The following is a 72,089-nucleotide window of genomic DNA, read 5'->3' as shown; positions in this document are numbered from 1 at the left end:
ACCAATTATGAAATTTTGTTTATATTTTAAAAATAAGTAATATTATTATTTAAATATTCAAGAACATACGATATAGTTTTACGGATGTGATTTTTTTTAATGGGAATATTGAATGGTGCGTTTTTTTCAGTGCAATATATAATGGAAATCTGAACGGCACCACAAGTACCTGGTTTTTAAAATATAAAAACCACACAATCACACAATTCATTTCTTTTTCGGTTTGGGTTTTCTGAATTTTCATTTTTGGGTTTGATTTTTGTTCACCATTAATTAGCACAACAAATAAACTCCACCATCATGCATGCTCTAAAAAAAATCAATTTGAAATGGTTATTTTATGATAAAAATAAAAATGTATATCAAAGTCAAATAAGATATTTTAATAAATACTTCTTGTATTATTATATTATTTAGTTAACTAGAAAAGGTCTAATTTGAAATTAAGAAAGTAGATAAGGTGCTGGTGGACACTGCATCGGAGAGGCCTACGCCGTATTTCAGGTGACGTGGCTTCCCATGCAAGAATCCTTTGTTTTTTGTTCTTATCAACCTTCAAGGCTTCAACTGATTAGTCCTCGTTGGGCTTTATTTTAAGCATTTAACATGGATGAAAGAAATATGATTGGGATACTCACAAAAAACAACAAAATAGGTGTTATAGTATCATAAAGTTACTTTTTATTACAAAACAATTATGCATTTGGTGAAAATAAATTTGCAAAATTACGTCAGTTAGCGAAATATTGTTTTGTCAAAAAAAATTCCAATCAACTCGTGAAAATATTTAATAGTTTTGCTGTCTCGAATCATGTATTCACTTTATCCGAAAAAATGTCTAAATATTTTTAGTTAGAGATATAATTTTATTATACTTAAATGTCAAAATAAATTTCATTCGAATACTATATTTGATATTTAACAAAAGTTATTTTTATACCCTTAAAAAACATCAATAATTTATGTGATGTAGTTAATCTTTGTCATGAACATATTATATGCCCTAAAAGCCTTGATATGATTGTTATTTTAGGTGCTAATATGTGTACACACATATAAATCGTTACATCATAAAAGAATACACAAACATTATTACACTCACATTAAAGGATATACAAAACAATTGGAGGGGTACGTATAGAATTTGCCATTAAACTCCTATAAAAAACATCATGGTACGAGCTATTTGAAATAGTACTTTAAAATAAAAGTTTCAAAATAATAATCATTTTAAGAAAAACAATTTGTAGAAATAGGTAAGTCAACTTCTTAACATTTATATTGTTTAAAATGTCAAGACATACAAGTGTAACAACATAATTAGGAGACATATAAAATAAACATTATCCCATACATCTTAATTCAAATAAAACATCTTCTAAATGTCCAAAACTCTTTAATCTCCAAAATGTCACTAAGCAACTACTACTAACATAGAAAACCTAATGTGTAATATTATGGATAGACAAAACGAATGCACATATTTAAAAAAAAAGAGTCATAACCCCCTTCTTTCTCAAACTCATAATCATCAAAGCATCATCTTTTGGGGAAAACATTGCAATGATATAAGTAAGGAAAATGACTTAGGAGAGTAACTACCTCTTATATGTGTTCACATATTGGCAACTTCTTATTTTTTGTACATAAGAAAACAACTAACTTATTTTAACTGTGTAACATCCCAAAAATCATGAACAAAAATTTCGTTTTTAATTTAATACTAAAACCATAATTGTCAAACCATTAATTTAATACTCCGACATCGGGCCCCGCCCGACATCAGGCCCCGTCTGGCATCGAGCCCCGCTCGGTATACAGATCTGTTTCTCTTAGGCCCTGCCCACTAAACACATGCAATCATATAACATGCTAACACATAAAGAAACATACTCTACCGTATCCCTGTCCTAAGAAACATACTCTGCTAATAATGAGATACAGAACTTCGTCTGTACTCAACTAGTTCCAGCCAGGGCTTCAGCAGTGCAAGGTGAGTCTCCTCACTGTGTGAATGGGTCTAAGGCCACAATGTCAACCCATGTAGTCTATGAGTAGAAGACCCGGGGGTTAGCCCTAGGCATTGTATGCTAGTATGTTATTCCAGACCAAGGTCCGATGTCGGGCGGGTGCCCAAGGAATGTTTGCATGTTAGATTATACTTGTTGTCCGTGTGATACTTGTATGTGCCTGGTAAGGAGGTGAGTGTGGGCGAGTTCCCATATCTCATCAATAGCTGAGTACGGACGATGTTCCGTATCTCATTATTAGCAAAGTATGTTTCTTAGGACAGGGATATAGTAGAGTATGTTTCTTTATGTGTTAGCATGTTATATGATTGTATGTGTTTAGCGGGCGGGGCCCGGAAACAGGCTGGGCCTAAGAGAGACAAACATGTATACCGAGCGAGGCTCGATGCCAGACAGGGCCTGATGCCGGGCGGGGCCCGATGTCGGAGTATTAAATTAATGGTTTGATAATTATGGTTTTAGTATTAAATTAAAAACGAAATTTTTGGTCATTATTTTTGGGATGTTACACAGTTAAAACAAGTTAGTTGCTTTCTTATGTACAAAAAAGAAGAAGTTGCCAACATGTGAACACGGATAAGAGGTAGTTACCCTCCTAAGTCATTTTCCCATATAAGTATATTATTATTAATATCACAAATATCCTAAAAACGTCATAGAGTGAAATAGTGTATAATTATGACATGTATGATATGGAAGTCAAACACTAAAACCCCAAGTGATCCAAATCATCTCAAAATCTTGTATTCTTGTATAGGTTCCCTTATCTTCTGAAGGATAGTAACAAATCGAAGCATGATTTTAAGAAATAGTGCCAAACACAATCATACAACATAGGCTTCATAGAACTCGTATGCTCGTATAATTGTAAGACACCTTATGGCACCATAAAACACCCCTCGTATGGATATTTGAATATATATTTTTTCAAAACAATTTAGTAATGTTTTTCTAGAGTTTGGTGTGGATAAAGGTCCCAATTATAATGTCTATAACAATCTAGATGTTTGATAATTTCTTAAAGCACGATGGGGTAAAAATGAAATCAGAATACCATTTAAAGTGAAATGTTTTGCACATCCATTTAAATATTCTAAATATCTAAGAAACTCTCGTCTTCTATCTTCATCTAATCATAATTTGAACACATGTCAAAATACATAAGTTAGGCTTAAAGTGCATAGTAAGTATTACATGGGTTAACCTTTCTTGAATGTAAGGAATATGCACGTTTAAAACACAAATTAAACCCCTAAAATCTTTTTAAAACATTGAAACGTTAGCTAATGGGTAGGACATGGAAGCATGATCGAATTCTCAGGGACATATCTTAGAGGTCATTGCCTCTTTACGTAAGACATATACTAGTCAAATGCAAAAAATAATAAGGGGGGGGGGGGTGTTTGTTAATTAAAAATAAAAATTGAAATGAAATACACTTAAGAAAATTTAATAATAAAAATCAAATTCAGTTCTGCTACGACTTTCCTAATTATGCAATTAACACTAACCTAGTTATTATGGATGCGTTCTATCTAAGCTGGTACTAAAAAACTACTAACATGCTTTAGTAAGTTCTCTTTTACCATGTTAATTAACAAAAACAAGCTCTTCGATTAATCCTAACTTTTTACTAACCTAATTAAACAAGCTCTTAATCAAGTCAGAAAAACAACATTATGAACAATGTAAAATTCCCAGCAATATCCAATACTTCTCACAAGATCGGATGCGTAAAAATATGAAATTTTAATTTATAACAAAGTCAAATCCCAACACAGAACCGATCTGTTACTTGTTACTTGTTACCAGTTTATCAAAACAATTAAGATTTCAACAACTAATCAACCATATTGATTTAATACTAAATTAGGCGATTAGGCTAAAAAGGATTAGAAATCAAACGTTCATTAAGTGTAAAACGAAAATAACTAGATAGAATCACAAAATAAAAACCAAGTCTAATGATTAACTACATAAAAGTACTAATCTTTACAGAACTAAAATCTAGGGTTTAGTTAGGGGTGACAAATCTCGACCCAACCCGTAACCCGACACCAACCCAACCCGGAAATAGACGGGTTTGAGTTGAGATTTTTGACCCACCAACCCGTCAACCCGCTAACCGATTTATTTCATGGGTTAGGTTACTTGTTTGGATTCACGGGTCAACCCGCCAACCCGTATATATATATATATATATATATATATATATATATATATATATATATATATATATATATTAATTATTAATGAAATCTGATTTCCTTCCGTTTTCGTAATATTTCGTATCATTGTATTCCATCCGAATGCGTATATGTCTAGTCTGTGTTTGTGGTGCCCTAATCAAAAAAGAAAAAAACATATGTTGTCATTTTTAGATGCTCACGAATCATAAACGAAAAAAGCATCCACTTTGTATGGATGTTTTCATTTTTCAATTTTGTTTAGATGTTAATGACTTTATGAATTTATGTTGAAAACAATTTTTTTATGTTAATTACTTTAATCACTTTATGACTTTATGTTACAAAATCCTCATTTTTGAAAGTGCATTGCTTATTTATTAAACGAGTTATATGGGTTGGGTTTGACCCGCTAACTTGTAAACTCGCAAACCCATATACTTAAACAGGTTATATGGGTTGTGTTGGGTTGAGGTTTCTAAGCCACCAAGACGTGACCCGCCAACCCACAAATCCATATATTACATGGATTGGGTTGAGTTTATGTTTTCTGACCCGCTAACCTGAACCCAACCCGATTGCCAAGCCTAGGTTTAGCCATACATGCCTAAAATCTGATATAGAACAATGAAAAGAGAAATTAAATGACTAATCTTACTAAACTAATTGAATGGGTGATCCACATCCTTCATATCATTAGGAATTGATGAAAAAGTGACGAAATCGCCTCCAAAATTTGTCTTTGGTCATCTAGGAACGTCTAGGGGTTCTAACTGGAGCAAATGAGGACCATATATACGAAGACAACAACAAAAAAACACAGAATCTGGAGAAACACGAGCCAGGCGCCCCACGTCCTAATGAAAATCCTATGAATTGCTCGTTTATTGAAGTATGTGGCTATATCAGACCGATATATGAAAAACACGATCGTGTAAAGGCTTCAAAGTCCAGAAAGTGGATTTTTAGCCCAAAAAAGTTGTGAAGATGAAGCACGATTAAAAACACGATCGTGTAAATCATATAACACACGTTTTAGACTCGAATTCTTCAGTTTCAGCAAGGTCATCCCACTTTCCAGTTTCCTCATGTAGTTTAGCTCCATTTAGCTCCAAGTATGCATCAAAGTTGCTTCCAAATCACTGTTCCACTTGAAATATGTGAAAATGACATAAAAACATGGGCAATACGGGAATTCTGACGAAATACATGAGCTGAACATTAACTGAGCTAATGCATATGAAAAAGCATAAAATATGATGTAATAAACTAATAAAAATTATGGAATATCATACTCACAATTAGGGGGTTTTACAGATGGTTCCAAGGCAGTCAAAGGATAAGCATACAAAGTAAGTCTATTGGGGTTTGTGACATAATGTTTGTCCATTAGGTCTTGACGATTTATAAAGCCACTACTTACAAATTTAGTTTTATACTCGTGAAAAAGCATAGTTTTTGTTGGAAAGCTTGGTCCAGTTTCAGTATGTATAAAAATATTTACTGTTTCTTCAAGATTTCCTCAAATTATTTTCTCATTGATGAGTTCATGATTTGTGAGAGACACGACTTGAAATTTAGAACTCATCAGGGACAGAGACGTCTCACTGTTCAAGAGATCGTTTTTCAAAGGTTCAATTGTATTTTTGATATTTTTAATTTCTTGATTAGATTTGGAAAGATCAAGACGCAGAGACGTCTCACTGTTCAAGAGATCGTTTTTCAAAGGTTCAATTGTATTTTTGATATTTTTAATTTCTTGATTAGATTTGGAAAGATCAAGACGCAGATACTCAAACATTGTAGTATGTGGATCTGATATAAGGTTATCTGTTACTACGAGGTAGCATGTGTCAACAAATAGGTCTGTGTTCTATGGGTCCAGACTTGTCAACAATGTTCTTTTTAAACATTCCAAAGCAAATAATTTTGAACTGTTATTACCACCCACATAGTGTTTCAGTACGCCATTTTTTTTTACAACTATGAACTCGGCTCACGGTGTTTTGCGACTCCTAGTTATGAGAACTATTACTAAACTTACCACTATCGATACAATCGTTTCAGACTTTCATTTCCCATTTATATATTCTGAATTTATTTTTTTGAATTTTTTATGCAGAAAATAAACACTAAAATAACTAGAAATAACATCTTCTTGGGTTTTTTTATAAATGAAGAAAAACATAAAAAATAAAAACATTAACATAAAATATTTTTGGAATTTTTTCATATTTTTAATTCAAATGCAATATAGAAATTAAAATGCAAAAAGGAAAATTGAAAATTTTAACTGAAAAACTGAAAATTATAAAATTTTAACTAAAAATGTAAAATTTTGACACTAACCCCCTCCCCAAGCTTAAAATGATGCATTTTCCTCATTGCTCATAGAGGAATCAACAGCTCAATAAAACATGTGAAAACAAAGGAGTGTAACTAGGAAAAGAATGTACATGATACGCTTGTAGAAATTTCTGATTTTTATGAAGATATTGGCGAAAAATCTGAATTTCAGCAACTCAGAAGATCTTTTGATTTCCCCAAGCTTGCTTGTAACTGCAACGATCTCTTTATTGAAAAAATAAAAATAAACTAAAACTACGTAGGTTGCCTCATGGAAAGCCGCCCTTTTTTAAAGTCGTTGGCTCGAATTTGTCCAACCAGATTTGTTAATTGGTGTGGTTGGGATTTCTGTGAAGCTCAACTCTCTTTTCCCTCACTTTATATCCCTTTAGATGTGGCATAATGGCTAGATCTAGTGTTTGTACATCAAACTGAAAAGACTTCAAACTTTTATCAGATAAGTCATTTTTCAGATTTTTTATTCTCTTTATTTTTCAGATTTTCTTTCCAGAAATCTACTCATTTTTCTGATTTTTCTTTTTCAACTTTGTATCAGAAATCACATTTTCCTCATCCTCCCAAAGTTATCTTTTTCTATCAGATTCTTATCATCTCCTTTAGCAGAATTCACATTTTCTTTCACCTCCCCAAGCTTATTCTGTTTCAGCTACTTTGATGTATTATCAGATAAATTTATGTCTAAAAATACATCTTGCACGGAAACATCAGAAATCTCACAACAATCCTCAACTAAAGGATTGTCGGTACCCAGATAATTAACATATAGATTATTAAAAAGATCAACATCATTAATATTAAAGTTCACCACATCCCCATTAAATTCCATTGAGAGCATACCAGCAAAACATCATTTTTTTAGCAGTTTTACGAAAAGGTCTTCCCAAAATGATTGAGTTTTTATTTGATATGTCTAAATCACCATGTCCAGAATATAAAAATCAGCGAGAAAAATAAGCTCACCCACTTGGACAAGAACATCCTCCAATGTACATTTTGGGTGTAGTGTTGAGTGATCAACTAACTGAATGATTTTACTGGCCTTTTGTAAAGTTCCCAACTTTAATTTTTCAAAAACGGAAAAAGGAAGGACATTAACTAAAGCTCCTAGGTCAAACATGGCTTTTCGAAAATTAAGGTCACCCAATTTACAAGGAATCGAGAAAACTCGCGGATCCGTGGACTTTGGAGGTAAACCCTTTTGCAAAATAGCTTAAATGTTTTCACAGGCTTTTAATGTTTCGTTAGTTTTAAATTTTTTCTTTGAAACACATATGGCATAATGAGGGTGTAACGCCTGGTTTCTGGTATGTATTTATAATTATAATTTTTTCACTTTCATTGAGGAACTCGACGAGTTGGGAGCCCCAGAATCGTCGAGTAGGAATAATTTGGGATGCAGGTTAAGTAACCTATACGACGATTTGAGAGGCCCCAACTCAACGAGTAGGTTGGCAGAAATGAAACCATAATTTTCAGGGGTTTTCACCCTTTTTAAAGGCCTTAATGTCTCATTGTGGCCTCCCTCATTGTCCTCTCAGTCCAAAGAAAACCCTAAGCGTGCCTCTTTCTCCATTTTGAGTGTGTGAGAGTCTAAAGAGTGTTCTTTGGTGCTTTTCTTGAAGGAGTGTGAATTTGGTGGTGCAAAGTTGAAGGGAGAAGCTCTAGATCAGGGATTTTCAGTGTGGTTACAACCATTTGGAGGTATAAAGTCGATACCTTGACAGTTTATTTGCTAGATCTCTTCTTTGAGAAGTTTATGGCCTGTAGTATCTTGTTTTGGTGTCATTTATGGATATGAGCATGTTATGAAGTTATGACTTCAAATCTAGACATTTCATGGCCTATTGAGATTTAAAGTTGCCAACTTTATCAAATCTTGGTCCTCCTCCATGTCCTAGGTCTTTATAAAGCTTAGTTTTAGTGTTTTTAGCCTCTTGATACCATGCATAGACATAAAGTTTGCAACTTTACATGGTTTCTCAACCCAATGGGACCATATCTATAGTTTGGAGGCATTAGACTCGCTTGGAAGTGACTGAATGAGTTAAGACTAAGGAAACTCGACGAGTTGGTTACCTAACTCAACGAGTTGGATTGTAGTCCCCCGGCCTTTTTGATTACTGAGCAAACCCGACGAGTTGATGTGATAACTCGACGAGTTGGCTAGGGTTTTCTCAGTTTTCTGAAGACAAAAGGAACTCGACGAGTCCACAAGGGGACTCAACGAGTTATACTAAAAAGTCTCGATTCTGTTGAGAAGGAGGAACTCGGCGAGTTGGAGGAAAACTCGACGATCTGGATCGAGATTTCATGATTTCGTGATTTATGGGAACTCGACGAGTTGAGTTAACTCGAAGCGTTGACATTGACTTTAACTTTAACTTGGACCAAGTTGACCCTTAAAGGGGTTATGAGTGTGAAAGAGTAATTAAGGAAATCTTTTATGTATAGGAGCTTGAGTTGGGTTGATTTTTGGAGTCGAGGATTTTCATCTAATTTACGGCATTTGAGGTGAGTTAACTTCCTGTAGAAGTGGGTCGAAGACACCAATGTCGGCCCACTAGTAGCTGATTATTGTAGAGATGATTGTCTTTGTGATAATTGTCTAGTATGTTACTATCTGTTATGATTTATGTGCTAGTATGCTATTTTATTGTGTGATAGTGGTAGGAGGGGTGAAATAGTCCTCGTAACTGGTCGAAAGGACCAAAGGGGTAGGCCAGCACCTAGATATGCTAGGCAGTATGAGGTTTATGTGTATGTACTAGGGTATTATGTGGTAGTGGTAGGGGTGAAATAGTCCTCGTAACCGGTTGAAAGAGACCGAAGGTCACCAAGATATGCTAGGCGGTTACCGATTGAAAAAGACCGAATGGGTAGGCCAACACCCTAATATGTTAGGCAGTTACCGGTTGAAAGAGGCTGAAAGGGTAGGCCAGCACCCCGATATGCTAGGCAGTATGTGTAATGCATGGTATGTGGTATGATGGGGGAACTCACTAAGCTTCATGCTTACAGTTTTCAGTTTTGGTTTCAGGTACTTTATCTTCGAAAGAAAAGGAGCTGGCATAATCGCATTGCATCACACTATGTTTTTCACACACGAGATCTTTGGGAGTGATACTCTGACGATGTATTATTATGACATGTTTTAGATTATAGACTTTTTTGGTCTTAAATTTTGGGATGTTATAGAGGGATGTGGTTTATAATATCTAAAGTGGAAGATTTACCTCCTTATGAAAGATTTCCATGATTTCCTTATCCTTTCACTTGCGCTTCGTAATCTTCAGTCGTGATGGGAATGGTGGTAAGGGCTTATGCTCCTTCAGAACTTGCTTGGGCTGCTCAACAATTTCTTTTTCTTCCACATTTCAAGTCACCGTCTCTTCATATTCCTTTTCAGCTTCTTCTCTGTCAGGTTCAAATCTGCTTGGGCCTTCATAATTCTTCCCACTTATCAAGGAAACTGCATTCATATTATGCTTTGGATTGTGTTTAGTTTACGCAGGTAGTTTTCCTTGGGACTCAATTTGACTCACAGAAGTGGCAAGCTGAGACATTTGTTGCTCCATATTTTTTTATACTTGCTCTGGTTTCATTCTCAAATGCATGAGTGCTAGTGGCAAGGCTATTCACTATATATTCCAAGGCCATGCTAGAATGATTGGCTTGCTGATTTGGAGGTTGGTTTTTAAATTGTTGTTCCTGATAATTTTGTTGAAATTTGACTGTTAAAAACCTGGCGGTTGAAAATTTCGTTGCTGCTAAAATTCGGGTGGATTCTGATACTGTTGTCGTTGTTGAAAATTGTTTTGATAATTCTGTTGATAGCCTTTAACAACTTTTACTGTCGTTGTATCCTCTTGCAATAATGGACACATGCCAGTGGGATGGTCAGTCTTCAAGCATATCCCACACTGCTTCTTCGCACATGCTTTTTCTTTCGTCCATAGCAACATTGCTTTCGTAAGTTTAGAAATCTGGGTTTCGAGGGGAGCATTACTAATTTCCATTACTCCTATTGGCAGATTTGGATACCCTTCTTCTTTAGTTGCTGAATGTTTTGACTATATCGCCACCTTCTTGATCAGTTCCTGGATTTCCATTAGTTTTATATTGCCTAGAGATCTGCCACTTTAAGTATTTGTAAATTGTCACTCCATGGGTGTCAGACCTTCATAGAAGTAGTTGTAGAGTTGGTAACCATTGATTCCATGTTGGGGGCAACTAACCAAAAAGTTTTTAAATCTCTCCCAATATGTATTTAGAGCTTCTCTTATTCCTTGTTTGGTACCAATGATTTCTATACAAAGACTCGAAACCTGCATTTCTAGAAAATATTTCTCTAAAAACATTTTTGCGATTTTTGTCCATATGGTGATCGATCTGGATGGAAGTTCATACAATCATGATCTAGTTGAGTCTTGAAGTGAGAAGGGGAATGCCCTCAGTTTTATTTGATCTTCAGTTATTGCATGTGGATTCATTCCATAACATACCACATGAAATTCCTTAAGGAATTTATGTGGTTCTTCGTTTTCTAAGCCTCTGGAAAACTAATGTCGAAAGGCTGTTGATTGGCCTCTTGGGCGGCCCATTCTCAGAGAGTTTTTTCTGCTTAGTGTCCACTCATGGCTGATTTTGTGGAGTTGGGTTCTGAAGGTTCTGGTGTTTCATATTTTTCAGATTAGGTTTCATTAGAGTCTATTTTCTCAGATTTAACTAAGGGTGGTGGGGAATATTTTTTATGCGGGTTGTTAGAAGGTGAAGATGGGGGTACTATCGAAAAAAATGGAAAATTCGGATTTGGTTCGTTCCACAAGGGACTGTATTGTGGTGTGGTGATTACTGGAGGAAAGGAAAATGATGAACCAAAGAAACCAACTGATGGTTTTTGTTTCGCTGCTTCTTTCTGCGGTTTTCTAGCAGTCTTATATGTTTCTGGATAAAAAACTAGAGGTGTACCGGTACGAAAATTTCTTGGCATGCAAACTATTACATGCACCGTGTCCCCGACAACGACGCCAATTTGTTAAACCGTTGTCACGCACGATTTAAGTAAATAATATTTTCACTAATAGATAGCAAAAGGAAGCACGGTCGAATCCTCGGGGACACAACCTAATGGTCGATGCCTTTTAGCGTCAGGTACATACTAGTCATTAGAATAGAAAATAATAAAGCGGGGGGGGGGGGGGGGGGGTTAATTATTAACTAAAAAACTAAAAATCCAGTGAAATAAACTAAATGAAATCAGTAATAAAAACAAATTCAGTTCTGTTGCGATTTTCCTAGTCATGCAATCAGGCCCAATATGGTTAGTCAAAATGTGTTTTATCTAAGCTAGTACTGAGAAAAACTAATAAGCTCTAGTATAATCTCTTTTACCTAGTTAAATTAACCAAAATATGCTCTTCAGTTAACCCTAACTTTTTACTGTTTTATTAAACAAGCTCTTAATTAAGATTAGAAAAGTTGCATTAAGATCTGTGTAAAATTCTCAGCAATACCCAATACTTCTCACAAGCTCGGAAGCATAAAGATATGAAATTTCAGTTTATATCAGAGTTAAATCCCAACACGAAACCAATCTGATACTTGTTACTTATTACCAGTTGACAAGAACAATTATTGATTCTATTAACTGGTTAACTGGAATGATTAAACCCTAGCTAGGCGATCAGACTAACAAGAATTGAAAATCAAACATTCAGTAATCTCAAAAATGAAACAACTACATAAAAGCACACAATGAAAATCAAATCTGATAACTGATCACATGAAAAGTACTAGTCTATTGTAGAACTGAAAACTAGGGTTTAGCTAGACATGGCTAAAATATGATAAATACTAGTAAAAATAAACATTAGTGTAATAAATCTTACTAAACTAAATGTAGAACACGATCCCAACAGCCACACCAAATCTCCCCAAGCATAAACCTTACTTGTCCTCAAGTAAACGGATTAAATATTGTAAAAAATGGAAAGATGTAGTTGACCTGAAAAGACCTTAGATCAATCAATTTATCAAACAATGACAGTAAATAAGAACAATAAGAATTCACAAAGAAAAACTTTCACTAAGAAAGATAATCTCACAAAGAGATTATCGTGTGCACAAAGCGGCTATTAGGGTTTGTGAAAGGCGTGAACCTGCACAAACCAATACAGAACAATATATAATACTATTCTAGACAATCCCTACAAATCAGGGATATAAAGCAAACTAATATACGCTAACTATGGAAACAAGATAAATACAAGATCTGTTACAATGCACTGAATAAGCTATATACACTGACCTATTGAAATGTTGATGCTGATCTTAAGATATGCGCTGATGCTGAAAGATTAATTTCAAACATCATCATATTTCAAGGTTTGACCTTACAATCTCCCCCAATATGATGATGTTCAAAACCAACTAAATTAGAACACCTCTGGACAAGAATTCCTCATACTCAGCTTCAGCTTCTATTTTTACTGGCCAGTAAGGACTATCCAGCAACTCCTGTCTTCTATTCAGCAGCTCCATAGCAATAAGGATGTGAAACTCTCTGGAGAGATCTTGATGACTCTGCACATTTGCCTTAAGCCGACGAGATGAATGGTTGGAGCCCTTGGAATCTCAGCAGTTCGCTGAAAACACATTTTTCTGTTTTTGTCGAGATAGAACATCCCGTGTTCAGGAACTGAGATAAATTTATGTTGAACCGGGTCAACACCGATAGGAAGAGAGTTGTTTATTCCACCAGCACCAAATTTCAGAACCAACACATCTTCACCATCAACTTGAAATTTGGTTCTTCGGATTCTAGGAACTGATGAACTTTGGCCTTGATGTTGTGGTCGTTCTTTAGGAACAAGGTCCAAACGCTGAACTTTCTTGATCAGCAGATGAAGAGCACATGTCAGTTCAGAGGAGAGAGCTGAAGTTTGCTTGGATGCTAATTCGAGTAATTCCATCCATTCAGAATATCCATATTTGATCAGCTCATCCCTCTTGACAACTTCAGTGTATGGATGTTGTGGACCTTGACGAGTGATTAGCAACGTAAGAATTTTCTTATTGTGTGGTTTGGAAGCTTTAACTTTGATGATTTTATCACTACACACTCGTCGTCTGAGAACATCTTGAAACCTCTTTCGATCAATCCTGTCTAGAATACTATCAGTTTTAGGCTTACTGCTGCTGGGAGGAAGCTGAGAAGATTGAGATTTGGACTGAAATTCTAAGAATTTCTGCATCTGAGCTTCAAAAGATCCTTTGGCCTGAAGTTTATGCTGAATGAGAGATTCATCAGCTTGAGCAATATTCTTTAGAAGCTGAGCTTGATTGGCTTCATCAAGAATTTGCTTAACTTGATCAGGAGACATATTCCATTCAGCCGCCAAATTTGATATACTGACTATGAACTTGGGTTTCTTGTAGGACAGAGAAGTATCAGTGTGTGAAGGGGCCAATTCAGTATCTGCTGCCTTGCGCTTGCGAGATAGAGGTTGGGTATCTTCACTAGCAACGTCTGAATCTTCTCCTTGGACCGGAATAATGGGATCAATGAATTTCATGTTTGGCCTTTGACATTCATTATCAAGCTAATCTGAATTTTCTTCTTGGACTGGAATAGAGGGATCAATGAAGTTCATATCTAAAATTTGACATTCGTCATCTTGTTCATCATCATGCTCACTATCTTCGACAAGCTTTTCAGTATCTGCTGGACTATTAGGTTCCGTAGAATCAGACTCGTGCATTAGCTTTGGTGACTCAGTCTGAACTAGAGTGTTGTCAACATATTCAGTGTCTCTCTCTTTTGGATCATCATCAGTATTATCCTCAGCATCAGTATCTCCCCTTTTTGAGCATCATCAGTATGGGGGCTAGAGGAAGGAGTATACAAGAGAACTCCCTTTAGCTGATGAACATCAGCCTCAATGCGTAGAAGGCGCTGACTCATGTCCCGAGTCAGTGTCAGAAGTTCATTAAATGTTGAGGCCGAAATATGAAGGAATGAAGTACCTGGAGCTGCTTGTGAGTGTGGTTGCGTCCCCGGAGAAGGTTGATCCCCCTTGGATAAATTCTCCCCCTGGGAGGGATGCTCCCCCTGAGATGGTTGCTCTCCCTGAATCAGTGGTTCCTCTTGAGCTGAGTGAACTTTCTCAGTGACAGAGACAGTATGATGAGAAAGTTGAGGGGAGAAATGACCACCATCTTGTGGTTCAGCTTCTTGATCGACATGATCTTCATGGTTACTATCAGCTCCTTCATCAGTATCAGTAGTGAGTGAAGGAACAGTGTATGGATTTGCAATCCATTCTCTCATCCTATCAGAGATGCTGATGTCAGTTTCCAACGGATCATCTTGATACATTCGAATTGACATGCGAGGGCATTGGATGGGATTTCCAGGGTGTGAGAAGTAATCTGCAGCAAAAAATTTATCGAGCACAAGAGCAATCCAGCGTGGAAAGGGGACGTGATCAGCGCGTACATTCGCACGAAGAAGTTGAACAAGTTGATCAAAAAAGAAAGCCCCATAATCAAGTCTTTTATTGAGAAGAAGTGAACAGACGACTTGTTGCTCATAAGTGCTCAGTTGATCACCACTTCGAGACTTATGACCCACACATTTGCACAGAGCACCGGTGAAGAATTTCCATCCTGGGGTCATACATTGACGCAAAATAAGAGTTGATCGAGCACCAGCCTTTGAGTGATCATATCCCAATTGATCGAATAGACGTCGACAGCGTTCAATAGGAGGAAGTTCAGAGAAGGGTTCAAAGATTGGTAACCTGAGTGCAGCACTGAGGAGTTCAGCGGTAATAAAAATTGAGTGTCTTCCACGGCCAATGGTCTCGGTGATGACATTATTTTCATCATTGACTGTTGCAGTGTAGTAGAACTCACAGACTTGTTCAGGAAAGAACTCTGATGGAACGTCGCTGATTGCGTATCGGAGTCTGCATGAGGCTAAGAAGTTAACAAAATCATCATGTCCAAGACCTCGATGAACATATGGAATGTCAGGATTGAAGACAACGTTGGTGGCTTTGATGTATATTGGAAGAGGAGGAGAGTTTGGGGCAGGGATTACCCTTCATGAAGTAGAGGAGAAAGTGAATAGTGATGCCGTCATTAAAGAATGTAAGGAATCTAGGGTTTTGAAAATAAGCGGAGGAAATTTGAATTATGGGAGGAAGGTTTGAAATAGGGTTGGAAAGAGGTTTAAATATGGAATTAAACGGGCTTTTAAAAGGCAATGATTATCTTCTTCAAAAATAACTGTGTATCGTAACAACCTGTCAAATCAGAAAAATAACCGTTGGGTAAAAAAGAGCCGTTGGAAAGAAGATGAAATGACAATTAGTGTCTGTGGAAGCGCTGAGATCAGTGTCACAAAAGTTACATGCTAAGGATGGTTCTCCGTCAATTCAAAGTACAACTTGCTTGATTAAGGCTAGCAAGGAGATTGGTGCGTGTGATAGATACTAGTTGTATTATCTAACCATCGGCACAGAGTGTTGTGTCTTTATCAGTGAGTGGTTTATCTTACTGAATCATTAGACACTGAATGAGAAAAAGGTAAAGAGAGGATTGTTGCGTGTGATAAACCTTGGTGTTTTGGTCTAACCATCGGAAAAGATTGTGAAATTCTCATTAGCGTGTGTTTTGTCACACTGAATCACGGAATCAGTGTAAGATTGGTAAGAAGAGATAGTTGCATGTGATAGATCTTGGTGTTTTGATCTAACCATCGGCAAAGATTGTTGGATTCTCATCAGCGTGTGTTTTGTCACACTGAATCATGGAATCAGTGTAAGATTGGTAAGAAGAGATAGTTGCGTGTGATAGATCTTGGTGTTTTGATCTAACCATCGGCAAAGAGTTTCAAGTTGTTATCAGTGTATGGTTTAATACAGTGAATCATTCAACTTTAGTTTAGAAGATTTGAAGAAGAGAGAGAGAGAGAGAGAGAGAGAGAGAGAGAGATAAGAGATCAAACCAAGGACTAAGTGTAAAAAATCATTAGCATGTCATCATCAGCGAAAAGTACATCAGCTTATAAGACAATAGCAAACATTAGCAAAATAAATTACAAAGAGATCATTCCAAGTTCTCCAATAATGTAAGCAGTTGTTTGAGAATCCAGTGCCTTGGTGAAGATATCAGCTAGTTGTTCTAAAGTATTGACATGTTCAAGAACAACCTTACCCTTCTCAACATTATCTCTGATAAAGTGATGTCTGATTTCAATATGCTTTGTCTTTGAGTGCTGAACAGGGTTTTGTGTGATCTGAATGGCACTGGTGTTATCACAGTATATGGGAGTCTTTGAGAACTTGATCCCATAGTCTAGAAGCTGATTTTGAATCCATAAGAGTTGTGCACAACATCTTCCAGCAGCAACATACTCAGCTTCTGCAGTCGAGATGGCTACTGATGTTTGCTTTTTGCTAGACCAGCTAATGAGACGATTTCCAAGGAAATGACATCCACCTGACGTACTCTTTTTGTCTAAGTTGCATCCTGCATAGTCTGAATCAGTGTATCCAAAAAGTTTAAATGTTGAGTCGTGAGGATACCACAGTGCTAAGTTCTGAGTCCCCTTCAAGTATCGAAAAATGCGTTTGACGGCCATGAGATGAGACTCCTTTGGATTAGCTTGGAATCGAGCACAAAGAATAGTTCCAAACATGATATCAGGATGACTTGCAGTGAGATACAGAAGAGATCCAATCATTCCTCGATAAAGAGAGTGATTGACATCAGTGCCACTTGGATCAGCGTGCATTTTATCAGTCTTGGACACAGGAGTAGAGGCTGGTTTGCAGTCACTGAGAGAATACTTAACAAGCAAGTCAGAAATATATTTACTTTGGCAAATAGAGATACCTGATCTTTGTTGCTGAACTTCAAGACCTAAGAAAAAGGTCATCTTCCCCATCATGCTCATTTCGAACCTTTGAGACATGATCTCTGCAAATTCCTTGCTCAGCATCTCATTTGGAGAGCCAAATATGATGTCATCGACATAAATTTGAACAAGAATCATGTCTGAGCCTTTGTTTTTGATGAAGAGAGTGTTGTCAATTGCTCCTCGTCTGTATCCATTTTCAAGAAGATACGATGTCAACGTCTCATACCAAGCCCTAGGAGCTTGCTTCAGTCCATAAACAGCTTTGTCTAGTCGGTATACATAATTCGGGTGATCTTTGTCAACAAAGCCTGGGGGCTGACTAAGGAATACTTCTTCTTTTAGCACACCATGAAGGAATGCTGTCTTCACATCCATCTGATAAACAATGAAATTCATGTAGGATGCGTATGCGAGAAACAGTCTGATTGCTTCAATGCGAGCAACTGGAGCAAAGGTTTCCCCGTAGTCGATGGATTCGATTTGAGTGAACCCTTGAGCAACAAGCCTTGCTTTGTTGCGAATAATGATTCCATCTTTATCAACCATGTTGCGATAGACCCAGCGTGTTCCGGTGATGGTCTTTCCTGATGGTCTGGGAACAAGAGTCCAAACCTTGTGCCTTTCAAACTCATTCAGCTCATCTTGCATGGCTTTAATCCAGTCAGCGTCTTGAAGAGCTGAGTGTATCTTGTCAGGTAAGATCATTGAAACAAAGTTAACATACATACAGAAATTATTAGATACACAAGATCTGGTTCGGACACCATCATGAAGATTCCCAATAATTTGATCAACAGGGTGATCTCGATGTACAAGAGCTGAAACTGATTCCAATGAATTTGACGCTGACGAGTTATTATTGAGAGGAACATCAGTTGCAGGAGAATCTTCAGCTTCAAGGGTTTCATCAGCATCTGATGAATTAGTTGATGATCTAACTGCAGTATCTTGATTCAAGGAACTTGGAACTGGGATGACATGAGTCAGAAATGGTAGCTTCATCTTTAGCATGAGGTACTTCATCATATGGGCAAGAGAGAAACTCTTCAAAAATAGAGGGAGAATGAGAGACTTTTTCATCAGTGTATGATTCCTCATCAAACTTCATATGAATGGATTCTTCAATGCACTGCTTTTTCACATGAAAGACACGAAAAGCCTTTGAAATAGATGAGTACCCAACAAAAATACCTTTGTCAGCCTTAGGCTCAAATTTTGATCTTGGGTCACGCTGATTAAGAATATAACAAATACATCCGAACACGTGAAAGAAGGATACGTTTGGCTTTCGACCTTTCAGCATTTCATATGGTGTCTTCTTGTGAATCCTGTGAATTAGAGATCGATTCTGAGTATAGCATGTTGTATTAACAGCTTCTGCCCAAAACGACATAAGAAGACCAGCATGAATCATTAAGGTTCTTCCTGCCTCAATCAGTGTTCTATTTCTTCGTTCAGCAACTCCATTTTGTTGAGGAGTACGAGGAGCTGAGAAGTTTTGCCCAATGCCTTTATGATCACAAAATTCTTCAAGAGTTGAATTCCGGAACTCAATGCCATGATCACTTCTTAGCTGCTTAACTTTGAGAGTCGTCAGTGTCTCATTTTTACGAATCAGTGAGATGATTTCCTGTGCAACATGACTCTTCTTCTTCAGGAAAACCACCCATGTAAACCGAGTGAACTCATCCACAACCACTAGAGTATACTTATTTCCTCCTTGAGAACGAACAGGAATAGGTCCAAACAAGTCCATGTGTAGTAAATGAAGAGGAACAGATATGCTAGAACATGACTTGGGTTTGAATGATGACTTGGTTTGTTTTCCTTGTTCACACGCTGAGCACATCTTGTCTTTTACAACGCTGAATTTTGGGAGACCTCTAACTAGATCTTGATTGGATATTTTGGATAGATTCTTAAAGTTCAAATGAGAGAACCTTTTATGCCAAATCCAGCTGAGATTGGTTTGAGACTTTGTAAAGAAACATTGCATCAACGCCTTGTCACTTGAGAACATATCAAGAACATATATATCATCTTTTCTACTTGCTGAAAGTACGATGTTCTTGTCAGTGTTGACAACTCTTCCTTCCTTCTTTGTAAAGTGAACTTCATAGTCAGCATCACACAATTGGCTGGTGGAGATAAGATTGTGTTTAAGACCCTTTACATATGAAACGTTTTGAAAGACCACGTTATTGCACTTGATATTTCCATATCCTTTTGTGAATCCCTTCCCATTGTCTCCGTATGTTACTGCAGGACCAGTTTTCTTTACATAATCTTCCAAGAGAGACTTGGATCCTGTTATATGTCTTGAGCAACCACTATCTAAGTACCAAAGATGCTCATGACCCTGCAGTGCTGAGAAACTAGTTAGAACACACTGACCCATTCGAGGATGGGTCATTCACAAAGTTATTTGATAATAGGTTATAACACTCCTTAGGAAGACAGTTTAAAGAATTTGACTTAAGAGTCCATTTTTCATTTCTAACTTTAATATTATCAGCTCTTAAAGATAATTTATCAAATGAACATTCACTGATCTTATGAGAGGTATCACCACATCTGTAACAAACTCTAGTACCAAAGTTCTTCTTGGTGAGCATTTTTTTGGACTTTACACATTTCGACTTGTAAGATTCACCAAGAGAGCTTTGTGTCATTTTGTTTATCATTGAATCACAACTGAATTCAGTGTCAGACAAATTATGATCAGTGATAGATGATGAGCTATCATTAGTGTTTGATTTGGACTTATTCACAAATGCATTGCAATCAGGAAAATGCTTAAGTTGTTCATGAACAGCGTGAAACACTCCATTTGAGATACGGAAGGCAATAACATTCTCAGTGAGAGGAGTTGGTTTTACAAGATGTGCAGGGTAAGAGGTTGGATCAATTCCGGTAATTTCAACATTGCACTCAGTGACACCATTAGAGTTAGTAACACAGTATTCATCAATTAGACTCTGATTAATAAAAGAGTTACTGACAAACTTGCTTTTGAAATTGTTTTTCATCTCATTCATGGAATAAAATTCAGATTCTTTTTCTTGTGATTTAAAAACCTTTTCAACTTCTGCAAAATTACCTCCAAGAATTTCCTCACATGAATGTGGAATTTGAGCAGAAATAATATAATTAGCATTTTGGTGAGATTTTGCCCAAGTTTGAAGCACAGTTTGTTCTTTGATCAAAAGATCTTTAACATTATCAATTTCAGCAAACAATGATGAGTTTTACAAACTAGTGATTCTAAGATTTTCCTGAGTGGAATCAATAATGTTATTTTTCATGGATATTTCAGTTTTAAGAAGATCAAGTTGATTTTGCAAATCCCTTATTGTTTGATTCTTCTTAGAATTAATAACACCCAAATACTCAAACATTTTGATTTTTTCATTCATTGAATAGGAAACAAAGTTTTTAACCTGATACATTGAAGGAGAGTCAGTGTTGTGCTTCCTGGAATTTTCAACTGCATCAGACATATCAACATCAAATGTACTTGTGCCTTTTTCAGAAACATCAATGTCTTCTATCTTTACCATCAGACACTTGACTTCATCATCTGATGACTCCTCATCAGTCTTCCATTTTTCTTCTTCAGCAACAAGAAATTTATGTTCCAAGTTCTCTGCTTTCATTTTCTCAATCAGCTTGTTGTACTTCTGCTTCCAGTATTCATCCGAGCCTTGGGTTCTTTGTTTACATTCTTTTGCAAAATGATCAGTGCTCCCACAGTTAAAGCACTGAGCTTTCCCTTTGTTATCAGTACCAAGCTTTTTATCAGCTTCTGATCTTTTTGAAAACTTTCCACCCATCTTCTTCTGAAACTTTGAGAAGTTTCGGCCTGATTTCTCAAAAGTCTTTACAATCAAAGCTGCACTAGCCACAACCTTTTCAAGATCATCGGTGTCAGTTTTAGAGGAATCAGTGTCTGGATGGCTTTCAGTGTCTGAATCTGACACTAGCTTTTTGTTTGAGAACAAAGCTACAGATGATTCACGCTGAGAATCCTTCATCAGCTCCTTTCTCTGAAGCTTGGATTCCTCATAGTATCGAAGGTTTCCATAGAGACTTTGTAAGTCCATAGTGTTGATCTTCTCACTATTTTTCAGCACATCAACATGGTTCTCCCAACCTGCACCCAGAGAATCCAAAAACTTCTGCACTAGAACAATTCTATGCTTCAACTGATCTAATCTCCGCAGATCATTAACAAGAGTATTGAACCTGTTAAAGGTTTGAGTCAAAGTTTCACCTTTCTTTGCAAAAAAGTGTTCATACCTTCTTTTAAGATCATTTATTTGAGTAGCCTTGACTTCTTCAGTGCCTTCAAAAGATACAGTCAGAGTGTCCATCATCTCTTTTGCTGAGATGCAATTTTGAACCAGCCCAAAGATATTGTATGGCAGAGCGTAGCTGATTGCAGCACGAGCACGAACATCTAGACCATTTTTTCTTTTGTCATCTGCCGTCCAGTTTTCTCTAGGCGTTTTCTTCATAGCACCATCAGGAACGTTGTTTTTCAGAGGCTGATACATCGGGACGAATGGACCCTTTTCGACGATGTCCAACATGTCTCATCTACTGACTCTAAAGCATATAGAGGCTTTATTTTCCACATAGCAAAATTTGTTTCATCAAAAGGAGGAATTTTAGCGGAAGGATGATTTGATGAGTTTGACGAAGAAGAAGATGAAGCCATTTGTTTGATAAAAGAAACCTACTCTGATACCAATTGAAAAGACCTTAGATCAATCAATTTATCAAACAATGACAGTAAATAAGAACAATAAGAATTCACTAAGAAAGATAATCTCACAAAGAGATTATCGTGTGCACAAAGCGGCTATTAGGGTTTGTGAAAGGCGTGAACCTGCACAAACCGATACAGAACAATATATAATACTATTCTAGACAATCCCTACAAATCAGGGATATAAAGCAAACTAATATACGCTAACTATGGAAACAAGATAAATACAAGATCTGTTACAATGCACTGAATAAGCTATATACACTAAGCTATTGAAATGCTGATGCTGATCCTGAGATATGCGCTGATGCTGAAAGATTAATTTCAAACATCATCATATTTCAAGGTTTGACCTTACATGACCTAAAAAGAAATTAGAATAAAAACAGAAATAAACAAAAGGAAACTAAAAACACTTCCGTCTTTTTTTCACATGATTAGACTTAACTCCGAGGGAAGCTCCAATGAAACCACTACCTAGACAATCATCACAATACCTTCCATCTTTCGCAGATTTCCAAAGTCAGGAAGAAGCTTGACGGTGTGAACCAATAAACCAATTTTGACTTTTTTTTAAAAAATTTATACCTTAATTAGGCTTTAAATTGAAAATAACACATTTTTAGAATTTCATGTCGACGAGACTTGATAATTAAGAACCAGGCTCGACGCATCCTTAAGAACCCATCACATCAAATCAGTTTTTGCTGAAGTAGTGGGCCACACTCATAGGGGCCCAACTCTTATTCTTTCACTTTTATGAGAACGACAAATATCATATCACACAGTTCTTCATTCATGCTAGATTTGACTTTGAGATGGCTTGTAACGTCCCAAAAATACGGATACAATGTTGTTTTTAATTTCATTCAAATCACACGGCACTAATACCAAAATAGTCAAAAGAGTATCATAGTTTTTGTGGACATGCTTTCAATGATTTAATTTCTTTCTAACTCTTTTGATTGCTTCTAATTATTTTCTAAAAAAACACAAAAACACAAAAACAAATGCTACTTTTAATCATGCTTATGGATTTTTACATAATTTGTTTAATCTTTGCTTCTAGTATTTACAAGTATTCTCTTTTCTCTCTTATACATCCTTCAGGCCTATCAAAGATTTATCTATATCTCCTTTCTTCAGAGTTTGTAAGAGCTGAAAGATCTCAATGCTCTTGGTGTTGAGAAAAAGAGTGGCATCATGTCCTCTTCTTCTTGTGAATTCCCTCCTTCTCCTCCACTCATTGTTATGAATGCAAAGAGCAACCATCAATGCAGTAAGTCTTATTTTCATCTACTAACTTATAATCCGATAAAACTTCGAATCCCTCCGTGTTGATCTTGAGGACTCGATGGTTTAATGGATTTGATCTAATTAACTCGTTGGTTACAAAGATTGATCTATACTTCTCTTTTGCTCTTGTTAAATATGAATCTTGGAATCCATATGCAACGTTTCAATGATAAATGGCTTCATCACTTTTGATTTATAGTGAAATGTATTGTGTTTTGGTGTGTTTGTCTTTACTTGTGTTTTCTTTTATAGCCCGACTCGAAGGGTAGATATCTTGAAGAACGGAAAGTAATTAATGCGTGATTAATTCGAAAGATCTATCTTTTATGATTCTATGCAAAAGATTTTCTGAAAAGGCTATATATGTAGAGTCTCTGAGAAAAGGTTGTATATTCTTCTTCTTTGTTTGAGTAACTCTTTTGTTGTATTCTTATATTATTTATTATTTTATCCCGTACCATATTAAATGATTGATGGTGAACTATATAGTTCTAAACTGCAACTTAACTCTATGATACAGAAGTTTAAACCACTTTTTGTTGATGAGTTAACACCGTCTATGATTCACACTGATTACACATCAGCGTGACTGAGACAATCCATTCTTTCCTTCAAATTCTTCTCAATAAAACTTAATGATTCATTGTGATATACCACACACTAATAAAAGTTTGAAATGTTGTGTCGATGGTTAGTCTGTGTACCATAGGATATCACAGGTACCAACCCATCCTTGCCCTTATATTCTTCTTTAAAGCTTTATGATTTAGCATAATGTACCATACGTTGATGAGATCTTGACGAATCTATGCTGATGGTTAAGCTAGAACACCACTGCTTATCACAAGCATCAAACCATTCTTTCCATAAATTCTTCTTTAGAATTTCATGATTGTATGATACTAAAAGCTGATGAGAATTTGAAAAATCTATGTCGATGGGTATATCATTGTCTGTGATATATTACATGCTCCTACCTACTCTTTACCAATTATTCTTCTATAAAGAAGTTAATGATTCACTTTATAAGCCACACGCTAATAAAACTTCGACACTCTTTGTCGATGGGTACATTTCATACTGGAATGTATTACACGCAACATACCCCACTTGCCCTTTTTCTTATAATAAAAGTGATTAATGAGTCAGCGTATGAAACCACACGCTGATGAAATCTCGCAATACTATGTTAATGATTGGTAGTTCAAACCCATACTATCAGGAGACATAATAACCCTATACTAGACTACAAATATGCATATCTGATACTCTACTCCAGTTCCATTCTCCTGCTGATATCAAAAAGGGGGGAATAATCTTGCCAAAGCTAAAGAAACTATTGGATTTTCAGCCAAGCACAATCTAAGGATGAGCCAAGCTGAAATCAACACTATCTGTTGTCATCTGCTTGATCATCATGAGAAGTCATTCATCTTCTCAAGGGGAGCATTTGTTAAAGCTGAAGAGGTAAAAATTCATTATTATTCTCAGGGGGAGCATGAGCTAAAGAATTCATTAAAGATTAGTTTTGACATCATCAGATAGGGTGAGATTGTAAGGTCACACCTTATGATCGGATGAGACAAACACTCTGTACTATCTGTTAACGTCAGCGTCTTCTCAACTACCAATGCCAACGTATCAAGCTTGTCGGTATCAACGCATAGTATAGTTATTTTATGTAATATTTTGTATATTAGGTAATGATATAGATAAGTATAGAACAGATAGCAGACCCAATATCTTTGTTATGAAGATCGGTTCTTAGTATAGATAAGATACAATCCCTTAAATCAAGGAATTCACATGTATAGATTAGTATATAATCTACATTAGGGTAAACCCTAATGTAGAGAGTTCGGCTTTGTGTCAATCATCTTTGTGACAACATGATATGGGCTTATTTAGTCATAAAAATTATTTGTTTTCTTATTAATTATTATTGATTTTATATCAATTTATGGACAAAAGATACTTAATATTGTTCAAATTATATTTTCAGTCCAAAAGATATGCTCGGAAGCTAAAGGAAGCAGGAGAAGCGATCGGAAGTTTGAGAAGTGAAACAAGGAAGAAAAATGCCAAAAACAAGAAGGACTCGGCGAGTAGGGACGGCTACTCGACGAGTCGTGTCGAAGATTCGCAAAGCTCTATAAGTCCTTGTTGTACACAGATTTTTAATGAGGGACTCGACGAGTTGGTCACTAGACTCGACGAGTCACCTCTGTTTCCAGAATAATATAAATAGGGACTTGGAGATCGAGATGGGGGACTTCTATGGAACCCTAGGAGGCTAAATTATGATTGAAGGTGTTGTTAGGTCGTGAGAAGCAGAGGAATCAACCCTACATTCAATCTTGAAGAGAATTAAGGCAACTTTAGTTTATTCTTAGTAATCTTTTGATTTGAATCATGTTTAAACTCTTTAATTTCGTTTTTGAGCTTAAGTTTACTACAATTATGAACTAAACCCTTATTCTTCTATTTAGGGTAGATGATTTTGTGAATATGGATTGATTTTATGGTTAAGATTAATTTTAATTGGTGATTATGTTTTGTTAAGCTTGTTAAAGAACCTTATATGTTAATAATAACTATTCTTCTGTTAATAAATCAGTAATTAAGTTTTATGAACATCTCTTAGTTATTAATTTCATATGATTTATGTGACCACATAGTTGTATGTCTAGGAATAACGAACGTGAAACTAGAATTAACTAGAAGATAGGTAAGTTAATGTGTGAGCTTGTATGACGAACCATCAGCAAGAGGTTGATTGAATGACCAACTTAATTAACTACTACAAGTCTTACTTAACCCGAATCGATATCTAGGAAATTCATTAATTTAGACAACTGGCCATTGCTTGAATTAGTCCGTTTTCTAAGGATTAGTAATAACGAATGTGAACCTAATCACCTCAATCGGTAACCAATGAAGAATTAATCCGAAACATTTACTATAAAATTGTCCATGGGATCAAATGAGTCGAACCTAAATAGAAGTCCTCTTCATTATTGAATTTAGTGGTAATAACTTGTTTTAGTTGCTAGTTAGTTAAATTGCATGTTAGTTAGTTTATTTAAGTTTTCTAGTCTTGCAAAACTAGAGAAAATATTTCCTTTTATTACTTGTTTTTAGATAATATTAGTTATTAGTTTAAATTTTCCGTTCCCTGAGTTCACTGCCCTACTTATTTAGCTACACCACAATTGATAGGCCCACTGCCTTTGTGTGTTAATTTTATAATTAAAAGTATGTTTAAAACTAGTTGAGTTCACACACATCACAACACATCTTCTTGGTGAAGGCAAAACCATTTCTTGGTGAAAGAACAATTTGGAGAACTCTCTGTCTTATTACTTTATGTTCTTTGTTTTTCTTAGATTAGTTTACTTTCGTTCTTTATACAAGTGTATCCGATCATTACAAACCTTAACTGTAGTCCAACTTTTCCCATTAAGTTCTTAATATACAGAAAGTTAACCATCCAATCTCAGATCTGGTTCCTAATAGCTCCATAATGGATAAAGTTTCCAACTTTATCCATTAGGATGGTCCAAACAACCAAGATATAGTCTCCAACCTTCATCTCTGACTTAGTCCACAATGGATAAAGTCTCAAAGGGACCAAAAAATGCATCTTTCTCAACTTAATCCATTAAGTCCAAGTCACCAACCTTTATATCTGAATCAATATGATGTTTAGATGGATAAGGTTTCCAATTTATCCATAACAAGGTCTCAAACTTTCAAGATCTTAAATTTATGCACTAAAATGACCAAAAATGCTAACACAACTTGCATGGTTTAATGAACAATTACCAAAGCACAACTTTCCAAGTCTAATAAGTCCTAACAATGTTCCATATAACTCAAAAGGTGTTGGAGTTGCCTCGACTCCCAAGCACAAGCTCAAATGACCAAAAAGTGACAAAAATGGCCAATAACAAGATATAAGAAATCAATGAACAATATAGAAGCTTTTTACTCACAATGGTCCAGAAATGAGGCAACCTTGTTGAATCTATTCTTGAATCCTTCTTTCATGCACTTTACAAACACCTTGTTCTTCAAGATTCAACATTTCAATTGAGAAATAAGATCATAAAAGATGTAAAGGCTTAAAACAAGCAAGAGGAGGTTATGGTTTCTCAAAGATTGGTCTTAGAGGATGGAGGCTAGTCATGAGAGGTTTTTCCATATGTTAGAGTCTTAAATAGGGCTTAAAACTAAATAATTAGGGTTTTGATCTGCCGCGATTATGCCCTGCATAACCTAAGTTACACCATGTGTATCCCATTTTAGAAACACGATCCACATTGAATAAATTACACCCCACATAGTTTTTAGTTACACCATGCATAGTAGCTACGCCCTGCCTCACTTTCCTACACCGTGTGTAGGACAAGACCACCAACTTCCAATTCAACTTCCAACGACCATAACTTCTTCGTTTCAACTCTATTTTTGGTGTTCTTTATATGCAGGGAAATGTATTGAAGATCCCCATAATCTTAGCTAGTTACTTTGGGCTAAAACACATCAACCTAAAATCCATAATTCATGAAAGAAACCCGAGATGTCATCTTTCCAATTTTACCCTTACTTCAATGCATAAGTCGAGGGGTTTAACTACTTAATCCAACATTTCCAACATCCGAAAAGGGCCTAAACCCAATTCCTTTAAAGCCTAACAGCACCACTTGATCAAATTTCAGCCCGATATCTCAGAAGTAAAACATTACTAAAACCAGGTCTTACATGTGGTTTTCAAAAAACTGTGGATAAGCTCCAAAAAGGTTTTAACTTTCATGGAAGGTCCAAAATGAAGAATTTCCCATGGTTTTGGTCCATTTTGTGTGACATCCCCAAAATCTCGGCCGGAAAAGACCGATTTTCATTTATGCTTTTAAAATAATTTCAGAGTAAATCCTTTTGATTTGAAAGAGTTGCGGAATTTGTTCCAAAAAACAAAGTATGATAAAATAATATTTACCAAAGCATTTCATCAAGAAATGTATTTTCATTATATAATCAAAACTCGGGATGTCATGTTCCGATACAGACCATAAAGCATAAACGATAACATTACAAGTCATTCAACAAATATATACATATACAAACTTGTAAACAAAAAAACTTGATGATTCATCCATCTTATGCCCTTGCGCCACTTCCTGTAATACAAATAAACTGAGTGGGTCAGGCTTGGGAGCCTGGTGAGCATATAGGGTTTTCAACCCACAATAAATAATTATATTTAATTCCACCAACCAACAATAACCCAATTATCCATTCCCGTTATTCTCACTTTACGTCCCTAAAACAACTAACACAAGGGACCTAGTCTTAGAATATTTCATCGGGGCAACAACACATGCATTTAGGGGTTTCCCGACAATATATGTCAAATAAGGCAACCATGAGGGGGATGGAGTACAGCGAATGAACACCCAAGTTCATTAACACCTACAGGTGGCGAACCTGCTAGCGTTCCACAGGATTGTCTAGAAAAGTCTGTGGTCGTCATCTAAACTCCGCTAGATGACTGAATCAAAAACAACATCGAGGCCTCTCATCTGTTTATCACACAACTATCTACCCATGTTCTACCCGACATATTAGTAGATAAAAATATATATTTTTATACATAGTTTAAAACCTGTATAGCATTCTTATTCAATACATATCCCAAACGAAAGATGAGACACATACACATAACACATATTTCATAGAGAATAAATCATATCTATGAGATAGAAGAAAGTGAATATACATTCACACATATAACAACAAAATACACACATAACACGTATTTCGTATAAAATACTTCATAATTATGCGTTAGAAGAAAGTAACTACACACTCACTTGATCAGAAGATGATCAGACAACACTACGGCTTGTAAAAGTAGTATTCTTCGGTAGATCTGGAAGATCTTCACAAAAACCGGACTCCTCGCGGGCAGAGCTTCGGCTCGAAAACTCTTTTCTTCTCGGGATCTTCAGGCTTCAGGACTCGCTTCGGGTCTCGGGATGATACCGGGGCTTCAGGATATTTCTTGCACGTAAATCGAGGTAAAACGGGAGAGAGAGAGAGAGGAGAGAAAATAGCAACCCTAAACGGCTGGCCCTTCGAATCTATTTATAGGGCAAAATTTGCCCTTGCCACGTCGTGACACCTTTTTCCACGTCGTGGGCTTGATCGTCAATGCATGCGTCATCGCAAGTTACGTCTGGGGGACTCCCGGAGGTGTCAGAAGACCTGCCACATCGTGGCACTGCTTGCTACGTCGTGGTCTCTGATACAACTTTAGGGTTCGCGCCCCGAACTTTAGAAATTCATAACTTTCGCATACGAACTCCGTTTTCGACGTTCTTTATATCGACGCGAAGGTGAGATTATGATCTACAACTCTTGTTTAGACTCCATTGGCTAATTTTGAATTTATTTTTAATATATTATAAATATATTACTTATATATTATTTTTAGTAGGCCGGGACAGGAAAACTCTGTTCGAAATTCATAACTCCTTCATCTGAACTCCGTTTTCGTCTGTATTTTTATCGTTGGACTACTATTAATGAGATCTTCGACTCTCATTTAGATTGTTTCAGTTAAGAATCACTCGATCTCATATTTGAGTATTCGGGCTGCATACCGCTAAGTCGAAACTTCGGAAAATCATAACTTCCTCATACGAAGTCAGATTTGGGCGTTCTTTTTATGCACGCTCTTGGTTTAACGAACCCTATGAATTTCGCTTAGATCACTAAGGCTAGATATCGCTCTATCTTAAATTCATATTTTACGTCATTCGGCGTCGTGCCGGTTCTGTCGCGAAACTTCGACAGGTCATAACTTCTTCGTTATAACTCGGATTTTGGCATTCCTTATATCTCCAGAATCCTTGTTTCAACCACTACAACTTTATGAAAAGATATCATGCTTATCTCACACTTTAATTTTGACGCTTATTTTATTCTTAATTCAATTAAGCCACACAACTAGGCATAAAACACATAATATTCAAATATTTCATCACTAATACTTCAAAAGAATTACAAAGGTTAACCTAGACTATTACATCAACAATAATGCCTTGCCTGGAAACGCGGGCGTTACATTTTGATCCATGATAAACTTGAAATAACAATTTTACCCTCTTCATTTTATTAAAACAAAAATAAAAAAAGAATAGCATTTGGGCCTATCCACCCCACCCCCATCGGTGACCTCCTCGTTATCTCTCTCTCTCTCTTTCTCTCTCTCTCTCTCTCTCTCTTTCTCTTTCTCTTTCTCAACTTTTTTCATCCTTCCTTTCTTAAAACTCTATTGTCGGTACTAGCTCCTCCATTACCATCACCAAATGATGGAACCTCAGTCACCCACTTCATCTTCTTTGGCCATGGCTTGGCAATCTGTGTTCATTATTGTGTGGGTGTGTGTAGACTTTCTAGTCTTGAAGAGTTTTTTTGGGTTCCATTCATTATCTCAAATATTTTCTGATTTTCAGTTTCTATACTTCGTGTTCGATTTCTACAATTTGTGTTCATTAATGATAAATTAGGAGTTATCTTGATGCCTATTACTAATGAAGAAATAAGAGTTGATATGAGTTGCCACTGGATTTAGCTGGATTTATGTGATATGATTTGCCATTGATTTTAATTTGAAGGTTTTGTGTGAAATGAGTGATTTTGTACCTGATTTGTAGTAGGAACAATCTATTTGGATCATACAATTAAGGTTTCATTTGCTTATACCATCAAAGGTTCACTATTTTTTGGATATATCTTCATTCCACTTTACTGGTGTAAATGAACTTTTATCTCCATGTAAATTTCCGGTAAGAATAAATGGCACCAAGGCAGAGGAAATCCCATGTCAATAGAAACCATGATTTGGTCAGAGGTGTGGGAAAGTATTCAAGGTCACAAATGTATCACAAGAAGGGTCTTTCAATCATCATGGCCAAAAATGGTGGTGATTTCCCTCAACATGAGAAGATAGCCATTATTGGTGCACTAACTAAGAATCCACCCAAGTTCTATCTAGTTAATGATGCGAAGAAACCACTTGTCCAATAATGATTCTAGCCCCTCCATACTTCTGGTCCAACAATAATTTTGTATCTTCGCCTCTATACTTCATCTTGAGATCTTTAAGCCGGTGTAATTTTGTGATTTTGGAAATTTTGATATGTATTATGGTATTATTGTGTGTATGTTTTGATTTACAAAGTTGTGTATATGTGTGTGTGTGTGTGAGAGAGAGAGAGAGAGAGAGAGAGAAAGAAAGAAAGAGAGAGAATGAGAGGTTACCATTGGGCTTGTGGGCCATTCTTTTGTGATTCTTTTATTTTTCTTTTTATTTTTAGATTAACCAACTATTAACATAAATATAAAAATGCAGAAAAATAAATTAAAATGGCAAAATAGTCTTTTTCAACTTTTTTCAGGACCAAAATCACAGAAAATTCTTGATTTTGGACCTTCCATACAATTCATAAAGTTTATGGACCCTATCCACAGCTTTTGCAAAACCACAAAGACCAATTTTGCAGTTTTGCCCTAAAATTATAAAAAACAAAAATATTTTTTGTTGTTGTATAAATAACATATAACATTGGCATACTTTCATATCTAACTCTAACTCTTAATTTATAATCTCTTTTTAAAAAATGTCTTAGAAGGAAAACTCATCAATAGGCTCCGATTTATCAAATTTTATTGAATATGATGAATGGGAAGCACGAATTATTCAACAAAATCGAAAATTTGTTGACATCATTAGTGAATTACTCATAAGTATGTAAAATATGATCATAAGATATAATATTACGAGAGAAGGAAAGACTTATTATGATAAGGAACATGAGCATGACGAGGCATGTTTAATGAAATACTACTTTATGGACAACCCAACGTATGATGTAGATTTCGAATGTGAAAACCATTAGTCCCTCGTATAGTGGTAGTTATTACAACCATTGACATATATTCTTAATAAAGACATGATGCACATATAGACAAGGTCTTTCAACATTACAAAAATATACCAGTTCTATTTAAGCATTAGCGTATAGGAAATTATCATATCAACAAGATGAATATTTAAGAATGAGTGCACCTATAACAAAGGATGCTCTTGTAAAGTTCGTAAAATGTTTCATTTGATGCTTTGGTGAAGAGTAACTTAAAATCCCAATGAAGTTGATTTGAAAGACTACTCCATGTTATGGGAGAATGTGGATTTCTAGTATGATAAGTAGCATTGACTGTATGTATTAAAATGGAAAAATTGGCTCACCACTTGGGCTGGGCAATATGGAGTTAGGAACAATAAACCAATAATCATTTTGGAATTCGTTGCATTGTATGAATTATGGATACGACGTGAAAACTCTTCTTTGGGACCAAAATCATGTTGGAAGATACTGCTCATAGTCACAACTAGTTAGTAATGTTACGATTAGTGGAAGTGTCCTTTTGGGTTACCTGCAAGGACAAAAATAAGTAATTAACGACACAAGATAATTACAAGGATATGTTTGTTAATAATTAAGTGTATAATTAATTATTGGAAACTTGTAGATTATCAGGGGCTTAAGTGAAAATATTTGAAAGTCAAATCTTTTGTATAATTACTTGCCTTATATATAAATCCTAGATATTCTACCCTATAAATAGAGGGTTTGATTATCAAATTTGGATGATTCTTTTTCTAGTAACAGATCTCTCAAAATCTAGTACCCTCTCTTCTCTCTCGAAACCCTACAAAAAAACCCAAAGAGCGCGGCATGCTTTTTCTTTGGCCGTGGCGCGACTTAAGAACAAATCGGATCTGGTGTGGTGATTTCGGTTCTAAAAGTGTCAATTTGTTGGTTTGACTTCCTTGGGTGCAATAAACTGATGAGAAAGAAGAAAACAAATTCTATGAAGGTATGATTTCTTTTTCCCTCTCTTTAGTTGAAATTTTTTTGCTTTGATTGGTTGTACAAGAGGTCCGTCTCTTTGATTATGAGTTACTTGTTTTAATTGCTTATGCTTCTAGTGTGTTTGTGCCTTTGTGACCAAAAGATCCTCATAACCCAACAAATCCTTCACTAGTTGATACTTCAAAGGGTCTTTACCTGTAATGAAAGAACAAAAATGGATTCATGAAGGCTTAACTACTGAATCGCTTCCCAACGACATGTTTCATGTTCATTTAGATGATGAAGATATGATTCTAAGTTAATTTTTAGGAAAGATCTGAAATAGTTTTATATGAATACTGATGGGTTTGATACAAACAATCCTATGTGTGCATGCAACCCTAGAGTTGGATCTATGTTATCACTATTAGTTATACAACATTATGAACATGTGAAGAACCCTAACAAGCTTCTAGGGATTTCGAAATTCACAAAGAAAGATGAAATACATACCTCTTGTTGTTATATTGTAATAACAACTTAAATCTTGAATCTTCTTGTCTTTGAAAGCAAGCGCCACAAGTGTCACGCCTCTAATGGCTCACAAACAAACCTAGCAACCAAGGATTACTCTGGAGAGAGAAGGGAAGTGGAAAATTCGGCTCTAAGCCTCCCTTGGAGTGCCTTAGACGAAATCCAACCCTATAGGGATTTATATAGGTGATAAGGAAGGTTTAGGATAAGGCAGATGTATCTTAGATAACCCTAATCCATTAACTTCCTCCCTAAGGCTTCCAAGGCACCCTTAGAGCCCATGGAAACCCTAGGACACTCTAGATTTCGTTCCCCACCTCTAAGGGAGGTTCTAGAATGCTTCAATGCCCAACTTTTGAACATTGTCACATTTAGTCCATGCAGTTTCAATTAATTCCTTTAATCCTAAAATTAATTCCAAATTAATTTCTGATTAAATATTAATTAAACAATATGATTTCTAATCAATATATTATATCCATAATACATTAATAAATCATTTATCTTGATTTCAAATTAATTTATTAATCAAGTAATAAATTAATAAATCATTCTTCTCTTTCCAACAATTATCCTATTCCATTGCCAGGTTTGAAGGCAACCCAAAAGGACCATGCACAACCAGGTCAAGTACTTACCAAATATGGTTACGGGCTTAGACACTAATCCAACAAATACTGCCAGGAAATAGATACAAAACTGAAGTAAGTCGTTATGATTCAATAAGTGGTCATATAATTTATCGACTCTGCAATAAAGATTCAAAAGATTAAGTGTTTTTTCAACTTCACTATTTATTTCATAGGAAATACAATTAGTAATGGAAAATTTCAAGAAACTTATTTTCTTCCAAGAAGTGGATTCAAAATTAAAGTAAGGAGGGAGAAATATGATTTTATGGAACACTAGGTTAGTGCAATAACATTAAGGTCCTCCACCGATCTCCTTTTTTTTTTATTGATGTCTTGGCAGGCTGAGTGCCAAATGTGACATACGTCGTGAATGGTCTAAAAAATAATACGACCTACTATGTCACTTAAGGCATATATCCTTTATTGTCTACCTTTTTCAAGTTAATTATGTCACTTAAGGCATATATCCTTTATGGGTTGTTTTTTTCAAGTCAATAATTTCTCCACAATTTCGGAAACACAAGTTGTTCACTGAACATGAAAAGGCCACCAAAAAATATGTTGAATGAGCACTTGGAGTTCTACAAACTCGTTTTGCATGTCTTCGACATTCATGTCTTATGTGCAACAATGATATAAGGAGACAAACAATGAGTGTGTGTGTGTCATTATTTATAACATGATATTTAAGGATGAACGACATACAAATATTCGCGATAGAGAAACTCATAACGATCTAATTAAACATATATGACAAAAATTTGATATTGATGAATAATTAAATACTTGTATCTCTCCTCTCTATAATTTTAAATTTCATTTATGATTGTAACCTGATTTATCAATTTTATTAAAGTATTTTTTAATGAATGTATATTAATATTTTAACTATCTTTAATTAATTTTAAATTTAAAATAAATAATTTATTTGTTTGGAATAATAATTATTTTTAATAATTTTAATATATTTAATAATATATAAATGAGAAATCTCCAAAAAAAGTCCCAAAGTTTTGGGTCAATTTATGATCTTGTCCTAAATTAAATTTCATTAATGAAAAAGGACAGAAAACCGGCTATTGTTATCAATTTAACCCTTTTTACCTTTTGTAGCAGCTTACTGCTGCTGTGGCATGCCAAATGGACTGTTTGGCTGAATTGGCTGCTAATGTGGCATGCTCTTTCTTTATAAGTTTAAAAAATCTGATTTTTAGAGAAAAAAGGGGAGGGAAATCGAACCCATGACCTCCCTCTCTCATACCTTACATCTTGCCATCTGAGCTAGAAGCATTTATTGCTAATATTTCTTCAAATGTAATTATAAAGTCTTGATAATTTACCCTTAATTACCATCTAAATATTTGCATCTTCCTCCCTCTAACCTTTCTTCTTCCCTAAATCTTTCTTCTAACTTCGATTCTCTCATCTCATGCCACTCTTTTCACAGTCAAAGCCTCTCTCAAATGGGTTTCCAAGAATCGTCATGATTTCACCAGAACAAACATAGTCACCATTGATGTAGGTGGTGAACTCTTTCAAACAACCATACAAATCCTAAACCTAGTTGGTCTGATAACCTTTTCTCCAATCTCTTCAATTCTTCTGAACAACCGCACAATCCTTTTTATTGATAGACTCTGAATTGGTTTCGATTATTTTATTTCTATTAAGAACACGAAGTCTTCCATCAAAAACCAAAAGCTTTGAGATTCAAGATATTGTTTTTGAAGCGAAGTTTTATGGGGTTGGACATCTTCTTGTTCAATCTCAATCAGTGTCGGTTTCAGATAGGTTTGGGTGGACATACCGATGAATTAGAGAAAGAATTCGAGTTTCGACAAGGTTTTGGGGAAGAAAATGGAGACAAGACTAAACGCATATCGAATGTTCCTGTAGGCTGATGTGAGGAGGAAGACGAAGGTTATAAAACTTTATAAATAAAGTTAATGAAATAATAACAATTAAACTTTCTAGTTCACATGGTAAGATGAAAGGTTTGGGAGTGGGGGAGGTCATGGGTTTGAGTCCCCTCCCCCTTTTCTCCAAAAATCAGATTTTTTAAATTATAAAGAAAGAGGATGCCACATTAGCAGCCAACTCAGCCAAACAGTCCATTTGGCATGCCACATAGCAGTAACCTGCTACAAAAGGTAAAAAGTGTTAAATTGATTACAATAGCCGGTTTCCTGTCCTTTTTCATTAATAAAATTTAATTTAGGACTAGATCATAAATTGGCCCAAAACTTTAGTACTTTTTTGAAAAATTCCCTATATAAATCATAAAGTCCACCTACTTAATAAAGAACAATTTTGGTTGAGTTATTAACGAGTAACGACTGTGAAAAAATAGGTTGAACTGAATTATGTTGATAAAAAAATAGATTAATTGTTTTTTTAATATCAAAATTAGGTTATCTTAAATTACTGACGCGGGTAATGAATAGTCTAATAAGATGGATAGAAATTTAACTAATTGCCTAGAAATGACTCGATTATAAATTATGTTTTATATCTAATAAATAAAATATACATCAAAAACTAAAATATTATATTAGATAAAATATGTTTATTAAAAAATAAGCGGTTGTTCAACCTAATATTATCAAATAGATTTTGTTATACATGATGTAATTATTTGTATAATATTATTTGGTTCAGAATATTAAAAAAAACAACAGTCAACAAAGAACACCTTTTGTATCATAAATCTCTACTTAATTAACACATTTATTTTACCAGAAGCATATATATGTTTTTTTTCTAGTGAAAAATATATTAAATTTAACATACAATTTGTATTTAATTAGGACAAACTGTTTGTCCACCGACGATTATGGTTTCTCCGATTTTATGATTGCCGGTGACGGGATATATATATATATATATATATATATATATATATATATATATATATATATATATATATATATATATATATATATAGTTAGGATCAAATATGAATCACAAATATTGTGTGAATGTATAACCAAATTCTAACCACTAGATTAAAAAAATGAAAGGTTGTGATCTTAGAGTGCATGTTATTAACATGAGATATCATTTACTATAGAACCTACACTTAAATTCTTATTAATGGAAAATATGACATTTTAATAAGAGAGAGAAATAAACATTACCTTTATTTTAGGCAAACAAGTCAAATTAAATAATAAAAAATCAAACAATTAAATATTAAAATTAATATTTTTTATGAATCACCAATTAAACGTACGCATTCATCAAAAATTTAAATTACCGATTATTAGAAATATACTTAAAAAATGTTAGATTTATACGTATATGATAATAACATTCTTAAAATAATTGGGCTTTACTTCTTCACATTTATTCATTATTACGCATACAATTCATTAATATACATGAATATAAGAGAATATATTTTTGACGATTCCCCAATATTAATGGTTAATAATTGATTTTTTTAATTAAATATTCGGATATATTACGACAATGGTTAGAAATCCATTTTTTTAGTTAAAGTTTCATGATTGATGACGAGAATGGTTAAGAATGATATTCTAGTACGACATTCTTGAAGTTTCAAAGTTAATTCTTTAAGAATGCATTGTTTGATAAATATATTTTAACCACTAAAAAATTATTCTCATGAGAAAGAAAATCAATATGTAGTTGATAGATATGTGTGTTTGTATTCTTTTAGAATATATGTTAAAAGATTTGGATACAAGTTCAACTATAACATGACGTTCATTAAAAACAAAAAACAATCTATTACTATTCTCTAAGAATGAAAGGAATAACATTCTTACAGAATAAAAAACAGTGTGTTCTTCCCCCAATCAGTTACAGTACGGTCAATGTGTGTGTGCGCATTCTAATTGAATCAATATGACTAAATAATAAACATAACATAAAAGAAAATCAAAATGATATATATATATATATATATATATATATATATATATATATATATATATATATATATATATATATAAATGCAAATAAAAAGTAAAAATTAAGAATTTTAATCTGATTAATTAAATTAAGAGTTTTTTTTATTAAGAGGACTATTAGGAAGAAGGCCTGCAAAAAAAAGACCAACAGAACATTCTTCAAACGCTTTAAAAACCATTATTTATCTATGTATAAGTGAAACATGTTCAAAATATAGATATATTCTTCAGATGGTGAAACAATCGTGAAAGCGTTAAGAAGATGAAGCTTTTATAACTAACGAATGATTTAAGGGAATTTCCATACTTATTAAATTTTATTTTTGATTATTATAAAAATTGTATGTAAACTTCCAATAATACATATAGATGGTGATTGGTCCACATTTGGTCACACATTCACACAATACTTAGTGTTTATATATGAACCTAACTCTCTTTCTCTTTCTCTCTCTCTCTCTCTCTCTCTCTCTCTCTCTCTCTATATATATATATATATATATATATATATATATATATATATATATATATATATATATATATATATATATATATATATATATATAGGGTTAGGTTCATGTGAGACGGCCTAATTTTGTGAGACAGTGAGACGCATTTTTTTTTAGTTAATTCAAGTTCCGAAAATAATATTTAAAAAAAGAATTTTTGGATTTTTCTATTTATTTTGCATTTTAAAATTATTTTTTAGAATATGTACAGTGTAATATTCTATTAGAATATTTCATGTATTTTTAAAAAAATGGAATTTTTATTTTATTTTATTTTATTTTTTTAGTTAATTCAAGTTCCGAAAATAATATTTAAAAAAAGAATTTTTAGATTTTTCCATTTATTTTGCATTTTAAAATTATTTTTTAGAATATGTCAGTGTAATATTCTATTAGAATATTTCACGTATTTTTCAAAAAAAAAAAAACGGGATTTTTTTTATTTTATTTTTTATTTTTGTTAGTTAATTCAAGTTTCGAAAATAATATTTAAAAAAAGAATTTTTGAATTTTTCCATTTATTTTGCATTTTAAAATTATTTTTAGATTTGGTCTCACAGTCTCACAAAATTAGAATGGTCTCAAACGAACCTGAACCGATATATATATATATATATATATATATATATATATATATATATATAGAGAGAGAGAGAGAGAGAGAGAGAGAGAGAAAGAGAGAGAGAGAGAGAGAGAGAGAGAGAGAGAGAGAGAGACAGACAGACAGAGAGAGAAAGATAGGTTCAGGTGTTTTAACTAAATATTGTGTTATTATATTCATAAATATGGACCAATCAAAATTAAATAAATAATTAAATAATTAAATAAATAAATAAGTGTAATTTAGTCATTTGTTTAATAACTTCCAAAAATAATCCCTATAATCATGGTATCTCTCCAATTTAAATCTCGTTCCCCTCTTTATCTAAAAACCGATTCTGAAAACCCTAAATTGAACAAATCGACACCCCCACCCTTGTCCCTCCAGCCGCCATTACCCCTTTATTCCATTCTGCATCAAGTTCCGATTCCGAATCGGAGTCGGACGATGAAGCGCAAGCTGCTCTCGAATTACAAACCCTAGAAACGGAGCTCTCGACAAGCCTAGCCAAATACAATGCTCATGTTCAAGTATGTCCGATTATTTTTGCCTATTTGGTGGTATATGTTGAAATTGAGTGTAGTTAATACGTATTGTTCTAATGTATGGTGTGTATGTGTAGTATATAAAGGCTTTGAGGAAACAAGGCGATATTGAATGCGGAGGCAAGGTAAATGACGGTGGCGGTGGCCATCACCGATGTATTAGAAGTTGACGGAAGTGACGTTGTCGACATTAACATACGATGTTTTGGAATCACGAAGTTCGTCGTTCATGTGAGCTTGGATTCATCTATCGAATCCTTCAAGTCTGTGATTGCAAAGCACTGTTATGTACCTATGGAACAGCAGCGTTTGATCTATAAAGGTCGCCTTCTCAGTTCTCAAAGACGATTGGACACTTAGGAGTTATGGTATACTACTTTCATCAAGTCATTACCGGTTATACATCTGCATGTTTACATGTTTACTCATTATGATTGACATCGTAATTTCAATCTGAAATGATTCAGATGCTATGATAAATTGAAAATAGTTCTTATTCGATCATTGATTAATGTTATAATTGCGATTAAATTTGCTCAAATGCTTTGATTTGTTGTAATTGGGACTATCGTTGCAGATTTTCTGTTTGTGATTCACATATTTGGAGGCAGAGCACACTGTTCACTTGGTTCGTCCTCATCTACCTGCTACAATTAATTTGTGTGAATTTCCAGAGGTTAAAGAAATACAGCACCCATGGATTCATCATCCCCGCATCAGTCAAAGTACGCTGGAACAACTAATTAATGATCCAGAAGCTCTACGCAACAGTGTAATGAGTAGTCCTCAGTTGCGCGAGATTATTAATAGGGATCCGGATCACCGGATGATCCTGTCATCTTCCATACAATAGTTGGCTATCCAGTCATCTGGGAATTGGTTCTTCGTGCCCTTGACACTGTTGGTAGGTCAAAATACCTTTAAGCAAATTTTCTAGTTTTCTGAATTTCTTTGAAAAATATTAAAAAATATACTTGAGAAGATGTATCATTCTATCAATTAGGTATTAGATATTGAACATTAAGATCAATTTGTTTTGAATTATGTGTTTGTGTTATTAATCTGTTTTTTTTAATAAAGAGAATACCAAATTACTAATTTTGATAATATTCGTTTATAGTATTTCTATCAGAAAAAGAATGTTTTTTATGATAATCATGAACATATTCTGTTAGAATGCCCCGAATTAATATAACTATTGGTAAATGAATTCTAATTCTATCATAATGGAATCATGAATTCCAATTATGCTGGAATGGAACATGGATATTTTCTCACTAATTTATTCATTGGATTTGTTTCTACAAAATCTAACGATTGAAGAACGGACTCGAAATTTGAACGACGCCTCTTAGCAACATTATTCTTTTAGACTAAATTAGTGTATTTGTTAGATTCTGATGTTTTTTCCCGATTTGAAAGTTTTTTAGTTTTATTCTTTAACAATAAATGTAATTCTTAGCAATTGTTACATGTATTCTACAAAAATTAATATAATTTTTGTTTTAAATCTTCAATTGCTGGTTCGAGATTTTGTTATTCTACAAGAAATAAGTTCAAGAATATTTTTATTATTTTATGGTTCTAGAATATTTTTCTTTTTTAACATACTCAAATATATTATGTTAGAATGTCCGAATTAAAAACTTTATAATTCGTAAAATCGGATTTTTAAAATTAATAGAATCTATGATCCCTTAAAATATGAAAATTTCCTTTATTAAATCTATATTAATTGACTAAAATACACTTCTAGTTAAATTAGATGGTATTTTTCGATTATTTTTAATTCAATAATATGTATTAATCACTTTCTTAAAATAAGTAAAGTTATTGACCCATATTTATACATACAATAACATAATAATTACTTTGAATAGAATAACCTAAGACTATATATATATATATATATATATATATATATATATATATATATATAGAGAGAGAGAGAGAGAGAGAGAGTTAGGTTCAAATGTTTTCACTATCTACTGTGTGCATGTATGACTGATTCTGGACCAATCATTTTAGTTATTTTAAGAAAATAATTTATATATATTAAATGTTGAAGATGTAATTAATATTCATTATATCTTCAACATGTAATATGTATTAATTACTTTCTTAAAATAACTAAAATGATTGGTCCAGAATCAATGATACATGCACACAATAGATAGTGAAAACAAAATAACCTAACCCTATATATATATATATATATATATATATATATATATATATATATATATATATATATATATATATATATATATATAATAAATAAAACCTAAAAATGACACGTGTCAGTTTTTTAGAATGTATCTTTGACACATGACATTTTTCTATGATTTTTATTATTATTATTTTTTTTTTATAACAAATCAAATTCAATTCAAATTTTGAAAAAACAAAACCAAATCCTAATAACATTATTATGTTTATTTTACTTAACAAATTAATTCATAATTAATTACAATCAACAATATCTTTTTTTTTTTTTTTGACAATTATTATTTTTTTATTTATATAAAAATTTTAAATATACCGACCGTGGTTTCCACAAGTTATAAACTAATATATATATATATATATATATATATATATATATATATATATATATATATATATATATATTTGCTTTCTCAATTTTCAATAATTTTCGGTAAAATATAATATAATTCATTATTATTGCATTTTCATAGACTTCTTTCTTCTTCTTATGGGAGCAGTTGGCATCTTCTTTCTCTATCTCTCAATCCAACACCAAGACAACAAGAAGAATCTCTCTTCCAACTACTTTTCGGGCACAATTTATCTAATATATATTATTTAATTGTTCTTTGTTTATAATTGAACGGGTTTAATGATATTTGTATTTTTAAACTTTTATCAGTTTATGTAAGTTTATCCGGTGAGTTATTAGAAACTTACTTTTTCCAGCTAATCTTTTATATTTTCTCATAATACCCGTTGATGTTGTATCACGTTTTCCAAAAGCATCTATCGTTCAACGTGTTTGATGAAAATTACAATTTCACTTGCTATGTATGTTGGACAAAATCTATAATCAACCATACAAATCTTGTCGAGAAACTTATGATTTAATTTAACAAACATACAATTTAGTCATTCAGTGTTATCATGGATTGGATTAATACTGTTAAAAAAGATACATGGTTCAAGCATACACGATGATAAGCTTAGACTAGTAAATTTAATTTGGCAACATATTGGTAATTTTAATGTAATCATGTCATTTTAGTATAATGCAATTTACATATTACCAATAAAATTTAATTCTTGACTTTAGATAATTTAGGAGGTATGTCAGTGGTTGATACTTATAAAACGAGTTTGATCTCGATTTGAAAAATAATGAGCGTCAAGGGGATTGGCTGAAAAGTGGTATGTTTTATACATACTAACACAAGATAAAACGTAACGGAGACATATAACAATTTATATGTGTTCATGCAACCTATAAACATCTAAATTTCATTCAATTATTCTAACTACTAGCGTAATAAGAAATAATTGCATACCTCTTTCGGAGCTAGAGATCTCTTTGTTTGAGATCTAGTTCTTGCCACCCTTGACGGGATGCGAGGACCCAAAGTATAATTCTTCTAGTGGTTCACACTCAAGAACACCAAAAGAGCAAAACACCATAATCCTAGGAGATAAGAGGCTAGAAACAAAAACTATAAACCCTAAATGGTTTATTTTTCGTCCAAGATAGAGGAGAGGCAAGGGGGCTGGATTTTCGGGAGCATCTAGGGTTTGATCCTTAGCTCCCTATTTATAGCCTCCAAGTTGCTTAGTCCCAAAGCAACTCAAAAACAGCTTATCCAGTTCATTCCTTATCTTTAAGGAGTTCTGGAATGTTCCAATTAATCAAACATTTTAATTAATTAACATTCAACCCTTTCAATTAATTAATTTCCAGTTAATTCCAAAATATTTTCTAATTAATCTATCATTACATGACAAATTAATACACTATTTTCTCCTAAATTCTTTTTGTTTTTAATTCGCTCAAAAGGGTCTTAAGGGCAACCCAAAATGCCTTATTATTGTTAGAAATATCACTAATACGTATATTATTAGAAATATCACTAATACTTATGATACTGAACACCTTTTCCAATAAAAATCTTGTTTTGTTAAAGAAAATACTATGAAAAATACTATTTTTAGATAATGTTTTCTGATAGTTGCCTTGAAATTGCCATAATTTATTTTAAATCAACATTTATTATTAATTGAATGATTAATGGTGCTTAATTTTAGTAATCAGAAGAATTCGAAATCTATAGAACTCTAGTTTGTGGTCTTATACCAAAGCCTAGATACGACTTTAACGATTATCCCCATGATCTAGATTTTGTGTAACTCAGACAAAAGGTTGCAATATCATATTCAGAAAGTAATCACACGATCCTTCATGAAGATCTCGGATTCACATAGATATCCGAAACCTTTTTCTCCTCCAACCCCAACAACACATCATTGTTAAAATATACAAAAAAAAAAGTTATTTAACACATAAGCAATAAACAAAAATTCCACATCCCCATCCAAAGTAGACAGTTCAATCCCAAGGTCATACCTTTAAAAACTATTTAAAAACATTAAGGAATGTTGAATACATTGGTTGGAAATGTTGGATCTATATGTCCAAGAATCATTATAGAGTGATATTGCTAATAATATATGATCCTATAGGGCCACACTTTTATCAAATTGACACATTTTGTATATTTATTATTAATATGATTATTAATAAATAATATTGATTCTTGTATTTTAATTAGGGAATAATTATTGTTTTATGAAAATAATAATTATAAGAGAGTATTACTAGTTATTATCTCATATGGTATGAATTAATAAGTCATGCACAATATTTTGGACTAATTGGATTGTTTTTTCTTTTACCTAAAGACAAAGTTTATATTTTATAAACTTGGAGTTTATGAAAAAATAAAGAATCCTCCTCTTTTAAGAAGGTATGTTCGAAATTAATAAACAAATATAGAGGTTGATTTTCAACCTCCATGTTTTGTCTCCCATGCTTCTAAAGGCTAGCCATTACTTTAGAGTATTTTAATGGTTAGACCTTACTTTTCATGGGCTATATAAGAGATGTATGAGGCTTACATTTTTGCAAGAGTGAAACACTTATTTCTTCCCTTCTTTCTCTCTAAAAACCGTGAGCATGAAGAAGCTCTCTTCTTTTGAAGTTTGGTGCTTGGCTTTGGTGGTTTAGAAGCCTTCTTGAGTTGTCTCCTTTAGTGCTTATTTGAGTTAAACACTTAAAAGGTTAAGACACTCAAGAATACAAGAAGGAACTAGCATTCCAAGTGCCTTACTCTTGATGGTGGATACTTGTAGAGAAATCACACTCTTTGATTTTTGCTATCTTCATTAACACCCCAAAACCAAGTGGGTTCAAAGGCTTCAAAGGTTATCTCTAAAACATCCTATGTTTGTATTTTTTTTTTATTTCATTCTAACCTCTATAAATGGTTCCATGATAGTTTGGTTTTGTTATGAACTAAAAATAAACTTGTTATTTTTAAAGTCTTCCGTTGCAGGTTTTTATGAAAAACAAACTTTTATTTCATATCAAAACCCAACAAGGAAAGACATATGGAATGTAGCATTGCTCAAGAACAAAATACCAAAAATACGCTCCAACATCAAAATACACAATGCAATACAAATATTTCTAAACCCCAATCCGAGTTAATCTCAAGTCCACCTCACACACCAAAGTCGAATGACAAATTATCCTTATAGAGAATACACATAACAACACAATAAAATTAAGGACACCTACACTATGATATAATACCCATCACACAATATCTACACAAGAGTTAACTAGCCTCTTTTACAAGTGAGACATGTTTAGAATACCATCATAAGACCACAAACACTACAATTAGGTACATGAGTCATAATGTTTGGCATAAGTCATTATCCCATCCTAAGTTAATGCACTAGTCCGTGAAGACAATCAAGTGCAAAGCATCATAATTATTCCCATTTATAAGAAAACATTTAAAATCTATTTCATGAATAAAAATAATCATACTTATGATATTCACATAACATAGATACAAATATGTCATAAAAAGGAGTAGAACTCATCAAATATCAAAAGAAGATAGGGACATGTATTTCTGGCGATAACTCACTTTAACTAGTTGTCACACTTTACTTCACTTCCTATGTGGGTTGGACACTTAGTGGTTGCTTAAAATTAGCAATAGTTCAAGTAATCAGTGACTAATTTTATTCAAACCATCCTAAAAAGCTTTCCAACCTTTATTAACCTATTGCATACCTTACATAGTATAATGGAACTAATAAATAAGTCATGAGAGCAACTGAAGTTGATTTGGATCGAAAATGAATTTCTCTTATATGAAGAATGTTATTTGACCAAGTGGAGTTTCCAAAGGAATTTCATTTGATTAAGTAGACCATTAAGCTACCTACTTCAGGCAAATTTTGTTCCCAATTTGTCCATACTTATCCAAAATAGTGTTAATCCCTTCCAAACAACTTCTAATGATCCTGATTTCTAGATGCATGTAAACCTCCGATTACATATATTAAACCTATTAAATACATTAATAACACAATGATCTACGATTTCTATATGATGATTTAATGATTGATTTGTTGATCGAAAAACTTGATTATATTCACTAGATGTCATATGAACTTCAAATTGAGACATAACCTTTAATTGGCACTATATTACCACTAATTATGGTTCAAAATGACTATGTAAGCTAGTTTTATGAGTATATTTGAAGTTCTAATATATCTGGAACTACTTCAAGTGACGAACCAAACTTAAAACTCTATTGAAGCTTTATCACAATTTGAAAGCCTCGGTTAGATCAATACATGATAATGGTCGTATATATTTGATTCATTAGCTCAATATAAGTTTATGAAACTCAAACACAAGATAAATCTATTATCAAACACATATAATGAAGCTTAAATTCGAGATTCACCATTTTATAGGGTTTAGAATTCTCAAATCACAAATTTATTGAAAATCAAGGTTACAAAAGAGGAATTGAAGCTATAATTGATTTATCAACCTATAATCAACATCTATACCTTCTTCCTTAACACTACCCCTTATTTACCTCAAATTTATGAAGGGTACACATAAATATATATATATATATATATATATATATATATATATATATATATATATATATATATATATATATATATATACGAGATTTTAAAAAGATGAGGAGATTTACTTACATATTTCCAAGTTAGATGTGGATTTAAGCCTCCAAATCTCAACTACACTTCCAATGAGCTCCAAAAAATCTCAAAGTCTTCAAAATAACCATACACCACTACTAAATCTCTCAAAATAATTTAAAATGGAAGAGAAATTGGAAATAGGGCTTATGCTCTAAAGTTTTAGCATTTGTCACATTTAGTCCCTTTATTTCTTACTTTTTTTCATTTAGCCACCTTATGTTTCTTACTCTTGACCAACTTCCATATTTGCTAAATTCACACTAACTAATCAATTTTCTAACTAAAATAGTTCCACCCAGGATTATTTTGGTTAAATAAGGTCAAGTACGGAATTTTGCTAAAACACTAAAGTTAACATGTAGTTTTCTCACATTTGACTCTAATTATATACTCCATCCGTACCATATTAATAGTCCATGATTCAATTTTGGTTTGTCCCAAAATAATAGCCTACTTCAAAAAATAAATATCCCTTTTACCAAAATACCCCTCATTATTAGTTAGCCTACCATGGAATTAAATGCAACAAAATTATGGAATTAAATACAATAAAGGTTACAATTGTCATTTCATTTAATAAAGTTAGTTGTAATTAATCTTTTCTTAATCTATGTGATTTTTGTCTTTAGACAATAATTTTGGGACGAAAGGAGTATAATTTATTGTTTTGTATTTTAAGGAAAGTTTCGTAGTGGACTTTATTTAACCATATTATTATTTTCTCTAAATCTCACTTTTATTATGACTATTCTTTTGTATTTTAATTATTTATTTTGTTTTATTAGTTACTTTATAAATTTTTTAAATTTACCATGATGGTGGGCGTTACCATTGCCTCCCTCCTAGGATGATTCTATCACAAAATCACGAACTCTACAAAAAGGTGCGGATAATGCTTCTTCATATTCTCTTTCGTCTCCTAAGTGAGGTTTGGTTGCGCCGAATGCTTCCATTTTACATGAACCACTTCGTTCATTTTTGTCCTCAACTTCTTGGTTTTTTGTCAAACTATTTCTCCAAGTTCTTCAATTTATCGCTTCTTTTCATCCACCCTAATCTCATTTCAACATACTAATCGATCTTTTCTCCAAGCCAACTTCCTCAAATTGCATACATAAAAAAAACATTATGAATGACATAAATATTGAATGGCAACTCAATTTTGTACACTTTTTCTAATTCTTTCGAAAGCAATGTACAATCTAATATATGTTGGATTTAATCTCCTCTTTTACCGAAACGAAAAATTCCTCCTGATGGTATCCTTTTAACAAAACTTGCTCTCCCGCTTCAAATGTTTTAGGTCGATTCTTTAAGTTTGCATAACTCTTTTGTCATTTTTGGGACACCAACATCCTTTCACGAATCATTTCCACCTTTTCCATTGTTTCATGAATTTGGTTCGGTAAAAGTTATCTCTCACATGTAGTCAACGTGATGGCGACTGACATTTTATTTTATATAATGCCTCATATGGATCTATCTTAATAGTTGAGTGGTAAATATTATTAGAAAATAACTTGATCAGATGAAGATGTTCATCCTAATGACCCGAAAATTCCAAAATACACGCCTGAAGCATGCATGTCAAGGTTTGCATCATTCTTTCACGTAGTTTATCTGTTTGTTTGTGGTAAGTGGTACTCAGGCATAAATCACTCCTTAGTTTTTTTATAACATCTTCCAAAATTGAGACTTGAATGAACTATCACAATCTAATACAATTGACAAGAACATTTCATGTCTTTAATCACCTTTTTGAAATAAGGGTGGACAGAGTGACACAAGATGGGAAGCAAGTTAAAGGTGGTACCGTCAACGCCACCATTCCGTTGTGAGTGTTATCGTGGTTTTTATGGGTTGAGTGGCTTGGCTGACCATATGAACCCACTTTCTTTTATGTCATCTCCACTTGTACCATATGCATCATGACTTGTACTGAAATATGTGGATTGGGAGTGATGAATTTCCAAAAAAGAGAAAAAAAAGCTTATGTGGAGCATATGTGGCATGTAGGTTGAGAGAGTAGGAGAGATGGACTGAAACATCCCAAAAATCATGAACAAAAAGTTCGTTTTAAATCATTAAATAAAACCATAGTTATCAAAACATTTCATCAAAACATAAGTCAAAATGTCTCAAACATTATTATCATAGTTTCCAAATCAAAACATCAGAGTAATCATCCCAGGCTAAACATAATGGTGTATGCACTGCAGTTATCCAAGCTCTTCCCTTTGCTACCAGAAGTACCTGAAACCAAAAATAAAATCTGTAAGCACGAAGCTTAGTGAGTCTCCCCAAATTACCACACACCATACACATAAGCACATAATCACATATAAACATATCATGGGCTTCGCCCTTTCATTGGGCCCCACCCGGCATCGAACAATGTCCGATATCGGGCCCCGCCCAGCATCGAGCTAAGCTCGGTATACATAATAGCATATAAACAAATACACATAAAATATTCACATAACCTAAACATATAAACATTCCTTGGGCCCCTCCCGACATCAGACTGAAATCCAGAAGCATACTAACATTCCTCGTGCATTGACCGACATCGGACCGTAATTGGGAACATACAAATACAGACACATGCAAGAATCACGAAGACATCAAGCATAAAAACATTCCTCGGGCATCGCCCGACATCGGACTGTAGTCCGAAAAGCATATAAACATTCATCGGTCACTGCCTGGCATCAGATCAAAATCTGGAACATATAATCATACATACAGGCCGACATTAGTGCCTTCGACCCGTTCCTATAGGAGGAAACTCACATCACAAAGCTGAATGCAGAATCTCACGGTAAGGAATCTCTAACGGCTGCTCCGATGACTCCCCGAGCTATCATTACCAAAGTAACACTTAGTCAAAAACCAATAATCCTTCTTAGGGTAAAATGACCATTTTACCCCTGATCTAATTTGGCCCATGCCTAAGGCCTAAATACATAACATGAAAGGCCCAAATCTAGATAGCCTTCCCAAGCCTACTAGTGGCCCACTAATGGCCCAATTTTCTAAATTGGGCCCAAGTCCTTAAATAGGCATTCTCTTAAGCCCAACATATTCTTAGCCCAAAATAACTTATTTTCTGATGGCCCACTATGACCCAAATGATGCAAAGCCCAAATCCAGTGAGTACGCGTGGCGTACAGCTCAGTACGCTAAGCGTACAGGTTACATGGCTTGTACGCTATGCGTACGGGCTTGTACGCCCAATGTATTGCTCTGTTAAGCCACTTATATCATTAAGCACTTAATACTCTATTCGAAAGGCTAAAATCACAGATCCAAGTCCTCTTCCACGTCTTAATCCATAGAGTCACCGACTTTGAGACTTTATATGACCCACATGAACCCAAACTCAAAGTATAGCAATCTTCTTCCATGAAAATGGCCATAACTCTTGCATGAACCCATTAAGACCTTCAAGATGGCAACTTTCTATCTTAAGGACTCAAATAGAACCAAGGGTGGAAAACCTAAGCCTAGAAATGGATTTGGAATCATAAAGCTCCATTCTTGGGACTAAAAAGATCCAAAAACTCAACATAAGAGATCTAAGCACTCAAGGATCAAGTTTAAGACTTTATACCTTGAAAAGCTCTGAAATGAAGAAACAATCCTAGATTTACAACTTCTCCTTTGAACCACCACCTTGCTTTGTTCTTCACTTCCTTGGAGAATGGATCCAAAACACCAAAATGCTCTCAAAAGGCCTTCCAAGAACAAGAACACACAAAGTATGGATTAGGGTTTCTTGGGAGTAGCTTAAGGATGAGAGGGTGGCTGGGATTTAGGGCATAATGTTCTTTATATAGGAATCATCCCTAAATTTTAGGGTTATGGGGACTGCATGCGTACGCTGTGCGTACCCTTTGGTACGCTACGCGTACGCGCATAGCATCCGCATCCATATCTCGTAAGTATGTTGCGCGTACTTAGAGTCGTACATCCCTCGTACAGCACTCCTCAGCCCAATCATAAGGACCCAATGGGTCCAATCCTAAACCAATTCAATTAATTAACCCAATATATAAATAAATAATACCTTGGAGAATATCGAGCGTTATAATTCTCCCCCACTTGAATTAGACTCCGTCCTTGAAGTCCGTTGCCCTGAATAACTCCAGATAGTGCTCCTTCATCTCATCCTCGGGCTCCCATGTCCATTCTGAACCCTTCTGATGCTGCCATTGTACCTTGACAAGCCCCAAGAGCTTGTTCCTCAAGGTCTTCTCCTTCCAATCGAGAATCACTATCGACCTCTCAATGTAGTTCAGGCGCTTGTCCACCTGAATATCCTCCAAGGGTACAACTACGGGATCATCAAATAAACACTTCCACAGCTGAGAGACATGAAAGGTGCAATGAATACGACTTAGCTCTGCTAGAAGATCCAAACGATAAGCAACCCGGGCCACCCAAGCCAAAATCCTGAACAAACCGATGTACCTGGGGCCCATCTTGCCCCGCTTCTTGAAGTGGATGACACCTTTCCAAGGTGACACCTTTAGGAGAACCATGTCGTCCACCTGAAACTCCAATTCTGACTGACGCTTGTCGGCATAGGTTTTCTGCCGACTCTAAGCAGTCTGGAGCCTGCTCCGGACCTACTGAATCTTCTCAGTGGTCTTGAGTACCACCTCGGTACTCCCCATGACTCTCTGACCGACCTCTCCCCAACAGATTGGGGTCCTATATTTCCTCTCGTAGAGCATCTCGAAGGGAGGTCGATCTTTTCTAGCATGATAACTATTGTTATACGAAAATTCTGCTAACCAAAGATACGTATCCCAACTGCCACCAAAATCTAATATGCATGCGCGTAGCATATCCTCTAGAGTCTGAATCGTTCTCTCACTATGCCCATCCGGCCGATGGTTAAAAGCTATACTGAAGTGAAGACGAGTACCCATCTCTTCGTGAAACTGCTTCCAAAATCTGGAAGTGAAGCGAACATCTCGGTCTGACACAACCGAAACTGGCACTCCATGATGTGCCACCACCTCGCGTACATAGATCTTGGCTAGCTTCTCAGCCGATATACTCTCTTGGATCAGTATGAAGTGTGCACTTTTGGTCAACCGATCCATGATAACCCAAATCGAATCCACTCCATGTGAGGTCACTGGTGTTCGATCTTAACTTTCCTGCAAGTCAAACATCTCTCTACATACCAAGCTATGTCCTGCTTCATGCAGGGCCACCAATAATCAAGGAAAATATCCCGATACATCTTCTTCGCTTTGCGATGAAAGGAGAATCTCGACTTGTGAGCCTCCTCCATCAGAACCTGGCGTACTCCGCCTCAGTCAGGAACCTAGACCCTTCGATGCAGGGTCAACAACCAACGAATGTTGTAGTCAAATGAAGCCACCTGACCTATGATCCGCTCACACTTCCGACGCTCCTCCTTCATACCCTCGACCTGAGCCTCCCGAATCCGTTCCAGCAATGAATTAATTACTGTCATCCTCAGGCATATATCCCGAATAGGAGTCGCGACCGCCTTGCGGCTGAGAGCATCGGCCGCTACATTGGCCTTTCCCGGGTGATAAAGGATCTCGTATTCATAATCCTTCACCACATCCAACCAACAAGTCTGCCTCATGTTCAGATTCAATTGATCCATCAGGTACCTCAAGCTTTTGTGGTCCGTGTAAATGGTACAATGAACCCCATAGAGGTAGTGTCGCTAAATCTTGAGGGCGAAAACCACAGCCCCCAGCTCCAGATCATGTGTCCGATACTTCGCCTCATGAGGCTTTAGTTACATCGACGCGTATGCAATCACGCAACCCCGCTACATCAGCACTGCATCCATACACGTGATTAAAGCGTCACAGTAAACCACGAAATCATCGACGCCCTCTAGCAAAGTCAGAATCGGTGCCTCGCACAACTGCTGTCTGAGAGTCTCGAAAGCTGCCTGTTGCTCAGGGCCCTAGTGGAATGTCACCGACTTCTTGGTCAGTCGGCTCAATGGAACAACAATATTGGAGAAATCCTGGATGAATCTCCGATAGTAACCCACCAAAACAAGAAAAATTTGAATCTCGGATGGAGACCTCGGAACCTCCCACCACATCATGACCTCTACCTTGGCCGAGTCGACCAGAATACCCTTCTGGTTGACAAGGTGCCCCAAAAACTGCACCTCGCGCAACCAGAACTCGCACTTGGAGAACTATACGAAATGTCTCTCCTTCTTCAGTGTCTCTAGCACCTCCCTTAGGTGCTCCTCGTGCTGCTCCTGAGACTTGGAGTAAACCAAGATATCATCGATGAAGACTATCACAGGCTGGTCCAACATTGGTCTACAAATGCGGTTTATAAGATCCATTAACGCAACAGGAGAATTGGTGAGCCCAAACGGCATCACCATGAACTTATAGTGACCATAGCGAGTCCGAAAGGTTCTCTTATGCACATCGCCGTCCATGACTCGCATCTAATGATAACCCGATCACATATCAATCTTGGAGAACCAAGATGCACCCTGAAGCTAGTGAAATAAATTGTTAATCCTCGGGAGGGGATAACGGTTCTTCACCATTACCTTATTAAGCTCCCGGTAATCTATACACATCCGAGGGGACCCGTCCTTCTTCTTCACAAATAGGATCGAGGCTCCCCATGGCGAACTGCTCGGCCTGATAAATCCCCTGTCTAATAGCACCTGCAGCAGTGTAGACAACTACTGCATCTTGGAAGGAGCCAACCGATATGGTGCCTTGGCTATCGGAGCCGCACCAGAAACTAGGTCAATCCTGAACTCTACCTGGCTCTCCAGAGGAACCCCAGGCAAATCCTCTGGGAACATGAAACATCCCAAAAATACGATCCAAAAATTTTGTTTTAAATTATAAATAAAACCACAGTAACCAAATCATCTCATAAAACATAAGTGATAATATCTTAAAACATCTTATCAAAACACTATATCAAAATCACATGTCCAAATATCAGAGTAAATCATCCCATGCTAAACGTTGTGGTGTGTGCAATGCAGTCATCCCGATCTCTTCCCCTTACTAGCGGAAGTACCTAAAACCAAAACTGAAAAATGAAGCACGAAGCTTAGAGAGTCTCCCCAAACTACCACATACCATTCACATAATAACATACACTGGGCCTTGCCTGCTACATCGGGCCCCGCCCGGCATCAGACCGTAGTCCGACATCAGGCCCTGCCCGACATCGGACCGAAGTCCTACGTCGGGCCTCACCTGACATCAGACCAGAGTCTGGTATACATATAACATATCAACAAGTATATAACATAACACATAACATAAACGTATAAACATTCCTCGGGATTGCCTCGGTATCGGACCGAAGCCCGAAACATATAAACATAACGTATAAGCATTCCTCGGGCTTGCCCCGACATTGGACCAAATCCTGGAACATATAAACAAGTACATGCAAGAATCATGACGGCATCAAGCATACAAACATTCCTCGGGCTTTCCCCGACATCGGAACGAAGTCTGGAAACATATAACTGTTGGATTTCGTGTCTAAGCCCATAACTATAACTGGTATGTACTTGACCCGATTGTAGCATGGTCCTTTTGGGTTGCCTTCACCAGTGCAATTTGATAGTATGAATTTTGAGAATAAGGTTATTTATGGTTTATTAATATATTAAAAGTATAATATATTAATACAGAAATATTTAATTAGTATTGATCAAGAATTAATTTATTAATTTTTTGATCAAAAGAGACTAATTAAATATATGGGAATTGATTATGTAAATCAATCATTCTTGTAGTGTGGGCTAATGATTCATGATTATGGGCTAAACTAATCCGTGGATAGTCCATGGAGGTTAAACCCATGGAGCATGAGAATGTGGAAAGTCATGGGTTATTAGGGTTTACCAAGTGTAACCCTAGCATGTCCAACACTATAAATAGAACCCTCCATAGATCAAAATCGGTTTCCTCTTCTCTTTGAGATAAATAGATTATTCTCTTAAACCATCCTCTTGGATATTGGTGTTTGTGAACCATTAGAGGCATCACACTTGAGGTGCTCAAGCTTTCAAGGGTCAAGAACTACAAGTCCTTTGAAAGGTATGTCATCTATCTAGATGTTTTATTCAACTAGAAATTTGTATGCTAGTTAGGACAATGCTTTGGAAAAATTGAAAATATGCATGTATAATAGAGAAAACATAGATCCAAAGCATTTAAGGTTGCATGCGCACCATAGGAGTGTTATAGTTCTCAAAACCCAACAGTGGTATCAGAGCCTATGATTGTTTTCTATTATATTTTATACTTACTAGTTTTTCAAAGCAGAAAAAGTCAAATTTTTTGCCTCTGACTGGTGAATTAGCCGAGTACATGAACAGACTCGACGAGTCCACTCAGTAACAGAGCAACTCGTCGAGTCCAGTTCATGTACTCGACGAGTTGAAGGATCTGTGTGTAGAATTTCGAGTTTCTTGGCCTGGTTTGGATTTGGAAAACCACCACAAACTGTTTTGGATCATTGGAAATGTTTTTTATGATATGGTAGTGCTTGTACTCATTCAACCACAAGATAATTGTCAAAGTTTTAAAATAATTGTTGTTTTTATATGATAACCAAAATTGCTTTCAAATTGTTGACTAGAGATTATCTTGATTATAATTTTCGTTAGATCATAGATTATGTGATAATTTTAGTTGTTAGAATAATGATCTAAATGCATTTTAATGATCTCCATAACTTTTCCTCAAGTTATGGAAAATGAAAGGTCTCTTCATTAAAATCAAATTAAACTCATAGGTTGTGAATGTGAAGAGTTTTGACAAGTTTCAAAACTTTCCCTCAAGTTTTGGAATTTGCAAAGTCTCATTAAATGAAATTTTAATTCCAAACCTTAGAGTTTTAAAAGTTAAAATTCAACCCTTATACATATGGTGTTGTGCATATGGTAAGGTCCCAATAGATTCTTATGCATATGGTGTTGTGAAAATTGATTAATGTTTAGATGCAAATGATCTTGTTGACATTGTAAATGAGACCCTGGCCAAAAACTAACAAATCAAAATTCTGAAAAGAACTGAAAATTCTACATCTAACTCTCAAAACAATTTTGTTGATATCAAAGATAATTATGATGATATGAGTGAAATTGAGGCGGAGGAAGTTGTTGACTGTTCTTTGTTATCTGTCGTTAATGACACTTCTCTAGAAAAGGGTAAATAAAAATGTAATGATTCTTCGGTTAAAGATGACACTAACAAACCCTCGAATTCGAAAGATTATGATCTTGACCATGTGACTGTCGAAGATAGTCAAACAGACAGTGACGATGATAATGATGATGTTTCAAAAGAAACAACCATACCCCGAGTTGTTGTTGATTAGGTCTATGAGGAAACTGAGAAGTTCGACAAAAAATTGAAAGAAAAGGGTCCTCATTATCTTAAATCAAATACGGTTGTGTATCCTAACTTCAAATGCTCAGATGAAGTTATCTTCCCAAATCAGGTGTTTGTTACCTCAGGAAATGGTGATAAAGTTGAACCTAAATTTAACAAAATGGTTGAAGAAGATAACAAGGAAGCTTCGAAAGAAGGTTTTTTCTCAAATCAAAGCATTGTTGAAAATAATCTCAACAAGAACTCATCCACTTTTAAAGACAAAAACCTCAAAGAACCTGAGTTGTTAAAACTGCCAAACCAAAAGAAGAAAAACAATCAAAAGAAACAGTTTTTCAAAAGTCAAAACAAAAAATTAAAAATTTCAATGAACAAATTGAAAAGATTTCAAAAGAATAAGGAATTTCAATAACTAAAGCGAGGAAGAAGGTTTATTAGAAAATTATTGAGTCTCGAAAGAAAAAAAGTGTTTTGTTAAATAAATCATCTGAAACAATTAAGCCTAAAACTATTCAGACAAATTCTCAGAACAAGTATTTTGTTAAGAAAACACCCGCTCAGAATCAAAAAGTGTTGTAAAAAAGTCAACCACAAGTCTCAAAGTCCAATTCAAAACCTAATTTTCAAAACTCAAACAAAGAGAAAATTTAAAACATCAACATGCACATAATTTTTTTCATTATTCTCAAAACAAAAGATTTTCACAAAATAATTTTCAAATAAATGGTTTTCAACCAAATGAACAAAGGAATTCTTTCAATTTTCTAACCAACAAAGATTTTTGAATGGTCCACAAGTTTTTCATCGATCAAATGTTGGTTATCAAAAATATTTTCAAAATCGTTTTCAATCACAAGTCAAATCTGACTTTCCAAAACAACATTTTCAAAAGGTAAATGTCAACGCAAAGAGAAATGTGAAGTTTAAACCTACACAACCTCATTTTCCCAATCCATCTTCGAAGAATCCAATTAATGTTTCATTTTCAAAAGGAACAACCAATGTCAAAAACATCAATCACTGGTTGGAAGGGAAAGGCAAAGTTGTACAAAATGGGAAGTTTTCACAAAAAGAAATCAAGTTTGCGTATGTAAGTTACTTGAATGAGTCTTCTAATGGAAGTTCATCATCCAAAGAGTCGAATCCATCTGTTCGACAGTGGAAAGCTGTTCCAAAAGAGAAAGTTGATGTGAAACGTACCGAGAAGGTTAAAGGGAAAGTCATTGTTGATTCCAAACCAACGAATGATTTCATTTCAATAACCTCATCTAACGAAGTGGACTTCATTGATAGTTTGAAATCAAAAGTTCGTAATTGGGTTTTAGGATATTCGTTTCATCATGCATTTTGTTCTAATAACCATGGATCCAAACAGCCTTGGGGACCTAAATTCTTTCACTGATTGTAGATTTTGTGTGATGAGTATTATGATGACAAGTGGTACATTGATAGTGGTTGCTCTCATCACATGACTAGTAAAAAGGAAAATCTTAGAGATTTTTGAAGATTGGAAAATGTTGGAGTGGTGAAGTTTGGAAATAATAACAAATGCAAAGTCAAAGGATATGGAAAAGTAACAAATGGAAAATTTACTGTTAACAGGGTAGCATATGTCAAAGGTCTTCAACATAACTTGATAAGTGTTTCACAACTTGTTGTGGGCAATAGTAATCAGGTGGTTTATAATGAAGAAGGAAGTGTGATTTCGAACATAGAAACAAAAGAAGTTTTGCTCAAATCCAAGAGAAAAGGCGATATGTTTACCCTTGATATCAAACCTATTGTAGGTGTTCCTTCAATTTACTCTCGAAAGCATCCTCAGACATCAGCTGGCTATGTCATCGAAGGCTCTCTCACTTGAATTTCAAGAATTTGAATAAATTAGTTGTTAATGATCTTGTTCGTGGTTTGCCAATATCAAAATTTGATAATGATACTTTATGTGCAGCTTGCGAACAAGGGAAGCAACACAGACAAGGTCATCCGATTTTCATTGATTCGAAGATTTTTGAACCTTTGGAACTACTTCATATTGACATTTGTGGTCCTTCGACTATTAAAACTCTCAACAAGAAGAGGTACATCTTGGTTATTGTTGATGACTTTTACAGGTTCACTTGGGTGTATTTTCTTCACTTAAAATCAAAAACAACTCAAGCAATGATTGATTTTATCAAGCACATCGAAGTGAGTTTAAAGAAAAAGGTTCGTAAGATCAAGAGTGAAAATGGATCAGAGTTCAAGAACAAGGTTCTTGATACGTTCTTAACTGACAAAGGAATTTCACATAATTTTTCCTCTCCTTACACACCTCAACAAAATGGTGTTGTCGAAAGGAGGAACATGCGAAGCAGCACGAACTATGCTTACATATGCGAATCTTCCACAATATCTTTGGACTGAAGCCGTTTCGACAACCTGTTTTACTCATAATCGATCTTTCATTCATCGTCGTTTTAATATAACCCCTTATGAAATCATTAACAATAGGAAACCAAATGTTAAAATTTTCCATGTTTTTGGTTGTAGATGCTTCATTATGAATCTCAAGGATAACCTTTCAAAGTTTCAGTCAAAAGCTGATGAAGGAATATTTCCAGGATATTCTCATAATTCTGTTGCATACACGATGTTAAAAAACGAACCATGAAAATCGAAGAAACTTTTAATCTTACTTTTGATGATTATTATGTTAAGAGAGTTGAAAAGAGATTTGAACAAAATCCAATCATTAATGAATCGAATGATGATACTTAAAGTTTTAATTCCTTAGATTTTGGTTATGATTTAATTTTTGGTGTTCCCGATAGGGCTATTAATGCTAAAGTTCATGCTAATGATAATCACGTATCTGAAGCTTCGAAGCACACTGATGATTCGACTATCACACAGGATATGGTTGATATGAACTCTTCAACGACTTCTCCAATGAACAAAGAAAGTTTACCAATGGTACCAAATGCTCATTTGGGGGGGGGGGGGGCACTTGATTTCAACTAGTAGTGTTGAGGGGGAGCATAATTTCAAGGGGGAGCAAGGTCAAATGAATGATAATGTTGAGGGGGAGCATCTTATTGTTGATCCAATTGTTGAGGGGGGAGAAAAATGAATTCTTACCAAATACTTGGCATATTCATACTGATGTTTTTCATGACATACCTGATAATATGTCCACTGCAGGCGAAGGCTCCGAAACAGATGAAACATTCGAAGATGCATTGTTAGATTTTGATTCTGCATATCCATCAATGGATAGATGGACATAAATTCATCCACACGAACAAATTCTTGGTGATCCTCAAGCTGGAGTTTTGACGAGAGCCTGGCTCCGTGCGAAGAATGAGGTATTAAATGCTCATCAAGAATTTTGTATGTTCAATGTGTTTATTTCTAAAATTGAACCAAAATCAGACAAGACTACTATGGATGATCCTGATTGGATTGTATCCATGCAATTTGAATTGACTGAATTAGAACGAAATAAAGTATGGAGACTTGTTCTGAAACCTCAAGATGTATCAGTAATAGGTTTAAAATGGATTTTCAAAAATAAAACTGATAAAGAAGTTAACATTGTTCGAAATAAGGCTAGGCTAGTAGTAAAAGGATATCCGCAACAAGAAGGTATTGATTATGAAGAAACCTTTGCCCCTATCGCAAGACTCGAGGCTGTTCGAATCTTTTTAGACTATATAGCACACAAGGATTTCGATGTATATCAAATGGATGTAAAGTGTGATTTTCTTAATGGAGTACTAGAAGAAACGGTGTATGTCGAGCAACCTCCAGGTTTTGTCAATTCACAATATCCTGATCATTGTTATGTTTTAGATAAGGCTTTTTATAGACTTAAACAAGCTCCTCGAGCCTGGTATGCCACTCTTACTAATTTCTTAAAATCATCGAAATTTAAAAAAGGATCAATTGATCCCACTCTCTTTCGAAACAAAGTTGGGAATCATCGCATGCTTGTTCAAATTTATGTTGATGATATTATTTTTGGCTTTACTGATCCTAATATGTCGAAGGAATTTGAGAACAAGATGAAAAGTCAATTTGAGATGAGCATGATGGGCAAAATAAATAATTTTTCGGGGTTAAACATTCGTCAAAGCAGAGATGAAATTCTTATCATTCAAGAGAAATACTCTCGAACTCTGCATGAAAAGTTTGGAATGACGAATAATTCAAAGTTGCGAGTACCGATGGTAGTTGGAACAAGGCTTGGTCCTTCGTTAGACAAACCAACAGTTGATCTCACTTTGTATCGAAGCATGATAGGTTCGTTACTATACCTAACGGCTAGTCGACCTGATATTATGTTTACTGTGTGCAATTGTGCTAGGTACCAATTGAATCCTAGGGAACCTCATCTCACTGCTATCAAGAATATTTTTCGTTATCTCAAGGGCACAATATCGTTAGGATTGTGGTATCCTTCGAAAATAGGATTTTTCATTCAAGCATTTTCAGATGCAGACTTGGGAGGTTGTCAACTTGATCGAAAAAGCACAAGTAGTGGATGTCAAATTTTGGATGGGAAGCTTGTTAGCTGGCAATCGAAAAAGCAAACTTATGTTTCGATTTCCACCACAGAAGCAGAATATGTTGCTGCTACTGCAGCTTGCACTTCTCAAATCATATGGATTCAAAGTCAATTACATGATTATGCAATCAACATGAAGAAAATTCCGTTGTATTATGATTCACAAAGTGCTATTCACATCTGCCATAATCCATTACAACATCCGAAGACTAAACACATTGCACTTCGTTACCACTTTATCAAAGATCATGTTGAGGAAGACAACATTGAAGTTCATTTGTTGAAAACAACTGATCAACATGCTGATATATTCACAAAACCTTTGGATGAGAAAACTTTTCTAAGGATTTTATCGGGATTAGGCATGCTAGATGCGAGTGTTGTTCCTGGTCTGAATTCCTCATAATTTTAAGTGACGTCGAACACTCGTTGATCCATTCAGAGGTTATTGTTCACAGTTAGTGTTTCGACACGCTTTGCATTCGACATTCCTCTGAATGATTCAGCACACGCTTCCCTACTTCATTCCTACAACAACGTCGATACTTTCATTCCTTATGTCGACACTTTACACTTCGCATGCCCGGTGCATTTTTTCTTTCTATTCTTGTTATTTTTTAGTCAAAATCAAAAATCACAAAAAGATTTTCTTGTTTTTGTTCTTTTCATTCACAAATCAGAAATATCAAAAAGATTTTCTTATTTTTATTCTTTCAATTCAAAAATCAAAAATAACAAAAATATTTTCTTATTTTTGTAATTTTCTTTCAAAAAAAAGTCAAAAATATTTTATATTTTGTTTGGTTAACATGCCTGTACAACTTTCTATCGAAGATCTATAGTGGAACATGTTTTGTAGCTCTAGGGAAAGGTAAATTTTCGATACTTTTCGCTAGTTAGGTGTCCCTAGAAGCATCTTGCAGCATGTCGACCCAAGCCTCCATGACTTAATGTGTTTCGAAGCCTTAATGGATTTCTCATCACGAGAATTCCTTCCCAATCATGCTATATTCACATTAGTCCCTGAGCTACCTTGCTCTTCTCAAATGAGTTAAGAGTTTCCTGCTTGGTCCACTAATAGCAAAGGTAAATTTGATTCTCTCACCAATCTTTTTCATCAAATATTCTTACACGATCACACACAAAGACACATACCCAAGACATCTATGGTCCAAACCAAGCAGGTTATAGGTATGTAAACAGTCTGTGTTTAGGATCTGGATTCATGAGACCGTGATGAAGGTGAAACCCAATATTTCGAAACATTTAAGGAATTGATGGGGAACTTTTGTTCTAGAATGTAACGAAACATTTGTTTCATTACCTTATTTCGATATTCAAAATCAGATTCTTTCTTTTTGCGTGGTCTTGCTAAAATGTTCGAAACCCACGACATTTTTACCCAACAAGATCCAGGATTAAATTTTTTTTTGGAATATGATTTTCGTATGAATATTAGTTCAATACTTTGTTACTTGAAATATTTTTCCAACCATACTTGTCACTGACTACACTAGTCAAACAGGTAATTTCGTTTGCAATTTCTCACACTTATATTGAGTTGTGATATGTAACAAAAAAATTTGTCCACCCACGAAGTCTTATAAAAGAAGCCCTTCGACACTTTTCTATAAGTATTCGATTGTCATTCACGGGAAACCACACAAGCTGTTCGACATCTCTCTTGATGTAGAACGAAGTGATATTTGCCTGGGATCTTAATGCTTTATGTCGATTTTTCATTGACATCACAAATCTATTTTTTTTTTTATCTCGATCTCATCCAAATTTTTGGCACACACACACTAAAATCCTTGAAGTTCTGAGTAATACCAACTCATGCTGATGATTTTGAAAAGTCTGGCGTATGACTTTGCTTCTCAACCTAAAAGAGAAAGAGCCTTGCCTCCATGTCGAAGGGTTACTGACGGTTCCTATCTTCTTGGAGCAAACGAATAGACTGATTGGTGTGACGTTGTGGTTACCTTGTGGTTTTCAAGGAAAAAGTGCTCATCACTTTCAGACGTGGTTACTTTTATGGCTACTAGTCCGGTTTTCAAGGTGACACGTGGAATGCATTTAATGCTTAAACCACTTCAACTTCAAATTGGGGTTTACGTATAAAAGGGTTTTGGGTTACCTCTTTCCAACTTCATGCGATAAAAAATTTCCCAAATATTTTCTTGCCTAATACGTTCTGTTCTCTCAAGTTCTTTCAAAACCCTAACAATGGTGGATGTTCATGATCATGTCGATCCATCTCAAACAACAAACGATGTTACTTCTCAACCTTTAATGAAGATTCAAAGCACTAGTTACCGTGTTCAACCGAATGTTACTCAATATCCTGATGAATTGAAGATGTTCATAGTTGCTTTGAAGCACTCTATTTTTTCTACAGTAATGTCGGCATCTTTTTCTAAACCGATGACATGGTTGTCTCTTGCTGGTTCCACTGCGGTGTATAACAAGACAATCAAGGTGGTTACCTTTCAATTGTCTACAGAGAAGAAGTTCACATTAACCAAGAAGACGTTTGCTCAAATCCTGAAACTTCCCAATGTCGGCCTTTTCTATGAAGTCTCGAATGAACAAGTGCTTCATATGTTCAATGAAATGGGTTATCAACCAACTAGAGATATATGCCAGGGTAGCAATGAACAAGTGCTTCATAAGGCCAAACTAGAGATATATGCCATGGTAGCAGGGATTTATTATGATTTACAAGTGGATTATGCGACACCATAGTAGGAAGAATTTGTAAAAAGCATCAGTAGCACGAATGTGGTGAATGGAATTTCGTGTGCTCAATAATGGAGTTTAATCTTGCAGTATGCGTATGACAAAGAAGGTATTGTTGTTCCTGAAGATGAACCTAAGGCTGAATTTTCTCTATATCATCATTTAAAGGCGACGGAGGATAATCCGACCGAGTTTCCACCGATTGCTCGCATTCCTGATGTTATGCTTCGAAAAGCTGATCCTACAAATCCTGTTTTGGTGGTGTATCTTACAACTATCAATCCTTCGATTGAAACTAGAGTATTGTTACCAAAAACTGCTGGTGGTCCATCGAAGAGGAACAAAGGATCTAGGAAGGAAGCTAAGGCTAGTCCTTCGAAGCCTAATACTGAGCCAGTTGAGAAAGTTTTTTATGTCTCTCCAAAGAAAGTTACAAAGTAAGTTGAAAAGCCAGTTGCTAAGCCGATTGATGAAGAGATGTCTATTCCAGCCAAGGAAACCATGCCTCCGAAGTCTGGGGTACTTAAGAAGTTAAAGAAAATGGCTCACAGACCTCGTAATTCATCTGAATGTCATGATTCTATCTCCAAGAAGATTCATAAGCCTCAAGTTAATCAAAAGGGAGTCCTTTTTCATGAGATTCCAGCCCCTGTTTCTCCAGCTTCTAAGAAGCGAAGAGCTCAAGGCATAGTGTGAAAGAATCAGAAGAAGAAGAAGAAGAAGAAGAAGAAGATTATTGATTCTCGGGAAGAGGTGGTTCCTGAGACTGATTTTGAAAAATCTCCTTCTCCACGACAGGATGATAATATGGTCTTTCCATCACCTTTGAGGGGCTTTCCAATCAAGTCAAATATCGAGGAGACTAGAGGTCCTAGTGGCTCTGTGAATACATCTAATGTGGACACAACCACTAATCAAGGTGATCCTTTGAAAGTATCTACTCCTGAGAATACTAATGTCACACCACCTGAAGTTTCGCATACCGAATCAGTTTCTGGGGAGGTTCGGACTTCAGACATCACTACGAACATATCTAATATGGATGCAAATGTCAACATGGGTGATGGAGTTATCGACCAACGAAGCCCAAGGCAATTCTACCGTGATAATTTCATCTTCCTTAGAAACATCTACCATTTCAATCAATACTTATCTAACACCATTCGATTCTACCATTTCTATCACATTGCCACAATCTACAAATTATCCAACATTTGATAACATCCTCAATCAACAAATCACTTCTTTATTTTCCTTACAATCCACAGAAGGTCATAAATCTATTCCAGAGGATGACACTACAGAAGATGGTGAGTTTATGGGATCTTTTGTAGAAAAGCAGTTTGATCTGGAGGAGAAAAATATTCCTGAGCACATTTTAATGTTTGGCAAACAATTCAAGACTCTCAAAAGGAAGCTTAACTCTTTATTACAGCTTCAAGCAGATGAAGGGGGGTCGAAATTATGTGTTTGGAATTAAAGTAGATGTAATGCTCAAGGATCAAGAGCTTCGTCTGAGAAATGAATTGTATCAAATAGACAGGATGAATGAGTCACGTGTAAAGGCTTAATCTTCATCTTTCAATCATGAGCTTAAGGAGTTGAAACCTATGGCAAAAGAAAGGCATATTTTGTTTGTTCAAGATGTCAAGAAAGTTAGAGAAGATGTCAACCTGAAAATTGAGGAACTAAGGGTTGATATGGCAAAGGAAGTTGCAGCTATTTCTCACGTATTATTCTATCCATACCAAAGTGGATATAATCGTTGATGCTGTTATGAATGTAGTCAAGTGGTATCATTCGTTAATTCCAAAGGTTGATAAGAAGGTTAAACTTGATGTTCAGAGTTTTGGAAAAATTGAAGAGTTGTTGAATAATCTTAAGGAATTAGTTTTGAAGACTGGTTCCTCATCATCTTCGTTGCTTACTCTAGAATCTCTGTCTTAAAATTTTATGGCTTTAGAGTCGACACTCAAGGCTGAATTAGATCCTCTTGCGAAGCTAATTAATTTGATGCCAAGAGATGCCCCACCTATTCCCATAGGGGTGCAAGGGGGAGAAGGAATAAGTGTTGGCATGAGCATGGGTTCGAAGGCCAGTATGGGAGGAAGTGGTTCTTCAAAAGGTGACGATGATGCAAAAGTAGTTGTGAAATTCATCTCTACTCAAATTCACACTTCGTTGCCAAAGACTTCATCTACAATTACTTCAACAATAACAACAACAACAAGACCATTGACAAAAGGGGTTGTGATTGGTTCTGGTGTTGGAGGTTCAAGTTCATCGAAGCCACCTCCATCAATAGAGTAAATGAAAAACAAAGGGAAAGGTATCTCTACAGAACCCACTAACGAAGAAAAGAAAGTTGTTGTTGAAAAAGAAATGGAGAAGCAAAGGCAGATTCAAAGCATTCTTCGACAAAGAGCAAATGACCCTCTTGGTCTTGAAAAGGGTGATCCTTCAAAGCATTTTTGTTATGAATAAATTGAAGCTCAAGTTTTAACTGGTGAAATGCATGACTTTGAGAAAATTCCCAAGAAGAGTTATGCCACAGAAAATTCTGATTTCAATCAATTATATATTCCAATCAACAAGATGATTTTCATGGTTGAACAATATCAAATTGCTGATAAATTCGAAGATAAAGAAGAATATAAAAGAATGAAGATTCGTTTCCATGCAGTTCTCGGAAAAAGCGAAGAGGAGATCTGGTCATTGGTCAAGATAGTTCGAGTTCTCAACATTTCCAAAGACATTTTGTTCGAGGGTGTAGTGTTGCAAAATTATCGATATCATGTTTTCAGAGAAAATAATGTAGCATTTGAATTTTCAGTGGCTGACTTTCCTTTGATGAATGTTCATGATTTGATTTCTGTTGCAAGAATTTTTAAAGGAATCAGTGTTTCAAAGCTTCAGTTAACAAGCAAAGAAGATTTATTAATCGGATCTGCTCACATCAAAATTTTATAGACAATTACTATGAATATCTTGCTTTAACTGATGTCGAATTAGCCTTGGATATTGCTAAACAAATCATTGTGCTTCAATCGATGTTGAAAAGTCAAGCTAGCTTGAAGAGCTATGAAGATTGGGAGATTTGTTTGAAGCCTTTGGGGATTGTGTTTGTTGGAAAGAATAAGAAGGGGAAGATAACGAAGTTTGTATTTCAAGCATGTGATGTTGAAAGATATACCACACCTCATTACACAAACCTTATTGTTCGAATGAATTGTTGTACAAAGAACAATGAAGGTGACAAAGCTGAAATTCGCAAGGTGGTTAACTGGTATGCAAAAATTCGTAGGGTGATACATCAAACGGCTCAGATGCTGATGACTTAGATTCATCACTTCTCACAAAGGGGGAGAATGTTGAGGTCGAAAGATGTTGTGAGGTGTCGAAGTCTGTCTAGGTCATTCTTAGTGTCAAAGTGTGTTTGTATGTTTCTTTATTATAAGGGCATTTTATATTGAAGCTTATGAGTTTTAGTCCCTTGTATTTTTTGTACACTTTCCTTATCCCTATATATATGGGATGAATACTAGAGTTAGAGAGCAGCTTTTGCATTCAACTTGTACTCTCTGATATTTCTTTGTATTTCCAGAAAGCATATTCGAGCCAACCAGATTATATTTAGATCTTATGTTCTTAATTCTTTCTTAATTATGATCTCGTATTAGATACTCAATTAAATCATAAGTACAAATGAAAAGGGTCAGAAAATTAAGCCTAAACATCAAACTATCTTCTGTTGTAGCATGAATCCTACTTAAACACTCTTTACCATTAAACTTATTGCCAATATATTGTCCTTTCCGTTCTTCCAGAATTTGATTCCCTTTATCACACAAGGGCAATTCATTGAAGTCTTGTCCCCCAATGGGCAACCCCATCATATCATGCATTATCTCTTTTGTGATCTCAATCATAGAGTTTTGTAAGACAAGTCTTCTACTATCTGGATCATAAACATCTAAAAGATAGTAGCTTAGTTGTCCCGAATAACTTGTTATATTCACTTGCAAAATTGATCCAAAACCCATTCTTAAGATTGCTTGTTTTTGTTACGGTGACATCCCCTTAACGGCTGCAGTGATGTTATCACATTTCATTCTTGTTGGAAGGTTTCTTAAACTAGGTGGATACTCCTTACTTGTTTTTCTAACCTTATCTTCTTTTTCATCTTTCACAGATTCTTTAATCCCCTTATTCTTTACATTTGTTTACAATTGGAACTTTCTCATATTTTCTCTTGACCTTATCTCTCTTTCCACGAGAAGTACATTTAAAGATGTAGGAGTTGCTTTTCTGGTACTGATTTCTCAAAAAAAAATTCATCCTTGTTTCTTGGTTCACGTGTTGTTGTTATTGTACTTGTCCTGCTATAATACAAATTATATATTAGAATGTCTAGTATAATAGATTCAATGCATGACTAAAACACAATATGTCAACTAATGTTTTAAAATAAAAGATATTTTTTTCTAACAGAATAAAAAGATACTACCACAGTATGAACATGCTATACACATAGTTTTATTCTAACATAATTAAAACATACTACCATAAAATGAACATCCTATATACAAATGTTTAATTCTACCAGAATATCATACATCTCACTTTGATACATAAACCACATTCATATACATAGTTGCATTCTACCAGAATAAAAAGATAATACCATAAAATAAACATCCTATATACAAACGTATAATTCTACCAGAATATCATACACGTCACTTTGATAGATAAGCCACTAACCATAGAAATACTAACATTCATATACATAGTTGCCTTCTACCAGAATAAAAAGACACCACCATAAAATGAATATGCTATATACAACCTTTAATTCTACCAAAATATCATACATGTCACTATGATACATAAGCCACTAACCATAGAAATACTCACATTCATATACATAGTTGCATTCTACAAGAATAAAAAGATACTACCATAAAATGAACATGCTATATACAACCTTTATAACAGAATATCATACATGTCACTATGATTAATAAGCCTTTAACCTTTGAAATACTCACATTCATATACATAGTTGCATTCTACCAACATATCCTACATATAAAGTATATCATTTTGAAAGAATTTTAAATGTTTCACTTTAATTCATTAATCATATACACATTTTGATTCCAACAAAATTTTAAAACATTACACCCTGATACATAAATCCTTATTCATAGAAAGTTTCATTATAATCGAAACCCATACATCTACAAAAGTTATTCTAACAGAATAATACACATATCATTCTGAAACATAAATCAATAGTTATATAAGTTGTAATTCTACTCAAATCTCATACATATATAGACTTCATTCTAACAGAATCTCAAACATAACACTTTTACATGCATCAAACATTCTAGCAGAACAAAATCCATAATTAATTGATTCTATCAGATTATTAGTTTTTTTTTTTTTTTTGTAAATATCACAGCAAAAAAATCGTTATAATCAAACCCTTCATTTCGAAAGTTAACTTTCTTAAGAAATTAAACCAAAATCATACCTTTTGGTCGCAAAACACAAATCATACACACATAAATTAGTCTAACTATATTTATTAGAGTATAATACATATTTAAACTCAATAAACATCCACTTTAATAAAAAAAATCCATACCCTTAGGTTTCGAACATAAATCATCATCGTCATTATCAAGATTCAACATCGTCTCTACTGTGTTCTTGAACTTGGACTTGAATGAAGTCGATCTTGTACTCCGTATTCTTCAAGAATACAATTGACAGAAAACCCCAATGCCTTCCCCGTATGCTAGGGTTTATTGTCGATATTTATATGAAATACTTCACATAATCTTCCGATTTTGAAGATTGAATATACAAAATCAAAAATATGTTTTAATCTCCGATACAAATGGGTTTTCGATTATGATTGTTTGTGAGATATTTGTGACGAGTGATTCAGTTACAAAAGGAATGAACGTTTCCTATTATAATGACGATGGTAATGTACGAGACTACCCTTCGATGCCCAGTCATTTAATGAAATCCTATTAATTTGTTTTTTTAACACAAATGATTGGTTTAGAATCATTTACACAAGTACATTACCATCAGTCGTTATATATATATATATATATATATATATATATATATATATATATATATATATATATATATATATATATATATATATATATAGAGAGAGAGAGAGAGAGAGAGATAGAGAGAGAAATAGAGAGAGTTAAGTTCAATTGAAAAAACAAAAAAGGTTGAGAATGGGAGAATTATTCCCAGCCACTCATTTATTTTTGACGCATAAGCATCTGTCCTACCAGCGGAAATTGAAAAGGAATACACATGTGTTTTCCAACAAAACATGTTTCTTTAAACTATGTTAATCATTATCTTAATATATACAAAAACATAGTTTTTTTTCATTTTTTTAATTTTTAAAAAATTATTATTATTGAAAAATGATTTTAAATATACCAAAATTCGTGGTTTTTTATTCTCTATAAATAAACATCCATATTGATATAGTTTTAAGATAAAATAAAAAAATTTATTGTTCTTTATATTTTCAGCTATCGTTATTCATAAGTGAATAAAAATGCATCAATTTTTTGCTACAGTACATTCGTTATTCACTTAGGAATAAAAATATATAATTAATTTTTTTTACAGTTTAAGTATCATTTATATACTACTTATTCATATATTAATAACAAATTAACTGTAACAAAAATCTGATAAATGTTTTATTTATATATGAATATAAAATATGACGACAACTAATACACATTTTATTCATATATAAATAAAATATATGACAAAAGATGATGTAAAAAATATATTTTAAGTAAGAAAACTTTATTACATGTCATATTCATATATAAACGATACTTAAGCTATAAAAAAAATAAACATACGTTTTATTCATACGTGAATAACGAACGTATTGTAATAAAAATCTAATACATTTTTATTCACTTATTAATAACGAGGGCTAAAACTCAAAAAAAATATTTTATCTTAAAATTATATCAATATGGATGTCTATTTATATAAAATAAAAAATTATGAATTTTGATATATTTAAAATAATTTTTTGATAAAAATGGTTTTCTAAAAATAAAATTAACAAAAAAATATATATTTTTGTATATATTAAAGTAATGATTAGAATAGTTTAAGGAAACATGTTTGGTTAGAATTTAGAAAACACATGTTTATCGTTATTCATTTTCGCCGGTACGTCTAAGTGTGTTTTGCGGCATAATAAATGTGTGGCTGAGTTTTTTTTTTTCAATTGAACTCTCATCTCTCTCTCTCTCTCTCTCTCTATATATATATATATATATATATATATATATATATATATATATATATATGTTCAGGTTCATTTGAGACAAGGCTAATTTTGTGAGACCGTGAGACCAAATCAAAAAATACTTTTAAAATGCAAAATAAAAGGAAAAATCCGAAAATTCTTTTTTTAATTATTATTTTCGTCACTTTAATTACCTAAAAAAATAAAATAAAATAATTATCATTTTTTTTTTAAAATAAGTGAAATATTATAATAGAATATTGTACTGTAAATATTATTGTAATGTGATTTTTATTTATTTATTTTTTATTTTTTTGGTAATTTTTTTATTTTTGGAAAATATAAATTCTGAGTTATATATATATATATATATATATATATATATATATATATATATATATATATATATATATATATATATATATATATATATATTGAGTTTTCTCAATTTTCCAAATAAAAAAAACAAAAAGAAAAAGTTGACAGAGGACCTCTTAATTATT

The sequence above is a fragment of the Lactuca serriola genome, chromosome 5 (genome assembly GCF_051521515.1).
Source record: "Lactuca serriola cultivar US96UC23 chromosome 5, Lser_US96UC23_V15, whole genome shotgun sequence".
NCBI classification, from domain to species: domain Eukaryota; kingdom Viridiplantae; phylum Streptophyta; class Magnoliopsida; order Asterales; family Asteraceae; genus Lactuca; species Lactuca serriola.
This window is presented reverse-complemented; position numbering follows the sequence as displayed.